Raw genomic sequence first — 72,089 nt, 5'->3', positions numbered from 1 at the left:
AAGTAGTGTGTTAAAAAGCTAGAAAAGAAAAGGGAACATTTTAAAAATAACGTAACATGACTGTCAATATACAGTATTTGTTTTGTGAGTGTTACTGAGTGTTGCTGTCATCAAGGATTTGATTATCATTATTTCTTTCAATCAGGTTCGTATTTGTAGGATGTGTTGTGTTCAAGTTACATTCCGTGTTTGTCAATCGTTGTAAAGATGACAGGTTTCATTCATCGATTCGTTTCTTACTGCATCAATAAACAGCTCGTCTTCTTCTTTATCTGAGACCTGACACACTGCATGCACGGGTTTTTACACTGTCTTCCTTTAGCGGGACATTGACTTTTTCCACGTGTGCTTTGTTTCCGCAGTAGCTGGATTTATGAATATGCTTGTAAGTATCAGGCGCTTCATATTTTTGCTGCCTTTTCAATTGTGTAATTCGGTTTTTGTTCAGCGCTCTTTGGAACTGTTGTTTTATCTGTGCACTGCGTCAGTTCACGTGAGCCACTCGGTGTACATGCATCGAAGGTTCCCAGCTGTGCTGGTGCCATCTCGTGCTATGTCCATAGCTGTATTTAATGATACCTTAGTCCTGGCACTTAAAACTTTCTCTCGCAGTTTCGCTGAGTTTGTGTCAAACACCACCCTGACCATCTCATCTTCCTCTCCATAAGCACAGTCCTTCACCCGTGAATATTTACCCGTGGCAGTTTGCTATTGGATTGCCGCTGACGGACGACCTTATATGGGCAGGCACTAAATTACAAACGCCAGCGCAGCCTGTCTATGAACTTAATTTAAAGTGTAGGTTTACATCGTGCTTTGTTTCAGTAGCAGAACTCATGAATATGGTTGTATATGTCACTCGCTCGCTTCTTATTGTTTCGCTGCCTTCTCAATTATATAATGCATGTTTTCTTCAGCGCTTTTTTGAGGTCTTCCTGGTTTTCTATGTACTGCGTGATTACGTGGGAGGCGTGATGATGTCACACAAAACTCCGCCCCCACGGCGTTGAAGCTCATCTCCATTACAGTAAATGGAGAAAAACTGCTTCCAGTTATGACCATTACGCGTAGAATTTCGATATAAAACCTGCCCAACTTTTGTAAGGAAGCTGTAAGGAATGAACCTGCCAAATTTCAGCCTTCCACCCACACGGGAAGTTGGAGAATTAGTGATGAGTGAGTCAGTGAGTGAGTCAGTGAGTGAGTGAGTGAGTGAGTGAGTGAGTGAGGGCTTTGCCTTTTATTAGTATAGATATATATATACAGTGGGTACGGAAAGTATTCAGACCCCCTTCAATTTTTCACTCTTTGTTATATTGCAGCCATTTACTAAAATCATTTAAATTAATTTTTTCCCTCATTAATGTACACACAGCACCCCATATTGACAGACAAAAAAAAAGATTTTTTGAAATTGTTGCAGATTTATTAAAAAAAACCCTGAAATATCACATGGTCCTAAGTATTCAGACCCTTTGCTCAGTATTTAGTAGAAGCACCCTTTTGAGCTAATACAGCTATGAGTCATCTTGGGAAATATGCAACAAGTTTTTCACACCTGGATTTGGGGATTCTCTGTCATTCCTCCTTGCAGATACTCTCCAGTTCTGTCAGGTTGAATGGTAAACGTTGGTGGACAGCCATTTTTAGGTCTCTCCAGAGATGCTCAATTGGGTTTAAGTCAGGGCTCTGGCTGGGCCATTCAAGAACAGTCACAAAGTTGTTGTGGAGCCACTCCTTCGTTGTTTTAGCTGTCTCCACACACTGAGGAGAGGCAAGGCAGCCCGCATGGAGTTTGCTAAAAGACACCTGAAGGACTCTGAGATGGTGAGAAATAAGATTCTCTGATCTGATAAGACCAAGATTGAACTTTTGGCCTTAATTCTAAGCGGTATGTGTGGAGACAACCAGGCACTGCTCATCACTTGTCCAATACAGTCCCCACAGTGAAGCATGGCAGTGGCAGCATCATGCTGTGGGGGTGTTTTTCAGCTGCAGGGACAGGATGACTGGTTGCAATCGAGGGAAAGATGAATGCGGCCAAGTACAGGGATATCCTGGACAAAAACCTTCTCCAGAGTGCTAAGGACCTCAGACTGGGCTGAAGGTTTACCTTCCAACAAGACAATGACCCTAAGCACACAGCTAAAATTACGAAGGAGTGGCTTCACAACAACTCTCTGACTGTTCTTGAATGGCCCAGCCAGAGCCCTGACTTAAACCCAATTGAGCATCTCTGGAGAGACCTAAAAATGGCTGTCCACCAACGTTTACCATCCAACCTGACAGAACTGGAGAGGATCTGCAAGGAGGAATGGCAGAGGATCCCCAAATTCAGGTGTGAAAAACTTGTTGCATCTTTTCCAAGAAGACTCATGGCTGTATTAGCTCAAAAGGGTGCTTCTACTAAATACTGAGCAAAGGGTCTGAATACTTAGGACCATGTGATATTTCAGTTTTTCTTTTAATAAATCTGCAACAATTTCAAAAACTCTTTTTTGTCTGTCAATATGGGGTGCTGTGTGTACATTAATGAGGAAAAAAATTAATTTAAATGATTTTAGCAAATGGCTGCAATATAATAAAGAGTGAAAAATTGAAGGGGGTCTGAATACTTTCTGTACCCACTGTATATATATACACTAGCAAAATACCCGCGCTTTGCAGCGGAGAAGTAGTGTGTTAAAGAAGTTATGAAAAAGAAAAGGAAACATTTTAAAAATAACTTAACATGATTGTCAATGTAATAGTTTTGTCACTTGTGAAGGACAGCCGGGTCCCATGCCCGGTAGGGACGCCTCTGCTGCTTATGTTCCGGGGGAGCCGCCATGGGAAGTCCAATACCTCCCCCGGGACGCTTGGTGGCAGCCTCCCTGGCCGTCGGTGACTCCCCAACCACCCGCAGGGCTCCATGGGAGATGGAGTCCTCCACAGCTTGGTTGGGGCCCGGCGTGGCCGCTAGGGGGAGCTGCCTGCTTCCCACAGCCCGGCTGGACGAGCTTTCAGCCCCACCCGGAGGTGCAATCGGGACCAGGTGGTTAATCACCTGGAATGCTTCCGGGTGGGCTATAAAGGCCCAGCCACCACCACGCGGCGAGCCAGAGTTGGGAGGAAGAAGGAGACGAAGCTTGCCTGGGAGGAGTGGTGGAGAATTGTGAGTTTGTGCTTTGGGACTGTGTTTGGGACTGTGTTGGGCCTGTGGGACACGGGAAGGCGTGTGCCACGGCTGAAGAAAATAAAACCTGTGTGTTTTGTACACGTTGCCTCTGCGTGGTCTGTGCCGGGTCGGGCGCTATATAGCGCCTTTCACATCTGGCGTAGTCGGCAGGATTCCGGGCCGTCCATTTGGACCGGGACCTGCATAAAAATTGTGTGTAACGGCCCGGCACAACACCTGGGGGCACGTGTAGCTCAGCGCAGGAGCGCACACCGCACCGCAGTGCCGAGCGCGCCCGAGACAGAGAGCGTGCTCTATTGTGAGTACAGCGCTGAGAGCGGCCTTTGGACTGCAGCAGGGCACGCTCCCGGCGAGAGCGCGCCACCGAGGCTGAAGAGCGAGGCACGCGCCTGCGCGACTTGCCCGGCGGACACAGCGCAGCACAGCGCTGAGAGAACGCGCCGCAGCTGCAAGCAAGCCAGCCAGCGCAGCACAGCACAGCGCAACTGAGGCCGCCAAAGATCTCCTACAGGCACCGCGCCATGGGGAAAAAGAAAGCCGGGCGGACACAGAAGCCAGACGCCGGCATGCCAGCCCGCTCCACGGGTCACAACCGGAGGTAGGTGACGGGCTCAAGAGGGAAGGGCCACGGGAAGGGTTTTCCGCGTTTGCGTCAGCCTACCTCCTGGACCCGAGGGACGAACCACCTGTTGGTGGGCAGATGGCCTCTGTTCGTGGCGTGACGGCGCAGAGAGCGACGGGGAGAGCGAGGCTGGGCTGTGTCTTCCCGCCGGGCGGCCAGTCACCGGAGGAGGAGAACCCGGAGGAGTTTCCCGATGTGGTGACTCAGCTAGAGGAGCAGGAGCTCCTCTCCGAAACAGGTAAAGGGGGGGGTGGAGTGTGTCAGCCGCCAGCCGAGGACAGGTCGCAGGCGGGGGTGACGGACCTTCCCCCGGAGCCTCTCGGACTCCCAAACGGACCTGCGGAGGGTCCGCAGGGTCTTGTTGGCTCGGTCGGTGGGAGGAAACAAGGGGACTTCAAGTCCAGCGCCGACGAACGCATTAACTTTTCTTGGGCTGTAGAGGAGTTGAAACATGTTCTCCTTCCTCTGCAGTCCTTAGTTAAGGTTTTTCAGGTCCTGCAGGAGACGAAGGAGGACTTGGACTGGAAGATCGGCGCCCCGATGGCGGCCGTTGTTAAATGGCTGGAGAGACGGGGGGCGTCAGCCTCCTGCCTGCAGGACACAGCGGTTCAGGTAGGTGAAGCCTGGGCCGTAGAGGAAAGGGGGCGGAGCGCAACGGCTGCGGATATGATCAGTGCTGCTTGCCAGGTCGCCCCGCCCACTACACAAGACGCCGTGTGGACCGATACTGTGGCAGAGGAACATGTGGAGAGGCAGCTGGTGGATGTCGGCTGCCAAACAACCCCGTCCCCTCTGCCTGCACCGGTCTCGCGGTCGTCTAAAGGGGTGCAGGCGGCACAGGGTCTCCCTTCTTCCCATAAGGGGACCCAGACCGTCAGTGCACCCCAGAGGAAGAGGAGGACCCGGACAAAGAGGTCGGGACTCCTGACAAGGTGCAGCGTAAGCCCGTTAGGTGTGGCACTGCAGGAGGGCTACGCTGCGGAGGGGCGAACACGTCACCAGCCCTCCCCGGAGTGGGCGAGGGGGCAGGAGTTTCCTGCCTGCTTCCGTTCCCGCAAGGGTCGAGCTGGAGGGGGGGTTGTGCTTTTCTTGTGGTCACGCTGGTCATGTCTGGAGGGTTTGTCCAAGGAGGACGTCCGAGTGGCAGGGACGTCGGGGCAGCACCCCCAGACCTGTTCATTATGTTTTTACAGGGCACAGCCGTGGAGCCAAGGATGCCGACTCCCTGTCCTGGAGAGGACCGGCCCTCGCGGGGCAGGCCGATGATCCCCACAAGCCTCATCTGAGGGAGGGGAACTGTGAAGGACAGCCGGGTCCCATGCCCGGTAGGGACGCCTCTGCTGCTTATGTTCCGGGGGAGCCGCCATGGGAAGTCCAATACCTCCCGGGACGCTTGGTGGCAGCCTCCCTGGCCGTCGGTGACTCCCCAACCACCCGCAGGGCTCCATGGGAGATGGAGTCCTCCACAGCTTGGTTGGGGCCCGGCATGGCCGCTAGGGGGAGCTGCCTGCTTCCCACAGCCCGGCTGGACGAGCTTTCAGCCCCACCCGGAGGTGCAATCGGGACCAGGTGGTTAATCACCTGGAATGCTTCCGGTGGGCTATAAAAGGGCCCAGCCACCACCACTCGGCGAGCCAGAGTTGGGAGGAAGAAGGAGACGAAGCTTGCCTGGGAGGAGTGGTGGAGAATTGTGAGTTTGTGCTTTGGGACTGTGTTTGGGACTGTGTTGGGCCTGTGGGACACGGGGAAGGCGTGTGCCCACGGCTGAAGAAAATAAAACCTGTGTGTTGTTGTACACGTTGCCTCTGCGTGGTCTGTGCCGGGTCGGGCGCTATATAGCGCCTTTCACACACTGTTATGAGTGTTGCTGTCATCAAGGATTTGATTATCATTATTTCTTTCAATCAGGTTCGTATTTGTAGGATGTGTTGTGTTTAAGTTACATTCTGTGTTTGTCAACCGTGGTAAAGATAACAGGTTTCATCCATCGAAGTGTTCACTACCCAAATCGGTACTCGTGAATCTAAGATGTTTAACAGGCATTCTAGGTATTAAGTTGTGGATTTGCCTGCAAATATTTAGCGGTAGCGTGTCTATGAACTTAATTTAACCTTTCCCAGTCCTGCAAAGTCAGTTCACGTGAGCCACTCGGAGTATATGCATCAAAACTTCTCAGCTGTGCTTGTGCTATCTCGTTCGATCTTGCGATGTCCACGGCTTTATTTAATGTTAGCTCAGACCTGGCACTTAAAAGTTGTATCTCCCGAATATCGTATTCGTCTTAGGCATGACAAACGCCGCCGGCAGCGTGTCTATGAACCTAATTTAAAGTTAAGCTTTACACCCTGCTTTCCTATTCGTTTGCATAAGCACAGTCCTTCACCAGCAATTTAAACTCCGTTACAGCAATTTTAACTCTGTTACAAAGTGATCAAAAGTCTCGTTTACACCCTGCATCTTCTCATTAAACTTGTATCTCGTGAATATCGTATTCGTCGTGGGCATGACAAACGCCAGCGGCAGCCTGTCTATGAACTTAATTTAAACTTTAGGTTTACACCGTGCTTTGTTTCCAAAGTAGCTGTACTCATGAATATGCTTGTATGCGTCGCTCGCTTCATATTCTTTTACTGCCTTCTCAATTGTGTAATGTAAAGAGATTGTGTAATTGTGCTTTCCTATTGATACGTGTACAAAGGCTTGTTCAGCGTCAGAAGGTATCCGCAGTAGCTGCACTTATGAATATGATAAGCACAGTCCTTCACCCGAAAATATGTAGCAGCAGCATGTCTTCCTCACCATCACATCTTCGTTTGCATAAGCACAGTCCTTCACCTACGAATATTTACCTTATATGGGCAAGCACTCAATTACGTGGGAGGCGTGATGATGCGGGATGCAACTCCGCCTCACATGGCGACCGAGCAGCAGGCTCTATGGCCATATATATGGACGAAAGTAGGCTCCATTTATTATCGTTACGCGTAGAATTTCGAAATGAAACCTCCCTAACTTTGTATGTAAGCTGTAAGGAATGAGCCTGCCAAATTTCAGCCTTCGACCTAAACGGGAAGTTGGAGAATTAGTGATGAGCCAGTCAGTGAGTGAGTGAGTGACGCAGTCTGTCAGGACTTTGCCTTTTATTAATATAGATATATCTACCTATTACAGTATATATATATATATATATATATATATATATATATATATATATATACAGTACAGGCTAAAGTTTTGGACACACTTCCTCATTCAATGTGTTTTCTTTATTTTCATGACCACTTACATTGGTAGATTCTCACTGAAGGCATCAAAACTATGAATGAACACATGTGGAGTTATGTACTTAACAAAAAGGTGAAATAACTGAAAACATGTTTTATATTCTAGTTTCTTCAAAATAGCCACCCTTTGCTCTGATTACTGCTTTGCACACTCTTGGCATTCGCTCGATGAGCTTCAACAGATAGTCACCTGAAATGGTTTTCACTTCACAGGTGTGCCATATCAGGGTTATTTAGTGGAATTTCTTGCTTTATCAATGGGGCTGGGACCAGCAGTTGTGTTGTGCAGAAGTCAGATTAGTTGGACGATTGTTTATTTTTCAACAGGACAATGACCCCAAACACACCTCCAGGCTGTGTAAGGGCTATTTGACCAAGAAGGAGAGTGATGGAGTGCTGTAAATGGTCATGAAAATAAAGAAAACACATTGAATGAGGAGGTGTGTCCAAACTTTTGGCCTGCACTGTATATATATATATATATATATATATATATATATATATATATATATATACACAGTGGAACTTCGAGATACGAGTTTAATTCGTTCCAGCACTGAGCTTGCATAGCGAATTTCTCGTATCTAGAACAAACTTCCCCATTGAAAATAATGGAAATCCAGTTAATCCGTTCCGCACCCCCAAAAATATCAACATAAAAATCAATTTTCCTAACAAATAACACTGATAAATCTATACTAATAAAAGGCAAAGCCCTCACTCACTCACTCACTCACTCACTCACTGACTCACTCATCACTAATTCTCCAACTTCCCGTGTGGGTGGAAGGCTGAAATTTGGCAGGTTGATTCCTTACAGCTTCCTTACAAAAGTTGGGCAGGTTTTATATCGAAATTCTACGCGTAATGGTCATAACTGGAAGCAGTTTTCTCCATTTACTGTAATGGAGATGAGCTTCAACGCCGTGGGGAGTTTCGTGTGACATCATCACGCCTCCCACGTAATCACGCAGTACATAGAAAACCAGGAAGACCTCAAAAAAGCGCTCAAGAAAACATGCATTATATAATTGAGAAGGCAGCGAAACAATAAGAAGCGAGTTCTGCTACTTCGGAAACAAAGCACGATGTAAACCTACACTTTAAATTAAGTTCATAGACAGGCTGCCGCTGGCGTTTGTAATTTAGTGCCTGCCCATAGAAGGCCGTCCGTCAGCGGCAATCCAATAGCAAACTGCCACGGGTAAATATTCACGGGTGAAGGACTGTGCTTATGGAGAGGAAGATGAGATGGTCAGGGTGGTGTTTGACACAAACTCAGCGAAACTGCGAGAGAAAGTTTTAAGTGCCAGGACTAAGGTAACATTAAATAAAGCTATGGACATAGCACGAGATGGCACCAGCACAGCTGGGAACCTTCGATGCAAGTACACCGAGTGGCTCACGTGAACTGACGCAGTGCACAGATAAAAAGCAACAGTTCCAAAGAGCGCTGAACAAAAACCGAATTACACAGTTGAAAAGGCAGCAAAAATATGAAGCGCCTGATAAGCATATTCATAAATGCAGCTACTGTGGAAACAAAGCACACGGTGGAAAAGTCAATGTCCCGCTAAAGGAAGACAGTGTAAAAAACCCGTGCATGCAGTGTGTCAGGTCTCAGATAAAGAAGAAGACGAGCTGTTTATTGATGCAGTAAGAAACGAATCGATGAATGAAACCTGTCATCTTTACAACGATTGACAAACACGGAATGTAACTTGAACACAACACATCGTACAAATACGACCCTGATTGAAAGAAATAATGATAATCAAATCCTTGATGACAGCAACATTCAATAACACTCACAAAACAATTACTGTATATTGACAATCATGTTACGTTATTTTTAAAATGTTCCCTTTTCTTTTCATAACTTCTACTTCTCCACTGCGATACGCAGGTATATATTTAAATGTATATATATACCCCTATCTACAGTACATACTCAGATAGACAAGCCACATGCTGTGGCTCAATTGTAGAGTCTTCGCCTCTAATGCCGACATTCGAGGTTCGATTCCCGAGAGGGGATGCACTGAGTATGTACGCGCGCTACTGATTCATTTTACCTTCGATCTCCTTGGTTTGGGACGTATGAAAAAATATTCGGTTAACGCAGAATCATGTTACGTTATTTTTAAAATGTTTCCCTTTATTAGCACAAGCACAGCTGAGAAGCTTCGATGCATGTACTCCATAACGCGTTAAAAATAACGCATTTAATCACACTTTCAATTCCAAGCAAACGGGAACTTTTGTCAATGCATCATTTCCTGGTACATCCATTACACTGATGCACACATCACAGCTACAAAAATGTTAGAGTCGGAATAAAGCGCGTTCCTACGACTGATCATTTCGACTTCCCGAAGCCTTGATAAAAGCATGGTTTTGTGCACAATGAAAAGCAAGCAAAATTAGATGCATTACAGAAAGCAGACTTTGTGGCTCTTACTGGGGATCATTGGACTTCCGTGACCGTTAGTAATTCTAATTACATCTAATTACAAAATGTTCAATGATCACACTGTTTTAGCCTAATGTACAAAATAATTTTGGCTAAGGTTACTCAGAGTTTAAAGATTAAGTTGGTCAAATTACCTTTTATGTTTCTGACTTATTTTTTTAAGAAGAAAAACTGCACTTTATGTTGAAATTTTGGTTATTATTATTTAAAGACAATACTATTCTGAAAATCTACTTAAAGTACTTAAACTACCACTTTATTTTTAAGTCTGCCCAATTTTAACCAGGGATGATATTTTTGTTTCTGTTTTGAATTCAAATGCAGTTTAAAGGCTTTTTTTCAGAAATTAAAACAGCTTCAGTTTACAATATTCATGTACATGTCTATTATTTGATTCTGTCGCCCACTAAAACACTTTTAAATTAAAAAAAAACATTTGCGATTTGGGGCAAATTTACGTGCGATTACATACGATTAATCAAGATTAATTCTTACACAGCCTCTAATTAATTGGATTAATTTTTTAATCGAGTCCCACCTAATATATATATATATGTGGATATATATATGTAGATTTGTATATATAAATGTGTATATACAGTATATATGTAGATATGTATATGTGTATATACAGTATGTATATATACAGTATGTATATATATGTATGTGTGTATATGTATATATATATAACTGTGTATATATATGTGTATAGATGTATATATATATATATATATATATTTATATATATATGCCAGCAACACTCATGACAATGACAAAACAATTACATTGTCAATCATGTTACGTTATTATTAAAATGTTTCCTTTTCTTTTTACTTCTCCGCTGCCAATCGCAGGTATTTTGCTATCTATATATATCTATATCTATATATATATATATATATATATATACAGATATATACAGATATATATATATACAGATATCCATCCATCCATCCATTTTCTAACCCGCTGAATCCGAATAGGGTCACGGGGTCTGCTGGAGCCAATCCCAGCCAACACAGGGCACAAGGCAGGAAACAATCCTGGGCAGGGTGCCAACCCACCGCAGGACACACACAAACACACCCACACACCAGGGCCAATTTAGAATCGCCAATCCACCTAACCTGCATGTCTTTGGATTGTGGGAGGAAACCGAGCGCCGGAGGAAACCCACGCAGACACGGGAGAACATGCAAACTCCACGAGGGAGGACCGGGACCCGGTCTCCTAACTGCTTGAGGCAGCAGCGCCACCACTGCGCCACCGTGCCGCCCTATATACAGATATATATAAATATATATATACAGATATATACAGATATATATATATACAGATATATATAAATATATATATATACAGATATATATAAATAGATAGATATGACAACAACACTCAATATCAATGACAAAACAATTACATTAACAATCATCTTACATTATTTTTAAAATGTTTGCTTTTCATTTTCATAACTTCTTTAACACACTACTTCTCCGCTGCGAAGCGCGGGTATTTTGCTAGTAATATATACAAGTGGAACCTTGGTTTGCAAGTAACTTAGTTTACGAGTGTTTTGCAAGACAAGTTAAATTTTTTAATTCATTTTGACTTGATAAAACGAGCGATGTCTTGCAATTCAAGTAGTATGGATACACTTTGTCTGCTGAGCGTCATGTGAGCATAACTGAGCTGATGGTTCTTCTCTCTCGATGCATCTCTCTCTCCCTCTCTCTCTCTCTCTCTCCTTATCTCGCGCATGTGTCTCTCTCTCTCTCTCTCTCTAGGTTCCAGTTCCACTGTGTGTATATATACTGTATATATATATATATATATATATATATATATATATATATATATATATATACTAATAAAAGGCAAAGCCCTCACTGACACACTCACTCACTGACTGACTCACTGACTCATCACTAATTCTCCAACTTCCTGTGTAGGTAGAAGGCTGAAATTTCCTTACAGCTTACTTACAAAAGTTAAGCAGGTTTCATTTCGAAATTCTACACATAACGGTCATAACGGTCGATAATAGTCGACAACGTCCGCCATGTTGAACTTTCTTATTTATGGCCCCATCTTAATGAAATTTGGTAGGCGGCTTCCCTGCGCCACCCGAAACTGATGTACATATTTATTTCGATGGTATGACGCCACTGTCGGCCGCCATATTGAACTTTCCAACGTCACTAATTTTCCAACTTCCCATGTAGTTAGAAGGCTGACCCCATCTTCACGAAATTTGGTAGGTGGTTTCCCTGCGCTAACCAAAACCGATGTACGTACTTATTTTGGTGGTATGACGCCACTGTCGGCCGCCATATTGAACTTTCCAACGTCACTAATTCTCCAACTTCCCGTGTAGGTAGAAGACTGAAATTTGGTACTTATTTCGGTGGTATGATGCCACTGTCGGCCGCCATATTGAACTTTTCAACGGTCTTTGTTACTTATGGGCCCATCTTTAAGAAATTTGGTACGCGGGTTCCCAATATATACGTCCATAGCCTGCAGCTCGGTCACCGTGTGAGGCGCCGTTGGGTCCCCCATCCCCACGTTGTTGGCTGCCTGCTTATATAAGGCCGTCCTTCGCTCCAGTCTCTACATTCCCTTCCTTGCTACACCACGGGATTCACGTCTCCCTGCTGATAACTACAGCCTTTTAATTTAATCCACGGCTTCTCCGCTGTTTTATTGTTCATTTATTACGATTATAGTTATTGTGTAGGTATTTTAGACTTACATTACAATATTCAGGTACCCATTTCCTTTATCATTCCAACTGTAACCGCATTAACATGTCTATCAAGGTGATCACCATCGATCAAAGAACTGTCACTTACCGAGGGGTTTCCATGCCCGGAGAAGGCACCTGCCTTTTCCATTCTCTTTGTTTTATATTACACGGCCGTATCAGGCTCACTCTTGATATCCAGAGGAAAATTTTGTCTTATGTATTGAATGAATGGGACAGGTTCAAGGTGTGGACTGATGATGGTACAGGAGATAATTATACTACACAGGAGCACTATAAGAGTGAAATGCTTAAGCCCTTTACCTATGGATCTGCATGTGAGTTGATGGCTGCCGCTGAATTGTTCGGTTGTCACTTTCAAGTGTACCGAAATGGCCAAATATTTTACACCTTTCGACAACCGCCAATGCCTCTTAAACATCTTAGATTCACAGGTAACGATTTCAGTAGTAGACACTTTGATGTTTATGAATGTTTAAACTCTCAAAAGCTGGATGTGAAGTTATCGATGAAACCGGTTGTATACTTACAACGCTTGACAGATGCCGAATGTCTCTTCAACAAATACTGTCATAATTGAAACAAACGATTATGACAGCAGTAATCCAAGCTGTGAGATTTGAAACAAGATTACTGTTCACATGGCCAACTGTACGTTGCATGCTCAAGAGTAAGCTCAGCGCACAGCTTGGTCAAATTATAACCGGAGGGCCGAACTCACAATGTGGTATACAAGGAGATTCATAACAAATAATTATTGGTATATTTTCCTCCCTCAGTTTAAAAAGGTTTCATTTTCTTCTTAATAAAAATTTTAAGGCAGTACTTCGCCGCGGGTATTTTGCTAGTGTATATACTGTGTGTATATATATATATATATATATATATATATATATATATATATATAAGTGCATCCGGAAAGTATTCACAGCGCATCCCTTTTTCCAAAATGGATTAAATCCATTTTTTTTCTTTTGACTACGTGAAAAGTTTACTTGAGGTTTTTGCAAATTTATTAAAAATAAAAAAACCTGAGAAATCACATGTACATAAGTATTCACAGCCTTTGCTCAATACTTTGTCAATGCACCTTTGGCAGCAATTAAAGCCTCAAGTCTTTTTGAATATGATGCCACAAGCTTGGCACACCTATCCTTGGCCAGTTTCACCCATTCCTCTTTGCAGCACCTCTCAAGCCCCATCAGGTTGGATGGGAAGCGTTGGTGCACAGCCATTTTAAGATCTCACCAGAGATGTTCAATCGGATTCAAGTCTGGGCTCTGGCTGGGCCACTCAAGGACATTCACAGAGTTGTCCTGAAGCCGCACTCCAGGCGGGCTGCCATGTACCTTTTACTAAGAAGTGGCTTCTGTCTGGCCACTCTACCATACAGGCCTGATTGGTGGATTGCTGCAGAGAAGGTTGTCCTTCTGGAAGGTTCTCCTCTATCTCTCTATCCTCTGAAGCTCTGACAGAGTGACCATTGGGTTCTTGGTCACCTCCCTGACTAAGGCCCTTCTCCCCCGATCGCTCAGTTTAAATGGCCGGCCAGCTATAGGAAGAGTCCTGGTGGTTTCGAACTTCTTCCACATACGGATGATGGAGGCCACTGTGCTCATTGGGACCTTCAAAGCAGCATCATTTTTTCTGTAACCTTCCTCAGATTTGTGCCTTGAGACAATCCTGTCTCGGAGGTCTACAGACAATTCCTTTGACTTCATGCTTGGTTTGTGCACTGACAACTGTGGGGCCTTATATAGACAGGTGTGTGCCTTTCCAAATCATGTCCAATCAACTGAATTTACCACAGGTGGACTCCAATTAAGCTGCAGAAATATCTCAAGGATGATCAGGGGAAACAGGATGCACCTGAGCTCAATTTGGAGCTTCATGGCAAAGGCTGTGAATACTTATGTACATGTGCTTTCTCAGTTTTTTTATTTTTAATAAATTTGCAAAAACCTCAAGTAAACTTTTTTCACGTTGTCATTATGGGGTGTTGTGTGTAGACATCTGAGGAAAAAAATTAATTTAATCCATTTTGGAATAAGGCTGTAACATAACAAAATGTGGAACAAGTGATGCGTTGTGAATACTTTCTGAATGCACTGTACTCTGTATACAGTTGTGCTTGAACGTTTGTGAACCCTTTAGAATCTTCTATATTTATGCATAAATATGACCTAAAACATCATCAGATTTTCACTCAAGTCCTAAAAGTAGATAAAGAGAAACCAGTTAAACAAATGAGACAAAAATATTATACTTGGTCATTTATTTATTGAGGAAAATGATCGAATATTACATATTTGTGAGCGGCAAAAGTATGTGAACCTCTAGGATTAGCAGTTAGTCTGAAGGTGAAATTAGAGTCAGGTGTTTTCAATCAATGGTATGACAATCAGGTGTGAGTGGGCACCCTGTGTTATTTAAAGAACAGGGATCTATCAAAGTTTGCTCTTCACAACACGTTTGTGGAAGTGTATCATGCCATGAACAAAGGAGATTTCTGAGGACTTCAGAAAAAGAGTTGTTGATGCTCATCAGGCTAGAAAAGGTTACAAAACCATCTCTAAAGAGTTTGGACTCCACCAATCCACAGTCAGATAGATTGTGTACAAATGGAAGAAATTCAAGACCATTGTTACCCTCCCCAGGAGTGGTCGACCAACAAAGATCACTCTAAGAACAAGGCGTGTAATAGTCGGCGAGGTCACAAAAGACCCCAGGATAACTTTTGAGCAACTGAAGGCCTCTCTCATATTGGCTAATGTTCATGTTCATGAGTCCACCATCAGGAGAACACTGAGCAACAATGGTGTGCATGGCAGGGTTGCAAGGAGAAAGCCACTGCTCTCCAAAAAAAACATTGCTGCTCATCTGCAGTTTGCTAAAGATCACGTGGACAAACCAGAAGGCTATTGGAAGAATGTTTTGTGAACGGATGAGACCAAAATAGAACTTTTTGGTTTAAATGAAAAAGTGATCTGTATGTAGAAAGGAATATTTCTGCATTCCAGCATAAGAACCTTATCCAATCTGTGAAACATGGTGGTGGTAGCATCATGGTTTGGGTCTGTTTTGCTGCATCTGGGACAGGACGGCTTGCCTTCATTGATGGAACAATGAATTCTGAATTATATCAGAGAATTCTAAAGGAAAATGGCAGGACATCTGTCCATGAACTGAATCTCAAGAGAAGGAGAGTCATGCAGCAAGACAACGACCCTAAGCACACAAGTCATTTTACCAAAGAATGGTTAAAGAAGAATAAAGTTAATGTTTTGGAATGGCCAAGTCAAAGTCGTGGCCTTAATACAATTGAAAATTTGTGGAAGGACCTGAAGCGAGCAGTTAATGTGAGGAAACCCACCAACATCCCAGAGTTGAAGCTGTTCTGTACGGAGGAATGGGCTAAAATTCCTCCAAGCCGGTGTGAAGGAATGATCAAAAATTACTGGAAACGTTTAGTTGCAGTTATTGCTGCAATGGGGAGGGGTGGGGTTGGCGGGGTTGACACACCAGATAAGGAAAGCAAAGGTTCACATACCGTTGTACGTAATATCTGATCTTTTTCCTTAATAAATAAATGACCAAGTATAATATTTTTGTCTCATTTGTTTAACTGGTTTCTCTTTATCTACTTTTAGGACTTGAGTGAAAATCTGATGATGTTTTAGGTCATATTTATGCAGAAACATAGAAAATTCTAAAGGGTTCACAAACTTTCAAGCAGAACTGTAATATGCAGTGAAATGCTTAGTTGCTTATTTCCTATGACTGTACCTTGAGATGAATATAAACAGACAATACATTAATTTACAATTTCAAAAATCAAAAAATCAAACAGAATTATAAATGTATAACTACTGAAAAGATTACTTAAATAACTTAATGTGAGAGAATTAACAACAGAGCATCATGTATTTCTAGACATTTTCTTTATTTAACATATAGATTAACTGTGAGAAAAAGCTCCTAGGAATCTATGTTGTTATAATTTTTATAGGATTTTAACAATGTTTGCCCAGTTACTCACTTTAGCTATATAGCCAAAAAAAAGAGTTCTGGAGGTTCCAAACTTCCGCTTCACAACTACCAAGATGCTCTGGGGAATACTAAGCTTTAAAGTTAGTTTTATACCCTTTCTTATAATTTTATTGTGCAGGTCTACAGGGAATGTCTTGGCTTTTGTCCTGCCATGTAGTGTGAATTGTGGGACCTTACATAGAAAAGTGTTTGCCTTTCAGTTGTCCAATCAGTTCAGGATACCTCAAGTGGACTCCAGTCAAGTTCTAAACACATCAAGGATAACTGAGTCAAACAGGAATGCCACGGCAAAAGGTCTGAATACTTATATAAATAAGCTATTTCAGCTTTTTATTTTAATATACAGTATTTGCAAACCTTTCAGAAATCATTTTTTCCATTTTGTTATTAGGGGATCCGGAGTATAGATTGATGGGCAAAAATGTCAAATTTATCCCTTTCCAATTAAATTTAAAACACAAAGGCATTTTCTGTAATTTAATAAAAATTAGTGTAACAAAGTAAAAAATAATAATAAAAGGAATGCAACATCCTCATCCCTTAAGTGTGGAGAAAAGGCCTACACTGGCAGTATTGGGTGCAAGGCAGAAAATGGCCATGAGTAGGGTTCCAACCCTTCTTTGGAATATAATGACAACTTGAACCTTTTTCTGCTAAACTATAGGGTAACCCAAGTCAAACAACAGGTGTACCCATGTTATCCAGGAGACACCTTGTAAAATTATTTTGATGCAAGATGAATACTTTCCATGATACAACCGATTTTGTGAGGGGATTCAAATTTTTCATCAATTTCACAAGACCATATCTCAAGAGCTAAACCACCTTGTAGGATCAAATTTTGCATACTGGTACCTTTATAGGTATAGTACATAACAAAAACAAAATGTTTGGTCCAGATGACATCACTTGGTAATAGCAACAGACCAGCAATATTTGGAAAAAATATTTTTTGCACTTTTGGCTTTGCCATGTTTACACTTTCAGAAAACATACTTCTAACCTATGCAGCCTGTTGAAAATTTTTCCATGTCTGGATACCAACACAGGACTTTTCAAAAGGTTATAAAACAAACAAGAAACTGCATCAGGGTTTGACCAGCAAACCTCTCAAATATGAAAAAATAATTTGGGGTCTAATTTTCAGACCTGCTTAATCCACTTAAGGGAATGGCCAGACATTTTTTTTTTAATTATTTTTCCTGTATCCTACATGATCCCTTCTTTCTCAAAAATCAAGTCTTACTTTTCTTATGTAAACCTTTTGTTTTTATTTTCCACTCTAAAATGGGTTAAATTCACCATTTCACAGTAATGATAATCATCAAATTCTTCATAACTAAATTGGGTACAGGATTAATGGAAAAAAACAAATCACCAAAGGCACATTAAGTTCAACACATGAACAACAGCTGCTTAAACTATCATTAAATAGAACACTAGTTATAATGAAATGTTAACATCTTGGTATTGAAGCCGCAGGAATGTGATCCATTTCATTTCTGTTTCAATCAAAGTACAGAGTGCAGACCATCTTTGTCTTTGACATTAAGGTGCTACTGCCTCCTACTGACCATTGTAAGTGCACTAAGCAGTGTAATGACACACTGTAATGGCACCTAACACATACTGGCTTAGGTGGCCAATGGAAAGACTGTGCAGGATAGTTTGGATGCATGAAACATATCAGGATGCCTTTCACTCATCACGAATCACACCAATCCAACAATTTCATCATACGTGCACTGAAAATAGCCTCCAATAGGACACTGGTCTAATGTGAGGGAAGCATCTGATCTATCGCCAGTGTAATCACAAAAGGGGAAGGATCACAACAGCTACTGCTCCAGTGGTGAATACTCAGACAGCCACCTGATTCTGAGTTTGCCATCTTCTGTGGGGATGTAACAGTGGTACTCTTGAGTACTAGGCACTCTTTTGGCCATGGACAATCACATTAAAGAGGACACTGTCCTTTGATACGAAAAAAGTGTAACATTTTTGATAACTTACCGATTGAAAACTCAATGATTATCATTATTGACACATGGTGCATTCAGCCTTTGTTGAGGATAGAAAATAAAAATGAAAGATTTGTATAACAAAAGTAAGGTTTGTGTTTTGAGAAAGTAGAGACAATGTAGAATAAATTAAAAATATTTCAAAAATTATCTGCACATTCCCAAATGTCATTAGGGCGCTTTAAAAATGAAATCCAAAATGACTTTTCAGATTTGAGAGGTCTGCTGATCAAATCCTGGTACAGTTACTTTTCTGTTATTGCTATTTCAGAAAGCCTATGTAGTTATCTGAATAAGGAAAATAAAATAAAGTCTGTTTTGGTTATAAATGTGTGTTTCTGAGGCCTACACATACTGTAGCTAAGCCAAAAACTCAAAATTGTGGTCAATTTCGAGGGGCTGCTTTGACCATGCAGGGTCATCGGGACCAACTTTTTTAATTTTGTCACATATTATACCAATTAATATACCAGCATGCAAAGTCTGAGTCTGCACAGTGGTTTAGTTCTTAAGCTATGGACTTGTGAAATATGATGAAAAAATGAGGCCGGATAACTGGCTGTATCTTAGAAAGTATTGATCTTACATCAAAAAATTTTTACAGGGTGTTACCTAACTAACATGGGTACAACCTGGTAATTTGTCTGGACTTTTTTGAGTCTGAAGTGTGTAGGCTATTGGTTGTTTTGACATGGAATGACCCTATATGATGTATAGATATAGGATATAATTATGCTGTAGTATTCAGGGAAACTTGCTTAAATCATACTTAATTAAACTGGATGAGGGAGTTTGAGTGTGCACAAGTATGTCCTTTGATGGACTGCTTTATACTCCATGGTGCCAAATTTGACTGGTTCATTTGGTATAAACACAGGCACACAAAAATTACAGATTTTTTTTAAAAAAGAAAAAAATTAAAATGGTCATTATACTTTAGTGCAATACAGAATTTAATTTAGTATACACACATAAAAATAAAAATACACATTATGTATTTGTACCAAAATGTTTATACATTTTAATGGTCAAGAACTCATGCAAGGGTTTATCCCAAGACAAAAAACAAATATAAATTCTTAATTTTATTTAAACATTTTATTACAATATATAATAATACTGGGTATGTGTGCCATACAATATATTGTATCAAGTGTTCAGACTGTTCACTGTTAGTGTCCATACACAGTTGCTATCTCCAAATAAGTGATCTGCAAATGCTCATCAAGGTGTCTTCTGGCACTGTTGCACAAAGTTTTTCCTTAGAATGTCCTTAACCCTGTAAATGTTGCATGTTTAACATCATATAACATACAAGAAGTTACACAGGTAAATGCATTATTATTTTTAATATTATTTTTACAAAACAAACTTTTGGTAATTGTAACTGCACTAAACATAGTGTTTAAACCAACAATTTAAAAGATTATACAATAGAAAAAATTAAGATAAAAATCAGTAACTAAAATGTAACATTATGTTACAGAATCTGATTGCTCAACTAAAATTCATCCTCGTGTTTTCTTCAAAACAGCCTAAACAGAAAAGGAGAAGAAAAATCATGAGATATTACTGAATAAATTTTAAAAAGACCATTGCTACATCTTTGATATAAACCAGGAGTTGTCATCTTCACTCCTGAAGGGCCGCAGGTTTTTTCCCTGCCCAATTTGTTTATTAGAAGCTAAAGTTTCCTAAAGCAGTTATCACTCACTCGCTTCATTTATGTTAACTTTCTTAAGATTCCCAACAATTCTTTATATAGTTTAGTCTTAATCAGCTACATTGGATTTAATTGATCCTGGTTTTCTTAACCATCTGCCAATTAACAATGAGTTGCAAATGAGAAAGGAGCCAGCGTTCACATAGTGTATAACAGTCCCAACTCATACCTGTGTGTGCTCACCATGAAATTTCAGATTTAATAAAATATTTAGAAAGAAATTTATGAGAAAAAGAATGGAGAGTTAATAATCTACTCCAGTCCACAAATCATCTGAATATGCTCAGAAAGGAAAAGCCTAAAATATAACAATGACCTAATGTGAAAGAATGACAAAACCAAACAAACGACAAAATTAGATGGTAAATTCTGTCTTCAACAAGGATCAGTTTCTAATTAAGCCAATAGACCAAAACAAGCATCTGTAGTCTTCTAGGTATAAAGTTGGGAACTCCTGACATAAAACATTAAGTCTACTACCCATGATATCCTTAAGATTTAGGTGTTAAATACTGGATATTAAAAAAAAGCAACTCATACTTATTTAACACCTCCTTGTACATAGTTTTTATTCTTAGACCAGGTTAGTGATTTTTTATTTGAATCTTCCCTGAAGAAGGGGACTGAGTTGCCTTGAAAGCTTGCACATTGTAATCTTTTTAGTTAGCCAATAAAAGGTGTCATTTTGCTTGAGTTCTCACTTTGAATCAGTTGTGAGTTATGTAACTTTGATGGCCGATTTTAACATTTGGAATGAGGTTTAACAAAACCTTACTAGGAGCATTTTTCTATCCCGAGTTGGGTGGTGTTTTTTCAAACTGTACTACTGTATATCCAAAATATTACCATATTATCCTAATTTATATCATAAATATTGCACATTGTGTTGACATTAAAAATGTAATTATGGCTCTTAAAGGAACTAGTTCTGATTACTTGATTTCGGTTTGGTAAAAGACTACTTTTTTTTTTGGAAAACACACTTGGATCATCTCAAAGCAAAATAAAAAAAAGGAAATCACCATGGATTAAATATACACTACTGTAATTAGGAAAAACAAAACTAAAATGCAGATGGAAAACAATACCAGTCTGAATGGAATGAAAGTATTACCAAACAGTTAGATATACATGTTCCAATTACTATCTCAAATTAATAAATTACGATATTAACAAACTTTGTTTTAATTAAATAATTTGATAAATATAAAATCACACAATTTGCTTTATGTTAGTAGCAAAGAGTTTACAAAGTTCTTTAATAATAAGCAACTTAACATAAATTTGCAAACCAACTGGCTGAACTCGAATGCGACTTAAATCAGAAGTCAGGCGTTGCATTTACTACCATTTGTCTATTAAACTTTGGCAGGCAGTGCAGAGTAGTGGTTAAGACTTTGGACTGCATACCCCAAGGTTGTGGGTTCAAATCATACTTCTGACACTGAGACCATGATCAAGTCACTATACCTGCCTGTGCTTCAAAAGGAAGCACAAAAAAAGAAAAGTAACCAATTGTATCTAAAATGTTTTAAGTTAGCATGGATAAAGGTGCCAGACTAAGTAAACGTGGACATATTTTTACCACATTTGTTTAAAATCTACTTTGCACTAGTTGCACATAAATCAATTTATAAGTGAAACTGTTTCGGAGTAAAATAGTGATAATATTTTAATTTACTCTGACCAAACAAACTGATACTATAATAGACAACATTTCAAACACAAATATTTTACTGAATTAAACGGGAGAAATGATCTATGCCATTGTTAAATGCAAAGGTGAAATACACTAAACTACTGCTACCAAAAAAAAAACAAAACAAAACAATATCTGGATATAAAACATGCACTGTTGTCACAACAATCAACAGTACAGCACATAGTCTAAAGTCACTGTAGCCATAAATTTGTAAACATCAGATTTCCTACTGAGAGAAAGAAACAGTGCCACACAGTCTTTTTATAACAATGAGAAATAATTGTGCAAGGCTGTCCTTTACCTACGAAATACGTTTTAATGTTTTTTTAATCATGAGAAAAAGGTAAAATATAAATAATCAATCAATCAATCATTACAGCAGGATGTTGTATTCTCTGTTCTTCGCAAAAATGTAGACAGACTTTTTAGCATCTTTTACCATAATAACCAACTACAGTGGAACCTCGGTTCACGACCAAAAAGTTCGCCAAACTTTTGCCTCAGTTCACAACCACACACTCGGTATACGTACAAGCCAGTTTCCCTAAGAAATTATTGAAAAGTTTGAGCGTGGCGTTCGTGTTACTGATCTTGCCGCCGAGTACAAGAAGTCAAAATCTACGATTTCGACTATTCTAAAGCAGAAAGAATCTACTGTATTAAAGCAGCTGATATTGCAAAAGCAGTTACAGCGTTAACCAGGCAGAGGCTTCAAGTGCTGGAAGAGGTGGAAAAACTGTTTAGCAGTTTACTCATTTACCAATTTGAGAACCCTCGTGCTTTCAAGCAGCACAATGTAAACAAAGCCAGACTGCCAGTAATGTGGAGGGCAAACACGAAGGGTTGGGTCACGGGGCTTTGTTTTTGGAATGGCTGCATGAGGCTTTCCCTCCCACCAGCTAAACAGCTAAAAACAACAGAAACCCAAGAAATCACAAGAGAGAAAACACCTGAAGGAAAACATCCCTCCATTGTGGAGCCAGACTCTCCCTCAAAACTGTAACCTCCTCTCCACCCAGTTCCTCCTCCTGCCAGAACTCGACTCATGCAAGGTTAGTTTTCTTGGTGGTTTTTGTATTACGGATTTTTCAAAAGTTAATTTTTCAGTTCGTAGCGTGAACTGTTGCAATGTTACTTGTCTCTTTTTTCAAACATTTGCTTTTTTCCCTGTGCTTAAAACTCATTAAAGTGTTTACAGATGGAGTTGTTCATAGCGTGATTAGTTGCAATGTTACTTTTCTCTTTTTTCAAATGTTCCTTTTTTCTGCTGTGCTTAAAACTCATTTTAAAAAAAGTGTTTACAGCGATCGGGCTGTAAGGCTAAAATAGCGTGATCTTGTTACTTTTTTGGTTGGTTTTTAAATAAATTTCGGATTTGTTCTAATGTTCCTTTTTTCCGCTGTGCTTAACACTCATTTTAAAAAAAGTGTTTACAGCGATCGAGCTGTAAGGCTAAAATAGCGTGATCTTGTTACTTTTTTGGTTGCTTGTGGATGGTTTTTAAAGTTTGGATTTGTTAAAATATACCCCTCTGTTCAGAGTGAGAGAGAGAGTGAGAGAGCGAGCGAGCGGGGTTGCTGACGTTTGGGGCTGGCGGGGGTGTGTATTTGTGTGTGTGTGTGTGTGCTACAGAGAGAAAAAGCGAGCGTGTGCTGCTGACGGGTGTGTGTGTGTGTGTGTGCTACATAGAAAGAGAGAGCGCCAGCGCATGCCGCTGACGAAGGGGGGGGGGTGGGGGAGGGGAACTGACAGTAGGGGGGTAGTGTGCTACAGAGAGAGAGAGCGCAAAGCGAGCCTGCTCGTGTAGCTGAGCAGAGAGCCTGGGTGTTTTGTGTCAGTGTTATTCAATGTTTTTACATTAGTTTACTATTACACTGTGCATTCTATGGTGTAATTAACTATATTTGTGCTTAATCTTTACATATATTTACATACAGTTTGTACGGTCTGGAACGGATTAATTGCATTTACATACAATCTTATGGGGGAAATTGCTTTGGTTCACGACCAACTCAGTTTACGACCAGAGTTTTGGAACGAATTATGGTTGTGAATCGAGGTTCCACAGTATAAGGGTATGATACAAAGTTACTTTCAATAGATCAAGACAAAATACTTAAATTAAAGATACCCACATACTGTACATATTTCTAGTTAATCTAAAATAGTGATTTTGTAAATACATAGTCTGGTAAGTTTGCCAATCAAGATGTGATTGCTAATGAAAAAACATTCAACCATCAATCCATTACAAAATACATTTTTATCAGTGAGAATATTTTTGACTGCTCACAATACTATAATTTACATGCAATTACCATCCTTGGTGTTACCATTCACAGTGTAATTGTCTCATTTTCTTGTAGCCATTTAGGAGCTGCACAGCCAAATGATGACAAATATTCTGGTAAAAACAAAAACAACCTCTCCCTAAAACACAAACACTATGAAAGAGCACTTCTAAAAACTTCAGGCAATAATTTTTTGGACTTAAAAACTGCATTGCCAAGTCAGCAAAACAAATGCTGGGAAGCAGCATAGTTTATTCTGACAATTTTATAGTTTTGACTTAAGTGTTAGGATGACATTATAGCAGTTTTCAGTATGAAAAATGGCACTTTCTGCTATTGGAATAGACATACAGGGTGGTCCAGATCTAATTATGCAATTATGAAAAGGCGGACACATCGCGTCCGCTGTTCGACTGACAACCGTCTCCCCGCCATTTTGGAATGCAGGGCAGGTGATGCCATCTATCAGCAACAAAAATATTTTTTGTTAATTCTCTATATAATAAACTTAAGTTATAGCGTAATTAAAATTGCATAATTAGAACTGGACCACCCTATAGTATATTCTTCACAAACACTTTAAAAAGAGCACTTGATTCTTGCTAAATCAGTGATTGCCTTTTACCCCTCAAACTGCAAAAGGTGGCAATATTATTATTTTGTTTTTTTAGTGTGTGTGTGTGGTGGAGTGGTGGCTCTGAGGCTATGGATCTGCACTGGCAATCGGAAGGTTGCCGGTTCAAATACCGTAAATGCCAAAGAGGGACTCTGCTCTGTTCGGACCTTGAACAAGGCCCTTAACCTGCAATTGCTGAGCACTATGAGTAGTAAGAAAAGCGCTATATAAATGCAAAGAATTATTATTATTATTATTGTTATTAATTTATGCTGTACATTACATGGCCAGAGATCTGCACTTATAGATATACCAAAAAGTGGACTGAAGATAGACTGACATACAATTTTATGACTCTTGTCTTAAGACAAAATGTTGCTATGGTTCTGTTCTTTAATGTAACAAGGGTTAAGCTGTATGCCTGTTTTAATAAACTTTACAACTACAGTAATCCCTCACTATATCGCGCTTTGACTTTCGCGGCTTGACTCTATCGCGGATTTTATATGTAAGCATATCTAAATATATAACGCAGATTTTCGCTGCTTGCGGGTTCTGGACAATGGGTCTTTTTACTTCCTGTACATGCTTCCTCAGTTGGTTTGCCCAGTTGATTTCATACAAGGGACGCTATTGGCGGATGGCTGAGAACCTAACCAATCAGAGCACGCAGTTAAGTTCCTGTATGCTGAATGGCTCAGCGACAACAACAACAACATTTATTTATATAGCACATTTTCATACAATAAAATGTAGCTCAAAGTGCTTTACAAAATGAAGAATACAAAAATAAAAGTCACAGTTATAAAATAAGTCAACATTAATTAACATAGAATAAGTAAGGTCCGATGGCCAGGGTGGACATAAAAAAAAAATTCCAGACGGCTGGAGAAAAAAAATAAAATCTGCAGGGATTTCACACCATGAGATCGCCCAGTCCCCTATGGGCAAAACGGCGACAGGGCGCCAAATTCGATTCCGCGGCATTAACCAGGAAGTCTCGTCTCGCTCATTCAGCATCAACGTGTTTCGCTGTGTAAAGAGTTAACTTTTGTGTTTATTTTTGTGCATAGTCAAGCCCTTCATTATGGCTCCAAAATGGTCTGCTCCTGCTACTGCTTCAGGGGCCGTGCCCAAGTGCCAATGGAAGATGTTAACAATTGTCGAAAAGGTAAAAGCTTTGGATATGCTGAAGGAAGGGAAAAGCTACACCGCTGTAGGACGCAATTACGGCATCAATGAGGCTATGATTCTTTGTATTTAAAAAGTAGGAAATGAATATAAGATCTACGGCCGCAGTGTCCTTTTAACCAGGGTGCAAAATGAGCTGTAAGTGGATGTAATATGGCAGTAGTCTGGATGGAATCGGCTTTAGGGGTTTGGATTGAAGACTGCCGGAAGAAGAACAACGGCGGTGCTACACAGTCGCCTGAAGAGGCTCCTTTAGAAGAGCTGTAACGCTCTCCTTTGTTGTGCAGTAAAACTAAACTCATCGTTATCGGACAAGTCATCGTGTCATTGTTGGTGAGTAACCATAATTAATTTTCTACTTACAGTACTTCAGTAGTGTCACTGTACACACATTTACTGTATACAATTTTTCTTGCATTGTACGTATTTATTGTTGGTGGCCTGTGTATCGTAATGGCTGTAACATATGTGATATCGGAGACACTCGATATCTTTAAAATAATATTTAGGTTTTACTGTATATAAACACTGTGTTTACATACATAATTTCATTTAATCTTACCTAATATCTAAGAGAATGCAAAGGGTTTATGCTGTATAACTGTGCGGGGAATATTTATAAACAGTGTGGGAGAGTTTATAAGGGCTTAAAATATCTAAAAATAACCATACAAACATATGGTTTCTACTTCGCGGATTTTGACCTATCGCGGAGGGTTCTGGAACGCAATCCCCACGATCGAGGAGGGATTACTGTATAGTAGTACATCATGCTCTAATAACAATTTTCATTTTAATGACCCTTGTAAATAATTCACAATGTTACATAAAGTGTTTTAGTAGGACTAATCAATTTTGTTTCTTTGGAGGGTAAATTGTTAAAAAAAATTAGCTACAGTTTACAGCCAGAAGTTACTGTTTACAAGTTCTGTTTTAATGCTTTTTTCGACATCTGCCTAGGAGAAAAAACATTTTTTTTTTTTTTATTTACCATTACCTGTCAGTATTTAAATAACTGACTGTAGCACACAAGCAATGTGAACAATGCATACATGAGTAAATGATAACTACTACTACTTAATTACTTTTCAATAACCCAAAACCTAGAAAAGTCAGACTGTAAAAAGAAGTAAATGATCAATCCAGCTTTATAGAGTTTTGCTACAATTTTAACTGGAAAAAAAAGTACTAAAGTTGTAATACTACTTGTTTAAGACAATTAATCAGCAGTGGTTTAATGGCGTTCATTGGTAGAGACAAAAAAGTTCATTGCCATTTTGTGCAAAATCATATTTAGAATATTTAGCATGTTCTGAAATACATTTAGCATATAGCAGATTATAACATGGTTGAAGTGTCAGTACATGAAAGTCACTATATAGGCTAATAATGTTAAGGGCAGTGCTTAAAACCAATGATTTCACTATACACTGTACAAGAAAAACTTTCAAAAACTAGCAGATTATGTAGATAATGCAAAAACAATCAATACATGAAAATTCTTTCCTTTATCGTTCTCTCTTTCACAAGTATATGCAGACTGCAGTTAAAATTACATTTACAAACACAGTCCACTTGCTTTACATGTTGAAATCTTATTCTTATCTTACTTTCATCTCAAATAAAAATGCTATTTTACCTTAACGACTTCAAGACAATGATTTTCTCGAATGGTTGCACTTCTTTTTTCAAATGCTTTAGCTCTCGACTCTTCTGCTAATCGTTTTGTGAAAAGTAAATAGTTTAACAGAAGCTAGAAAACAAAGAAAACAGTAGGTGAAATATACATTTTATGATTGATTACTTTGTAGAGACAATTATAATTATAGTATGTGATTAGCAACGTGCACAAAATATCTATTTGTTAAAAAGTGGTTCATCAGAAATTAGTATTTGAATATCTAAAATTAGGGATATCACAAGAACAAATATTTCAATAGTAAGTTGATGCCAAAGTTCCAAAAACATAACGGTGCCAGCCTTTTTATTGTATTGGCAGTACCAAATGAGAATCAGTACTGTACTGTATTTTGGATTACTATACATGTTATGCTTTACTACTGGTCAAAAGTTTCAGAACATCTCAGTCTTTTTAAGTTTTTATGTAAATGGGTGCAGTTTAGTACCTTAATGTTTCATGAAATCAAGGCACAGAACAAATAAATAATGGTAAAAAAATAAGTCAAGAAATAATTAAGTGGACAAAATTTTATTCAAAGTTTCTGATTTAAAAGTAGCCACCTTTTTCTGATACAACAGTCAAACTGTGGTAACCCTTTTGATTCAGAATGCCAATTACAGCAAGTCACCAACTCAGATGAACTGAAGATTTCAAATTTAGATTCATCAATCCATAAGACTTCCTTCCATTCTGCAGAAGTCCACAGCTGATACTTCAAAGCCCTATTTTGTCCTTTAAAGCATGACTTTCTTACTGCCACTTGCCCTGTCAAACCTGCAGAAATTTGCTTTTTTCAACCACTGTTAAGCTGTGCTTGAAGCTGTTGTGCTGTGAGGTGCCTATCAAGCAAGCTGGTGACCCCCAGAAAGTTGTCTTCGGATTGGGTTGTGACTTTGGGTCTGCCAGATCTCTTCCTATCAGTATCTTCCAGTTTCAAATCGCATTTGGACTATGTAATATATATATATATATATATATATATATTTTTTCAATTTCTCTAAATGAAAGGCCTACACCTCTAAGTGTAATAATGCTCCATCTCATTTCATTTGTTGTTTTCTTGCCATTGTCCCTGGAATTTACAACTTTCTACAGTGTAACATTGTCCAAGTAGTACTTGAATTGCAAGGTGCAACTTGTGCTAAATGCAGGGGATCCATGTTAAGATCTTCTTAAAATTATTTTTTTGTTCAATTAAGCATTATCAGTTATGACCCCAGACATTTTTTCCATGTCCAATTGCCATTCATCCTGAATAACCTCCTCTAAGACTTCTCTTAACCTTTCTCCTGTGTAATCAGAGTTAAGCCAGACACACCAGCCTTGCATGCTCCAGGTTCGTTAATAAACTGGTTACTGTCATGTATGTTAAGGCAGACCTGCTGGTCCACAGATCAGTTGTGGTTGAAAAGTAAGGCTTCTGTGCAAGACTATAGTATCTATCTATCTATCTATTACTTTACTTTCAAATTTCTCATAAAGTACAGGGATTTCAGTGTATATAAAATAATTTCTTGAAGGAAGACAACATCTGTTATTTAGTTGTTGCAAAAGCTGCTGAAATTCAGGTTTTTCAACAGTATATGCAGGTAATTTATCCCTTCATATGTATTGTGCAACTACCCTGTTTAATCTCTTGGCCTCTGGTGATTTCTTGTCATAAGCTTTATGTTGTGCAAATACAACTGGCAGTATAGGCCAATAGTGATTGTGAAGAATTTTTCTCCTCTTCTTTCTGATAATAGGACAAACCATTTAGTTAGTTGTGTTACTGTATATTTGCAAAATGTTTATTTGAAGAAAATTAATGTTACTTATATCTTAAAAACAATTGTATGTCGTCAGTCAAAACAAAGTATATTAAATAACATATAACAACTGTAATCATTTAAAACCATTAAGTAAAGAAAACTCTTAAAATTAGACATTATAAATTATATTATTTTGTTTAAAACACAATGCTAATTTTTACTCATCTGCTTATAATGTAGAAACGAACAGAGTACATATTCATCACTTTTAAATGCTTTTTATATATTGTGTGAAAACCGAAAGATTTCTAACAATTGCTTGACTCTAAACACGAACAGAACTGAACAGAAACAGCAGATAAAAATAATTGCAGATTGCTGTTTTAATCTGGTAAATGCTTAATCTAAAAAAATGTACATCACATCTTTACTTCAAACACAACAGGCAAATACATATACAGTATTTCTTTAATTAAAAATATAACAGCTACCTCTTGAAACCCTCTATACTATAATGCATGCCAGTTCTTTAAATGTATGGCTAAATGATAGCAGTTACCCCCCACCCCCCTGTTCAATATAGTGCTACTAGCAGAATACCCGCGCTTGGCAGCGGAGAAGTAGTGTGTTAAAGAAGGAAAGAGAAAGAAAAGGAAACATTTTGAAAATAACGTAACATGATTGTCAATGTAATTGTTTTGTCACTGTTATGAGTGTCACTGTGATATATATATATATATATATATATATATATATATATATATATATATATATAGCAAAATACCCGATTCGCATGTGATGTCATGTGTTAAAGAAGTTATGAAAAAGGAAACATTTTAAAAATAATGTAACATGATTGTCAAAGTAATTGTGTTGTGTATTTGGTGGCAGCGTCACAAAGTTTTTTCGTCTAGCTGCATCAGAAAATGTACTGACGACGCCTGACACGCCTCCTTTTACTGTTTTCTCACAGCTTGGATTGCTGCTGTCATATACACACACACACACACACACACACACACACACACACATATATACATATATATATATATATATATATATATATATATATATATATACACACATACATATCTTCATATCTACATATACATACATATATACATATATATATATACATATATATATATACATATATACATACATATATATATATATACATACATATATATATATATATATACATACATATATACATATATATATATATATATATATATATATATATAAATACCTATCTACATCATATATACACACACATACATACACACACACAAATTATATATATGTGTGTATGTATGTATGTATGTATATGTGTGTGTGTGTGTGTGTGTATATATATATATATACTTGTGTGTATGTTTGTATGTGTCTATATGTGTGTGTATAGCTTTGGTCACTGAGTGCAAGGGAAAAATAATAAAATATAGTCTATAAGTTATTAAACAGTAAAACATTAACGCGTTTTAAGAAGTACAGGTACATTGAGCCCTACTGGAGTGGTTTGGGTAAACTACATTTTAAAGACTGTGTAACACAACAGGTAAGTAACTAACAGCAGCTAAAATATATATGGATCATCTCTCTGTAGTAGATCCCTTTTGAAAGCTACACGACGGCTGTGGTATAGAAATTACATTTTCTATGTGAACGTTCAAATTTGTGCCTCTGGTAATGTGCCTTACCGGCATTTAAAGAAAATTAGTTTTGTGTCCTCTGCACTGTTGAGAGAGAAAGGCTTTGGTTTGGGATAAAAGGTGTAAAGAAAGGAAAGTTGCCTTTTTCTTTTATATAGTATAGAGAGATGAATCGCCTTAATATTATTTTTCCGTGGTGTAGAAAAGGGGTCCCGTGTTTGCACTTGTCTGGGCTATAGCGCAGGGGGAGGATGAAAAAAATTAAAAGTGCTCACTTTGACTTAAGGCAGAAGCGCAGTCAGCGTCTCAAAGGCGGCACAGCTATGCTATGCGCTGGCTGCTCGACTTTTGCTGGGCAGGAGACCACAGTTTTTGCAGACACGTTCATGATATCAAAAGTCTCAGCGCTCTTTGGAGGTCATTCATATATTATATATATAGCGAAATCCCGCCCGCAGCGAGAAGTAGTGTGTTAAAGAAGTAATGAAAAGAAAAGGAAACATTTTAATAATAGCGTAACATGATTGACATTGTCATGAGTGTTGCTGTCATATATATGCCTGCCTAAAGAAGTCTCTTACTTTATTTACCGTTCATTTAATCATGGCTATTGGCGGAAAAATTATAAAATGGAAGGAGGATGGCTTTACCAAAACAATTATTGATGGCGAATCGATTATTCATAAAGCTTGAATTGGTGATGTTTTTCTGTGTTAACCTCATATTTTTCAGACTTCTTCTCAAACTAAGGTGGTGCGAGGGTAAAATGAATCGGGATCGCTGATCAATGTAATCCGTGTACCAGGAAATCATGCATTGACAAAAGCTCCCCTTTGCTTTAATGCAAAGTGTGATTAAATGCATTATTTTTTAACGCGTTATGGAGCACATGCATGAAGCTTCTCAGCTGTGCTTGTGCTAAGAAAAGGAAAGATTTTAAAAATAACGTAACACGATTATCAATGTGACCTTTTGTAAGTAGTGCCTGGAGGATTCAGTGTGGAGAAACTCGAGAGATAGCGTGTGGATTAACTTGTGGATTTTTCTGTGAGTATTTGGTGGCAGTCTGACTAAGTTGCTTCGAAAGAAGGCATTAGCCGCGGAGCTCAGCTCAGACCGAAATTAGATGAATGGGAGGGAGATGATGGCGTGACTCCCCACCGCCTTAACTGTCAATCCCCACAAACACAGTCTCGGAATTTGCATAAGCACACCCTTCACCTACAATTTTAACTTAGTTACAAAGTGATCAAAACTCGTTTATATCCTCGTCCTCTCATTAAACTTGTATCCCGCATTACCTGTGGGCATGTGAAAGCCAGCGTAGCCTGTCTATGAACTTAATTTAAAGTTTAGGTTTACACCTTTCTTTCTTTCCGAGGCAGCAACACTCATGAATATGGTAGTATATGTCACTCGCTCGCTTCTTATTGTTTTTCGCTGCCTTCTCAATTATATAATGCATGTTTTCTTAAGCGCTTTTGGAGGTCTTCCTGATTTTCTACGCACTGCGTTGACAATCAGTTCACGTGATTACGTGGGCGGCGTGATGATGTCACACGAAACTCCGCCCCCATGTCATTCCAGCTCAACTCCATTACAGTTAATGGAGAAAAATACCTTCCAGTTATGACCATTAGGCGTAGAATTTCAAAATGAAACCTGCCCAATTTTTGTAAGTAAGCTGTAAGGAATGAGCCTGCCAAATTTCAGCCTTCTACCTACACGGGAAGTTGGAGAATTAGTGATAAGTCAGTGAGTGAGTGAGTGAGTCAGTGAATGAGTGAGTGAGGGCTTTGCCTTTTATTAGTATAGATAGTATATCTTGCATAAAAGTTTTGAATGTATCCTTGGGTTTCCCCATCTTCATTTGGCACAAAGCCACAGTATTTCCAGATGCCGCTACAGCTGCACTTTTTGTCAATTAAATGTGATGGAGAAAGCTCTGACACTACTGAGGTAGCCATTTTCATAACAACATGTGTAACACTCAAATGATGCAAAGGACATAATGTCAGAGCGCACTGGAAGTGGAGTATATAAAATCGATACCATGGAACATTAGTATTTAACCGTTTTATACATGATGGAATCTATACCAGATACTTTTGAAGTACTTGACAACACTAGGGCGTATCACATCCAAGTGAAATAAAATTAGTCAACACATAGAGACCAATCATTTAAGAAATAGCTGTTAGTTTCCTCATTCAGAACAGAACACAGAAGTCTGCAACTTAAACAAAATCATGGATATATTTAAGATTTGCTAAAGTATTTGATTAACCTTCGCATAAGGCTATACAAATATAACATTATCAAACTTACTTTAAGTCAGAGTCACAGGGGGCTGTAGCTAAGGTTGCAAGGTAGAAAAAGCCTTGGACAGAGCACTGGTTCACTGCAGGGCCCATTGATGAACACAGCCCCCCACCCAAACACACACAGGGTCAAGCTGAAATCACCAAAACCCTGGATTATAGCCCAATCAGACATTTAAGAATGTGCAGACTCCACACAGAAAGGTGGAGGATTAGAATCTGGAATGCTGGATCCTCGAGGAAGCGGCAGAACAAATACAAATATAAATTTTAAACTCATACTGAACAAAATTACAATACAATATCGAAAATAATTACAAGAAAATCAAAATAAAAAAGTATGAGACACATATGAAGAGAAGCTTTAAAGTATACCTGACAAATTGTAACTGCAATTAATAGAACAATGAAATAAATATTATATCAGCTAATATAACATTATGCAAGTGTTTGTCATGGGGTATGTCATTTTTACAGATCACAGTGGCTGATCTCATCATTGTGCCATGTCAAGCTATATGACTGAAAATTGCAGCCCAGTTCACATTTACAATGTGTGCTGATATTCCATTGCATTCTGTTGCGTCCCTTGTTCTGACAGTCAATAGCGTGCTCCCTGATGGAGCCAGCAATGTATGAAGGGTTAACAGCTGCAGCAAAATTATTGTAAATGAAGCCTACAACAGAAAATCACTGAAAAGTCATATGATGTGGCACTGAATTTAGAAAACAGAAAAAAACACAATGCAGCTAATAACTGATTGTATTAGAATTGGAACAGTGCAGCTTGAGACAGAAATCATCCATTTTTTTTTGATCTTAAGCACAGTGGGCATTAACTTAAAAAATTGATGTTTTGCTGATTTGATGACAGAAAACATGAAAACCTCCTAAATGCTCAGTCATCTAGCATATGGATTTCACGGTTTATATGTTTAAGAGTGAGAAGCACTGTGGGAAGATCCTGAGTTTCAGTTTCTTGGCAAAGATGAATAATCCAATTTATTGTTAAACTCATTTAGGCAAATAGTTTACATTTTATTTTGGATTTAGAATGTGGAAGCAACTTTTATCAATGATGGCATGTGCATTTCAATTTTAAAAAGCCTGCTGGTTTAAAATAGCCGGTCATCCTTCATGTCTGTGAAACAACTCTGAAAAATTGCTCTTTTTCTCCAATTCAGGCTGTTGGGAGCCAGAATATCCAATGTATATTGTATTTTTATATTGTATAATGTATGAATTTATGTACTGTACTTTACTACTAATGACACACAAAAAAAACATGCCTGCAAGCTCACCAGAAGCCACTAAGTTTTATTTTCATCTGCTGGATGCCTGTGAAGGTCTTGTGCGTACCCATAAAATCTTTTTTAAGCATTCATAATGAAAGGCTGAAGAAGGTTCACTAATGTAGCAAGCCAAAAGCTGATATCTGTGCATTAGTTTACCTTGATACTATATAAAGTTTCTCAGTATTACTTTAAAAGCAGCATAGTCAAGAGTTTTAGGAATAGGTGGACTAGCACAAATGCTAAAAAGTAAAATTTATTTAAAAGCAATTTTGCAATTTGTGGGACATTCACATTACACCATATATCATGCTTTAAACATGAATCACCACTGTATTTTAATATGCAAAAGCTTTATATATTGTGTTTTCTGAATTGTAATTATCACAAGGTTAACTCTATTTTAGTACTAATATCAGCAGACATTAAATTCCCAAATCCAAACCCAGTGATTTGCAGTTAAATAAGAAAAAACCCACCTCCTCAATTCACTGAAGGAATGGTGTCGGACTTTGCATATGGTATAATATGACCAAAAAAAAAATAATTTCCAAGCAAAGTTTTTTTTAAAACAACCGGTATAATAGTTTCTTATTGGTCATGACCCAAAATGTGTTGGGGGTTGCTACCTATGGGTCTTGCATGGTTTGCAAAGTTGTTTTTTTTTTTTTTAAATAACTGTCATTACTAAACTCTAAAAAACAATGCCAGTGATTCTTCAAGTGACAACTGACAATCAGTGGCAATTCTACCAAGGGGAACCACCCCTACTACAATGAGCAGTGACAATTCTTGAAGGGGGGCCAACACCAAGGTCCCTTTTTTTTGTTCCAAGAGGGACAACAGCTCCCAAAAAAAAAAATTATTTCAAAGACACCCACTGATGTTCATCTTTCTAAGCAAAAATGCTTAATGCATAAGACTACATGATACAATTTACAAAGAAACCGAACTGTACAGTCTATATTTTATATTGTTACTCTGTTACCTTATCCAGTTATGTATCTTGCTAGTGTTTGTGAGAGAAGGCAATTTTAAAAAATGCACGTGCGAGATTATACTTTGGAAAATTTTACAGATAAATGCTTCTTTCCTACTGTGCCTCTTGTCATTTTCAGAGCAATACTGCAATAGTTATAAATTGTTCATTGTTGCTAAACTGTTGTGAACTTTCTAGTCTTGTTTTGCTTAGACAGCAATTCAGAACTGCACATACACATGAAACAAACTTATGACAAGAAATTTTATTGTCATTGTAGTGATCAATTTAGTAATAACCAACTACAGTTGTTTCTGTTGTGATTTTTGCCCATTGCAAACACAAGAATTCAATTAACAAACCAAGTTAGTACTTTAATTTGTAGGAAGACCAAAAGAATCAAGTATAGTAGCAACACAGTGGTAACTAAGCCACATCCTTGTAAAATAATAGCACTAAATTAGAGCAAATGGTGCAATGCTTTGATGAGCTTCTCTATAATACTATGCTTTACTGACTATTTTCTGAAAATATAAAGGAAGAGCTTGAGGTGGGCTCAAATTATGTGAAACAAAGTTAGACTAACCATAAAATCTTAAACATTTGCTTGTAAAAGTTTGAGGTCACTTCCAGCTTTTATGTCAAACAGATAATTAGATACTTGGCAATTGGTCAACGAACCTGACTGAGAACAAAGGAAAAAATCATTACATCTGATTTTCTTTTAATGTTAGAAATGCTCACATTGAGTTAAATCACAAAATAAGTTTTCTCAAACAACAAATTTAATATTAACTTAAATTACTAAAAGGTCCTGAAGAGAAAGTAAAAAAATATATACTACTTATAAATTGTTCTGAATAGATTTATAAATAGATGTTATTGTACAAAAATGTCAAAGTTCAAACTTACTCTTAATTTACACAAAAATCCACAGTTTAGTTATTTTTATTCCATAGCCCGGTCAAAAGCGACTTTACAATTTAGTAAGATTTAAAAATTTGGATTGCTACTAAGGAAAATGGTGGTGAGACAGTGATTTAAAACCACAACTGCTAATGAAAATATTAAATTACAAAGTGGACAGAAATTTAAAGAATTAAATCATTCTTAGATAATTAAAAAAAAAAAAAAACGCTACCAAACCCAAGGGGTAAAAAAAAAAATCAATGATCTTAAAACATAAACTACAGCAAAATATTTTAAAACACTATAGACGTGGTCACTGATAAAATAAAGTAATGCATAGTGCATTGTATAATACATCTTAAGGCAGCTGTTCTATTTCTTCCAGAATTCTTCAGTTAGGATGGCTGGTTTAACGGAAATTCAAAATATTCTGAACATTCCCCAGATTAAGTCTAGGACATTAGATGGCTGTCTCATGACTTTGCAGTACAGTCACTACGACAGTGTATGATGAGTGATCTCCTTGGAGGGCCCAGATCCTGGGGACTTTTGATTATGTTAAAGCTGCAGACAACTGGGCCTCTAGGAAGAAAAGAAGAATAAATATTTAACTGAAGACACCTTCTGCATATGCAATATTTTTTTTAATTTTTCTTCATTAGGTTTCCCATACATTTATTCATTGTTTTCACTTTTCAACGACAATACTTGTGCCTCTTGGTTTATGTCATAACAATTATTATTTAAAATTTTTGTTAGGATTGCAGGATCCTGAATTGGATACTTCTTAAATGTAATAAAAATATTCTGGCACAAGTGTCAAACCTTAAAAACTCCTAACTACAGGGTCACGGGGGGTCTGCTGGAGCCAATCCCAGCCAACACAGGGCACAAGGCAGGAAACAAGCCCCAGGCAGGGCGCAAGCCTATCGCAGGCATTGGAAAATAAATAATAATAATTAACTAATAAAAATACTGCACAATTAATTTTCCCCACCACCAAATTTCCCCATTCCACCCCACCCGGCAGGAAAAAATTTCTGGGGAGAACACTGTAAATGCACATACACACTATTGAGTAAAACAACAGTAAAACAACAACATTTATTTATATAGCACATTTTCATACAAATAATGTAGCTCAAAATAATTAGAGCTCAAATAATGTAGCTTTAAAATTGTGCAGCAAACCTTTAAAGCAAACAACACAAGCAATAGTGTTAGCTATAAAGCAACTAGTACAGTGAGAGAAAGAATGCCAAAAGTTAATTGTATCCTATTGCCAATTACCATGATACAAAGTAATAACTAACCCATACTTTGTAATAGAATTAGAAGAGGAATAAAAGTGAGAGAGCTAAGAGGAGAGAGCAAGGTAAACTGTTCCAACTATTGCTTCAATACCAGTTACTAGTAATATGAATCATAATTACAAGCAGCATTATGACAATAAAAAAAAATCAAATACACAAAGAACTATTTTTAGAAGATTAAATACAAATAAATAATGTATAGAGGATATTCCACAAAGTAGCAATGACTGCAGGAAGGGAACAAATCACAACTAAGTCAGAGGATGTACTGTGCTATATGCAAAGAGCATCCAGAAATCCCATATAAAAGCAGTCCTTTGATTTATTAAGCAAAATCAATTTTAGGACTGAAAAGGCGCGAAAACACAACATTGGACTGTTTACTGTACTAATATGCATGCAATATCTACCAAATTCTGATGCATTGCAGAGTCATTTTATGACGTGTAACATTTGTACACAAAAATTTACACTGATGTAGCAGGTAAATCTTTTCAACAGACAGGGCTTGCTACCATTTAGAAAAATTACCTAAAATATTCAACGGCTTCTTAATCACATATGATGAACTGAATGTTCCAACAAATTTTCAAGTGTTCAGGTTTAACAAAACTGACTTTAAACCTTTGGACATCAGAGGGCTATGCCCCATTACAAAGAGATTTGCCTTATGCAATCTCAGAACAGGCATAACCGGAATCTTATTTAAAGAAAAAAAAATAAGATGCTCACCATTAACTAATATGTGCACTGGGCTCCTAACAGGTATACTGGATTTCGTGAAAATGCTCCCTACTCTTAGCCCATAAATTGCAGACTGTGAACATACTTTTTCAGACCTAAATCTCATCTTAAATAACACAAAAACCCTCTTAATGGTCCCATTTGGCAAATTTTAATTTGGCTGTATGCACTTGCTGTGGTCAACTAAAAGTATATGACACTATAAAGGACATATTGCACCACAGAAAAACACTGAAACTCAAACTGATGAGGTTTTTGACAAATAAACTAATTGCTGGGGTTTAAATACATCTGAAAACAAAAATGAATGCAGTATTTCAATTTATTTTTAATAAATATTTTTTGTGCACATTGTAAAAAAGACCATAAATCAGCATGACATAATCCTTTAAAATTCACTAAATGACTAAAAATCGCTAAAATATTCTCTTCCAAGGTGCCAATTGTGTTTATATTGCGATTAGAAGAGTGCTACAGAATTGAAAGAATAAAAAGCAAGACACATATGGATACATATATCAGGACATGTGTTATCAAGTAAAGAACATTAAAGAAAAAAACTTAATGCTATAACCTTTTTGCGTCTTATTACTTGTGTTGTGTTGTATCATTGATATTGGTCTATCAGATCATTTTCTTCTACTTTTTAATATAGAAATAATGATAAAAAACACTCATGAGAAGCATATTGTTAAAAAACGCTTCTTTGATTCGGCAGCAGCTTTAAAACTTACAAACATTTTAAGCAATCAGTCCGTTTATAGTGCCAGCTATAATAGCGAGGATAATGTAAATAGTAAGGTGGAAAGATTTAATTCTAAAGTGAGAGCTGCTGTTGACATAGTTGCACCTGAAAAGACAATGAAAAAATCTTCTAGCATTGGTATACCATGGAAGACCCAAAGAGTGTCTGATTTAAAGAGAACATGCCGTAGAGCTGAGCGTCAATGGAGGAAGACTAAACTTACTATCCACCACGAAATATTAAAAGTCAAAATAACAGAATACAATCACACTGTCCGTCTTGAGAGGCGCTGCTATTTCTCCAAGATTATAAATAGCAATGCTAGTAATCCTAGAGTCTTATTTTCAACAATTGATCGCCTACTAAACCCAGGTAGCTCAAAGGAATGCCTCCTAAGTGCTTCCAGTGAAACCTGTGAGGCTGTCGCTGTATTTTTCAATCAAAAAATTAATGATATTAGAAATAACATAGTATATCTCCCCAACACTAAGGATCCCCCTAAACCCCAACATCCTGTTATAAACAAATTAAACTCTTTCACTAGGATAGATTTACCTGATTGACCCGATACCAACAAGGGTTTTCAAAGAAGTATCAGGCGTGCTAATTGATAATGTTCTGGACATAGTAAATTCGTCACTAGATACTGGGGTCTTCCCAGACTGTCTTAAGACTGCTGTAGTTAAACCCCTACTTAAGAAACATAATCTTGACCCCTCGGCTCTTGAAAATTTTAGACCCATCTCTAACCTGCCCTTCTTAAGTAAAGTTCTAGAGAAGGCAGTCATTATGCAGTTAAATGACCACCTAAATAAACATGCTATTCTTGATAAATTTCAGTCAGGTTTTAGAACAAATCACAGCACAGAAACTGCACTCGTTAAAGTAGTAAATGACTTGCGGGTAAATGCAGACAGAGGCCATTTATCTGTTCTCATCCTCTTAGATCTGAGTGCTGCATTTGACACCATTGATCACAACATTCTTAGAAATCGCCTTAGTCAATGGGTGGGCCTCTCTGGCAGTGTCTTAAATTGGTTTGAATCCTACCTGACAGGGAGAAAATATTTTGTTAGTTGTGGGAATTACAACTCAAGACACATGATATCCAATATGGTGTTCCACAAGGCTCTATCCTGGGTCCGCTGTTATTCTCAATCTACATGCTTCCGTTAGGTCAGATTATCTCAGGGCACAACGTGAGCTACCACAGCTATGCTGATGACACACAGCTGTACTTATCAATAGCACCTGATGACCCTGATTCTATTGATTCACTAACACAATGTCTGACTAGTATCTCAGAATGGATGAATAGTAATTTTCTCAAGTTAAATAAAGAGAAAACTGAAATTTTAGTGATCAGCAATAATGGATACAATGAGGCTATTAGAAATAAACTGGATACATTAGGATTAAAAGTCAAGACGGAGGTAAAAAGCTTAGGGGTGATTGTTGACTGTAATCTGAATTTTAAATCACATATTAATCAGATCATTAGGACAGCATTTTTTCACTTAAGAAACATAAGTAAAGTTAGACCTCTTATATCACTGAAAGATGCTGAGAAATTAGTTCACGCGTTTGTTTTCAGTCGACTAGATTACTGTAATGCACTCCTCTCTGGACTACCCAAAAAAGATATAAATCGTTTGCAACTAGTGCAGAATGCAGCTGCTAGAATCCTAACTAGGAAAAGAAAATCAGAACACATCACACCAGTCTTAGCGTCACTACACTGGTTACCTGTGTCATTCAGAATTGACTTTAAAATTCTGCTTATGGTTTATAAAGCCTTAAATAATCTCGCCCCATCTTATATATCGGAATGTCTGACACCTTATATTCCAAATCGTAACCTCAGATCCTCAAATGAGTGTCTCCTTAGAATTCCAAGAACAAAACTTAAAAGAAGTGGTGAGGCGGCCTTCTGCTGTTATGCACCTAAAATCTGGAATAGCCTGCCAATAGGAATTCGCCAGGCTGATACAGTAGAGCACTTTAAAACACTGCTGAAAACACATTACTTTAACATGGCCTTTTTATAACTTCATTTTAATCGTAATTTAACTTAATCCTGATACTCTGTATGTTCAATTCATCATAACAACTATTCATGGTGGCTCTAAAATCGGTACTGACCCCTACTCTCTTTTCTGTTTCTTTTTCCGTTTCTTTGTGGTGGTGGCCTGCCACCTCCACCTACTCAAAGCTTCATGATGCTCCAACAATGATGGACGGATTAAAAGGAAGAAGTCTACGTGACCATCATCATCATCAAGCCCTTCCGTGAGAACCCTAAATCCAAAGAGGACTGTTTCATTTATGTTAGGTAGAATGCCCAGAGGGGACTGGGCGGTATCATGGTCTGGAATCCCTACAGATTTTATTTTTCTCCAGCCGTCTGGAGTTTTTGTTTTTCTGTCCCCTGGCCATTGAACCTTACTCTTATTCGATGTTAATGTTGATTTATTTTGTTTTATAATTATGTCTTTCATTTTTCTATTCTTTAATATGTAAAGCACTTTGAGCTACTGTTTGTATGAAAATGTGCTATATAAATAAATGTTGTTGTTGTTGTTGTAATGTGTTTAAATATATTCAGTTTATTCTTTCACAAAATATTAATGATGATGCTGATATATGTATATTCCATTGTCTTCAAAAATCCAAACAGCAGCACAAATTCAGTTTTGCTAATTTATTTTTAGCAGCCCTACTAAATGCATGACTCTGTGAGACTGCACTACAGCTTATTTTTAGGGATACTTCAATAATGTTCTTTTAAGGTCCATACAGATCACAGAGGTCATGTTACTAGAAATGGCCAATTCAGATTTGTTTCTGCATAACCAGTAATACAGAAGCCTTGTGTTCTCTTTTAAAGCGGTATTTTTATAATTACCGTAGATCCCGTTATATAAGCCGAGAATTTCGTCCTAGATTTTTGGCTTGGAGTTTGGGGGTCGGTTTATACAAGCAGTATTGTTTCAGATTCAAGATTTCCAGCGCTAATGCGGTTTTGCCGATGAATACGGAAGTAAATATTGACGAAACCACAGAGCCATCTTTCAGATGAAGAAGTAACTTTGCATGCCGGTACTTTAAATTAAATAAAGAATTTATTCAAAAAAGTGTTTTAGTTGTTGATTTTATTAATAAAATTTATAATAAATTATTGGGAAGTTTAAAATGAAATTTTTTGTTTTGATTTACGATCAACATCTTGCGTTACGAAACGGATGCGGTCACGTGTATCCGCTTGCGATTGTAAACAAACAACCGAGAGTGTTAGTAGCATCAGTCGGAGCCCATGTGTTTGTGGATGTAATTTCCGTCATTGCAGTGATTTACCTATATATATAATTCATTAAGACCATGCAAGCAAGACACGTAATTGCTAAGGAAGGAAGAGAAGGTAAAAGAAAGCGATCGCTATCGAAACGAAGATGGACATTGTGTGGAAATATCTCCTCCCTTCCTGCAGCCCAAAGATGTCAAATTAAATGGTGAGTACAGTATGAAATTGTTTCTAGAATAGAATGCCTTTTATTGTCACTATATGCATGTACAATGAGATTAAAAGCAGCTCCTTCAGTACAGAAAAAAGTTCTGTATAGGGCTTGTATGGTTGTTTTTCAGCTTTAGCATAATGCCGGATCTGCGGCCCCGCTTCTGCTTTCTTTCCCTCCTCCGTCTGTGTCGTCTCCTAGACCCGACAACAATCCACAGAGAGCCCGCTGGTCTCGCTGTGTTGTCTGGGATGTGTGCGTGTGATGAAAAACACTCGAAACAGATGTCTGGCTCTGGACACCGATGTCTATAAGGTTCTGAATGGTGTAGCGGATGTTCGCCGAACCAATCGTGCACAAACAAGGACAAAAAAAAGTAAAAAAACAACAACAAAGTGCACTAAGAAGGAGAGCCCTGAGCCGCTGCGACCATGCGTGCCGCCATGCTCCTAGCTTAATCGAAGTAGGCTAGGCACTTTTTATAAGTTTTTGGTTAGTACATTAGAAAAATTATTGATGTTTTGGTAAATTATGCACATTATATTATATATCAAAAATGCCGGCAGTCTCAAATTCTCGCCGATAAACATTATAAAGAAACACTTTTAAGGAAATTTAGAAAATTTTGCTTGGAGAAGGGGGTCGGCTTAAATACCGGTCATCGGCAAATACATGTAATTTAGTAGGTAGAGAAGGGGTTCGGCTAATATACCGGGTCGGCCTGTATTCCGGGATCTACGGTAACCTCCTTAGCGTTACATGTTTTTTCTTGAAAAAAACATGTATAAAGTGCTGCATTTTTTGGCTTGAAAATTCCATATTTATTAAATCTCATCTTTCTACTATAAAAATGTGCAAAACATTAAAGTGCAGAAAGTATACTAATGAAACAAATAATTAATAATAATGCTAATACCGTATATACTATCAAAATGTGTCGTTTGTGTGGTATATCTTGAAGCACGGTGAAATATACAATCCAATGTCACAGTCGGGACAAGAGTAGCATGATTAGTTGCGGATTTTCTTTCCAAACTGATCAGCTTTTGAACAGCACACTAAACATGTGCGTTTGACACAAGCGTAACTTTCAGATTCAGCAGAATCATTTTTCATTTAAATGTTTGTTTCAATTTCACTGCCTGAAGAAAGATTTACCTAGTCATCACTACTTGTATCACTGTCAAGAGCTTGCAACACCTGAGGGTAGGAGAAGACATGTCTGCACCACTGCCTGGATAACTTACGCAAGACGTGCCTATATCATCTCAGAGCAGCGCTTATGGGTAGTTCAAGCTTGAACAATGTAGCTCTTTTCCTTAGTCTAGTTAAAGTGAAGGTCAAATGACCATGGATACTACAGAATTGACCAATTTGAACAACACCCCGTAGTGAGATTTCTTTGGGCAGCAGGAGATAACCCTACTGAAATTCAGATCTCTTTTTTGCATGTTCTGCCATTAATCTCCATGCACAGAACAATTTCTAAGACTCCCTTATTCAGATTATTATTACACTTTCTTAAATGTAAATAAAGGCCAATTTTTCTGCATTTACTCTCTCTTAAAGTCTGCCCTCTTTTCTTACTCCCTACAGGAAGGTCAAATGCAAAATTAAAAAAACAAGTCTTCAAATACCTTAATAATTTGTATAAAGGAGCAGTAAAACTAAATTACCATAAAGCTTAGAAAAGCATATTCTGAAAAAAAAAAAAAAAAAAAAAACGTTTCAGCTAATTTACACATCTCTATACATTTTGTGAAAATTGTTCAATCACGATCATCAGCCAAATGATCAGAGCATCGCTATTCATCTCTAATTAAATATATGATATGCAATGCTTGTTGAGACCTATCCTGAAAGACTTAAGCTTTAATTGCTACCAAAGGGGCTTACACAAAGGACTCTTCTTAATTTTGGGTCTGAATTAGAGATAAACGATTAATCGATTTCAAATCGAAATCACGATTTGAAACAATTGCAAGGCTGCAATTTAGTATATACGTTATGCAAAGTGTCTAATAAATAGGGCTGTCAGATGGAATGGTGTTATTCGAATTTAATTAAAATTTATTTATAACTTGTCTTATTCAAAGGCAAAGGCTAACATTCGATTGTAAAAGAACGGTTATTCTATTTTACCAACATTAATTTTAGTATTGTGTTACTCCAGACGTACTATGCAAAGCTGTGTGTACTTTGCAGATCTGTTTTTGTACTTCAGTTCCATGATTGGCCTTTTCGTAATTTTGAATGGTTAGCTTGTTTTCTTTATTAGTAAAACTTGCAGCTAGATCCTCTTTTTTCCCCTTCTGTCCTACTGCTGTTCTCTTTGATTAACAAATCGCACCCGTCACTGTAGATGAACCTCAGGGTACCATGCCTGTCCAATCAGACTGCTTCGGCCATTCATTAATAATTTTTTAATGGGGAAAAGTCATCAATGTGGACCATTTTTACAAAGCACAGCGCATCAATCAGAAAAAATTACATTATACATAATGCAAAACTCTGAACACTGCCCCCACACCTTATTTACATGACTATCTACCTGATATTTTACCAGAAGATCTTATTAGCAACAGAATTCAGCTATTAAACAGTATGAGTGAAAGCGCCGAACAGAGTTGGACAGAATATCTATCATGTGCTAAGTTTGATCACCATAGATGACTTGGGCATGGACAATCCTAACCAAGTTGTACTGAGGGAGCTCCATACAGGGTAAGTTTTTACCCTGATCTCTTTCTGGGCTTGACTGCATGTGGAATGTGTTGCACAGCCTGATGTGCGCTCTTCTGCTCCTGAAAGTGGTGCCGACCTCTCATTACAAATCAAATCATCTCTTTAAACTAAAACTTGATTGATTAGTGCATCAGTATCTCTGCTGTTCATCAATTTTGAAATCAGTGCTTTAGTGCAATAGGATTCACTATATTTAAAACCACTGATGTGAACGTATCATTTTGTATCTAAATACACTATAGGGGGTGGCACGGTGGTGCAGTGGGTAGCGCTGCCGCCTCGCAGTTAGGAGACCCAGGTTTGCTTCCTGGGTCCTTCCTGCGTGGAGTTTGCATGTTCTCCCTGTGTCTGCGTGGGTTTCCTCCGGGTGCTCCGGTTTCCTCCCACAGTCCAAAGACATGCAGGTTACGTGAACTGGCAATTCTAAATTGTCCCTAGTGTGTGCTTGGTGTGTGGGTGCACCCTGCAGTGGACTGGCGCCCTGCTCAAGGTTTGTTTCCAGCCTTGCGCCCTGTGTTGGCTGGGATTGGCTCCGGAAGACCCCCCATGAACCTGTGATTGGGATGTAGCGGGTTGGATGATGGATGGATGGATACACTATAGGAGAAAACTGTACAGATTGAATGACCCTGACTAGATGCCATGATGATCGCGCATTTCTGAGAGCGTCAAAAGATGCTTAATCACTTTTTTGCTGAATGCTGTGATATTAAATGTACCCTGACTAGGCAGATCCAAAATAATAAAACAAGTTCACTTCCAATCTGCCTGCTGTTTTCCTTCCTTCACTATTGCATTCTTACTGACTGGCTATTATTTGTCTTGATCCTTGTCAGGACAGGGTGCCATAAAAGCAGCAACAAAAAGGAGCCTAAATCCTAAAATGGGCACATGTACTGGGTTGAGGGAAAAGATTGTGCTTTCACATAAAAAGGCTGCTGCTTCTTTCGGCTGCTCCCATTAGGGGTTGCCACAGCGGATCATCTTCTTTAATATCTTTCTGTCCACTGCATCTTGTTCTGTTACGCCCATCACCTGCATGTCCTCTCTCACCACATCCATAAACCTTCACTTAGGCCTTCCTCTTTTCCTCTTCCCTGGCAGCTCTATCCTTAGCATCCTTCTCCCAATATACCCAGCATCTCTCCTCTGCAAATGTCCAAACCAATGCAATCTCACCTCTCCGACTTTTGTCACCAGGGAGGCGTCCAGGAGGCATTATAATCAGATGCCTGAGCCACCTCATCTGACTCCTCTCAATGCAGAGGAGCAGTGGCTCTACACTGATTCCCTCCCGGATGACTGAGCTTCTCATCCTATCTTTAAGGGAAAGCCCAGACACCCTGCGGAGGAAACTCATTTCAGCCACTTGTATTTGCGATCTTGTTCTTTCGGTCACTACCCATAGTTCATGACCATAGGTGAGGGTAGGAACATAGATCGATTGGTAAATTGAGAGCTTTGCCTTACGGCTCAGCTCCTTTTTCACCATGACAGACCAATGCAGACCCTGCATCACTGTGGACGCCACACCGATCCGCCTGTCGATCTCACGCTCCATTCTTCCCTCATTCATGAACAAGACCCGAGATACTTGAACTCCTCCATTTGAGGCAGGATCTCACTCCCAACCCTGAGAGGGCACTCCACCCTTTTCCGGCTGAGGACCATGGCCTCTTATTTGGAGGTGCTTATTCCCATCCCAGCTGCTTCACATTCAGCTGTGAACCGATTCAGAGAGAGTTGAAGATCACGGCCTGATGAAGCAAACAGGACAACATCTCCTGCAAAAAGCAGTGACCCAAACCTGAGTCAACCAAACCGGACCCCCTCAACACCCTGGCTGCGCCTAGAAATTCTGTCCATAAAAGTTATGAACAGAATCAATGACAAAGGGCAGCCCTGGTGGAGTCCAACTCTCACTGGAAACGGGTTTGACTTACTGCCGGCAATGCGGACCAAGCTCTGACACCGGTTGTACAGGGACCGAAGAGTGGTATATATTAAAACACAAAACATGATGATGAAGGCCCCATACTGTTGCACACCATAAGATGTGTTTGCAAGAAGAATGGGACAAAATTACACCAGAAAGGTAGAAAAATGTTTGTCTTCAGTATATAAACAAGCATTATGAGAAGGTAAGGCAATGTTACACAGTAGTAAATTATTTACTGTCCAAACTTTTTTAGAATATGTTGCAAATATCAAAATCATAATATATCCTTGAAAAACAAAACATGAATTAGTTATTTTATTGTTTTCATGACAAAAATAATTTACTATCATTACCTAATCAATGTGTTCTGTTTTTATTAGATTCACCATACCATCCCAACTTTTTCAAGTTGGGGTGATATATGTGCAGTTTGTTGAATTTTCTCAAGCAGCAGGCTTTTTGCCTTTACTCTTTGATGAGACTGATTATCATGTTTTTTTTCAACAGAAAGGCATTTATCCAGTTCATTAAATAAAATAAAAAAAAAAAAAACAACAACTTTCTGGCTGCATTTAAAAGGAACTAAATATGCTCTTTTGTTGACATGCCAATTATCTGATACAGTACATTGTGTTTTCATGATAAAGTACATTGTTTTATAGCTCATTGGTTGTGCAATATTAAAATGAAATATTAATTATTTCACATATCTAGGTATTGTAGCTGTGTTTGGAGTTATCTTGCCAGTTAGTTTTGTTATTTTCGTATTCAGCTCAACTCGTTCACTTAATAGAAACGAGTTTCAAATAATCAAATTATGATGTTGTATTTAAGCTATATAATTTAAGACCAAGTTCATTTATCACATTATCAATATGCTTATAGAATGATGTCATATGGCATCTAAATATTGTTCTTTTTGGTGACTGTGTTTTCACAGTTCACAATTGCACCTTAAAAGTGTCCAACAATTGATTAACAAGAAATTAAACACTTGGAGGCTAAAAGGAAGCAATGGTGTGATGTTCTAGCTCATTGCGTAATAATAATTCACTCTCTAGCAAAGCAGGACTTTGATTTAAGGGGGTCCACAGGCACTGCACACCAGCCAAACAATAGCACCCTTTTCTTTAAAAAAAAAAAAAAAAAAAAAAAAAAAGAAGTTGAACTTCTTTCCAAATTTAACCCTGTTATGAAACAGTATTTAGAACACATTGAGGGGGTCACCAGAACTCACACAAGCTACTTTGGCAAAACAATTCAAAATGAGCTCATTAATTCCATAGGTGAGAAGGTAACTGAGTATATACATAGCAACATCAAGCTGTCCAAATATATCTCAATTATTTTGGATAGCACACCTGAAGTTAGTTATAAGGAGAAAGCACTGATTAAAAGAATTGTCACACTGGAGGTCTATCCCTGAAGTACTATGATTCTTTCCAGCAATAGAGACAACAGGAGAAATTTTGTCTTCTCTTGCCATGGATAGACTAGAGGAAGTAAATATTCATTTTGATGATTGCAAAAGGCAATCATATGATAAATGTGCCAAAATGAACAACAAGGATAAAGGTGTGCAGGCCAGACTGCTGCAAAAAAGCCCAGAGCTATCTTTGTGCCATGTGCTATGCACATCCTAAATTTAGTGGTAGCAGATGCAGCCAGAAGCTCAAGAGATGCCATTGACTTCTTTGGGCATCTGTAAAAGCCTTACAGCTTCTTTTCAGATGCATCTCACAAATGGATTATCTTGATGAAATATGTAAACATCACAATACATGTTTGCATTGTGCTAGTCAAGGCACAGAACAAACCCCCCCCCCGATTTGGGAAGTACCAACCTGGCCTGAAGTTATAATGGAGGGAAGAAGATAGAATGCTCGACAAGCTAAACTGTATGTGGGTTTGGGGGGGGTTTGGGAGGTTTTAATTTCTTGCCATATCGCCTAGCAGTTACCATATAACTATCACTTTAACAGCTAATAGGTAGAGTAATAGATACTTTATTTGTCCCCAAGGGGAAATTAAAATTTTACAGATTCTCCAAAAATAAAATAAAACAAAAATGATAAAACCAAACAGTTCCCCACAACCACACATGAAAACATTTGGTTTAGATTAAAGACAGCTGCAACAGTCAATACAGGCTTGTAGGTGGAAGCAACATGAAGTCAGAACTGCTCCAATTGTGCCATAGGCTTATAATTAAAGGCATTAATATTTGGATAAAGCAGTGTCCACCAAAGGAACAGGCCTAATAGGCCTGGACTCCTCCTTTGAAATCACCAGCATTAAGAATGATTCATCAAGATGATGTTGGTACAGAGTGAATCATTTCTGTTGCCGAGTCAGACAGGATGATGTAACTTACATTCCTGGGCAATGCCATGGACAAATTCAGAGTGCAATTCAATGCCCCGCTCCTTGAGCTGTCACCTTATCGTGGTGGAGGGGTTTGCATGTCCCAATGATCCTAGGAGCTATGTTGTCCGGGCCTTTATGCCCCTGGTAGGGCCACCCAAGGCAAACTGGTCCTAGGTGAGGGATGAGACACAGAACGGTTCAACAAACCTCCAATGAAGAATAAAACTTGGACGTTTTCCCTTGCCCGACGCTGGTCACGGGCCCCCTCTGGAGCCAGGCCTGGGGGTGGGGCTCGATGGCAAGCTCCTGGTGGCCGGGCCTGCACCCATGGGGCTCGACCGGGCACAGCCCAAAGAGGTAACGTGGGTCCTCCTTCCCATGGGCTCACCACCTATGGGAGGGGCCAAGGAGGTTGGGTGCAGTGTGAGTTGGGTGGTGGCGGAGGCGGGGACCTTGGCGGTCTGATCCTCGGCTACAGAAACTGGCTCTTGGGACGTGGAATGTCACCTCTCTGAAGGGAAGGAGCCTGAGCTAGTGCGCGAGTCGAGAGGTTCCGCTAGATATAGTCGGACTCACCTCGACGCACAGCTTGGACTCTGGAACCAATCTCCTTGAGAGGGGCTGGACTCTCTACCACTCTGGAGTTGTCCCCGCTGAGGCGCCGAGCAGGTGTGGGCATACTTATTGCCCCCGACTTGGAGCCTCTGCATTGGGGTTTACCCCGGTGGACGAGAGGGTGGCCTCCCTCCGCCGGGTGGGGAAGGGTCCTGACTGTTGTTTGTGCATGCCGAACAGCAGTTTGGAGTATCCACCCTTTTGGAGTCTCTGAGGGGTGCTAGAGGGCATACCTTCTGGGATTCCCTCGCTTTGCTGGGAGACTTCAATGCTCACGTGGGCAATGACAGTGAGACCTGGAAGGGCGTGATTGGGAGGAATGGCCCCGATCTGAACCCAGCGGTGTTTTGTTATTGGACTTCTGTGCTCGCCACGGATTGTCCATAACGAACACCATGTTCAAGCATAAGGGTGTTCATATGTGCACTTGGCACCAGGACACCCTAGGCCTCAGGTCGATGATCGACTTTGTGGTGTGTCGCCGGACTTGCGCCATATGTCTTGGACACTCGGGTGAAGAGAGGGGCGGAGCTGTCAACTGATCACCACCTGGTGGTGAGTTGGCTTCGATGGTGGGGGAAGATGCCGGTCAGACCTGGTAGGCCCAAACGTGTTGTGAGGGTCTGCTGGGAACGGCTGGCAGAGTCCCCTGTCAGAAGTAGCTTCAACTCCCACCTCCGCAGAACTTCAACCACGCCCCGAGGGAGGTGGGGACATTGAGTCGAATGGGCCATGTTCCGTGCCTCTATTGTTGAGGCGGCTGACGGAGCTGTGGCCGCAAGGTGGTCGGTGCCTGTGCGGCGGCAATCCCCAACCCGCTGGTGGACACCGGCGTGAGGGATGCCGTCAAGCTGAAGAAGGAGTCCTATAGGACTTTTTGTCCTGTGGGTCTCTGGAGGCAGCTGATAGGTACCGCAGGCCAAGCGGAACGCGGCCGGTTGTTGCTGAGGCAAAACTCGGGCATGGGAGGAGTTTGGAGAGGCCATGGAGAACGACTTTGGACGGCTTCGAGGAGATTCTGGTCCACCGTCCGCGCCTCAGGAGGGGAAGCAGTGCAGTGTCAACACCGTATATGGTGGGGATGGTGCGCTGCTGACCTCAATTCGGGACGTTGTGGGTCGGTGGGGGGAGTACTTCAAAGACCTCCTCAATCCCACTAACATGCCTTCCACGAGGAAGCAGAGCCTGGGGACTCTGAGGTGGGCTCTCCCATCTCTGGGACTGAAGTCACCGAGGTGGTCAAAAACTCCTTGGTGGCAGGGCCCGGGGTGGATGAGATACCGGAGTTCCTTAAGGCTCTGGATGTTGTAGGACTGTCTTGGTTGACACGCCTCTGCAACATCGCATGGACATCGGGACAGTGCCTCTGGATTGGCAGACCGGGGTGGTGGTCCCCTCTTTAAAAGGGGACCGGAGGGTGTGTTCCAACTATAGAGGGATCACACTCCTCAGCCTCCCTGGAAAAGTCTATTCGGGGTTCTGGAGAGGAGGGTCCGTCGGATAGTGAACCTCGGATTCAGGAGGAACAGTGTGGTTTTAGCCCTGGTCGCGGAACAGTGGACCAGCTCTTCACCCTTAGCAGAGTCCTGGAGGGTGCATGGGAGTTTGCCCACCGGTCTACATGTGTTTTGTGGACTTGGAAAAGGCATTCGACCGTGTCCCTCGGGAATCCTGTGGGGGTGCTCGGGAGTATGGGGTACGGACCCCTGATAAGAGCTGTTCGGTCCCTGTACAACCGGTGTCAGAGCTTGGTCCGCATTGCCGGCAGTAAGTCGAGCCCGCTTCCAGTGAGAGTTGGACTCCGCCAGGGCTGCCCTTTGTCACCGATTCTGTTCATAACTTTTATGGACAGAATTTCTAGGCGCAGCCAGGGTGTTGAAGGGGTCCGGTTTGGTGGACTCAGGATTGGGTCACTGCTTTTTGCAGATGATGTTGTCCTGTTTGCTTCATCAGGCCATGATCTTCAGCTCTCTCTGGAGCGGTTCGCAACTGAGTGTGAAGCGGCTGGGATGAGAATCAGCACCTCCAAATCCGAGACCATGGTCCTCAGCCGGAAAAGGGTGGAGTGCCCTCTCAGGGTTGGGGGCGAGATCCTGCCCCAAGTGGAGGAGTTTAACACTAGAATTACCAGAGCCTACGAAAAAACTCGTAATTCCGTCCCACCTTAAACTGCTTCTTAAATCCCTTCACACCTCTCCGCCAGCGTCCTTTGTTCTCTAAATGTGCTGATAAAGAGAAGCTCGGAGCAGCCGGCTATTCCATCCCCCCACCAATTTAGAACGTACACGAACTTCTCTCAGCTCATGCCTTGATTGAGTATCTGGGAGTGAAGTGGAGTTTTAGAGTGAAATAATAGATCGTTGTTTGCACACACGCATTTCATGTCTGTTCCGTTTCTACAGTAATCTGTGTCAACACATTGTTAAAACAGAAACTTTTTTTATATTCTAGTAGTAGATGACAAAATGTAGGCATAAACTATATAATGTATGAAGCCTGAAGTCCAAATAGCAAAGAAACATTTTCACAAGAATAACACAATTGCACTTTTATTCAAACATATAACTGCAGAAAGAAAAAGCCGCCTTAACATGCGACATTGACACCAGTTTACTATAACTGACTCCGTGGTTCAATAGATACAGCCCCCGCTTGGGAATCAAGGGGTCACGGTTTCGATCCTGCGCCCCTCCCTTTTGAGAAGTAAACTGTTCTTAGTCTTACTGTTTTAGAATAAAAACATACATTTGATTTCAGTCTGTAACAGCCGTGCAATTTATGATCTTTGTAAAGGTTAGCTTTTTTTTTTTTATTCACTTTTCACTCTCTCAGTCGCGTTCAGAATCAATCCATACAACCCCATCTGACACGGCTGTTTTCACTAAAGACGCCGCTATAGCTCTGCAGTGTACCACGATGCATACTAACGCCAGGTTCTGACACACAAACGCTGGCGAAGCTGCCTTCTTCGTATCTCACCGTCACTTGCTTTTTCTTTTATTCAGTTTTATTGAGTGTTCCTGCCAGTCCCGCATGTTGCTGTATGCTTTTTCTTTTGTACCCCAGGACATGCAGAAGAAAGAATGGTAAAGACCAACCGGGCGCTATATGCAATCATCAGACACTCCCCATCTGCCCGTGTCGTTCAAACACAGGAACATATATTGGTGTAAAAGTATAACAAAAGTGCACTTTTATTCAAGTGCACTTTTTCCATCGCCTTTTCCTGTAAGAAGCAGTGTACACACTTCTCTCTATGCTGTGGTTTCTATTACACACCTGAAAGAAAGAGACAATACATATGAACATATCCAGCATACAGCAACATGCGGGACTGGCAGGAACACTCAATAAAACTGAATAAAAAGAAAAGCAAGTGACGGTGAGATACTGAAGAAGGCAGCTTCGCCAGCGTTTGTGTGTCAGAACCGGGGCGTTAGTATGCATCGTGGTACACTGCAGAGCTATAGCGCCTTTAGTGAAAACAGCCGTGTCAGATGGGGTTGTATGGATTGATTCTGAACGCCACTGAGAGAGTGAAAAGTGAATAAAAAAAAAAAAGCTAACCTTTACAAAGATCATAAATTGCACCGCTGTTACAGACTGAAATCAAATGTATGTTTTTATTCTAAAACAGTAAGACTAAGAACAGTTTACTTCTCAAAAGGGAGGGGCGCAGGATCGAACCTGCGGACCCCTTTGATCCCCAAGCGGGACTGTATCTATTGAACCACGGAGTCAGTTATAGTAAACTGTGTCAATGTCGCATGTTAAGGGCTTTTTCTTTTCTGCAGTTATATGTTTGAATAAAAGTGCAATTGTGTTATTCTTGTGAAAATGTTTCTTTGCTATTTGGACTTCAGGCTTCATACATTATATAGTTTATGCCTACATTTTGTCATCTACTACTAGAATATAAAAAAAGTTTCTGTTTTAACAATGTGTTGACACAGATTACTGTAGAAACGGAACAGACATGAAATGCGTGTGTTCCAAACAACGATCTATTATTTCACTCTAAATCTCCACTTCACTCCCAGATACTCAATCAAGGCATGAGCTGAGAGAAGTTCGTGCACGTTCTAAATTGGTGGGGATGGAATAGCCGGCTTCTCTTTATCAGCACATTTAGAAGACAAAGGGCGCATGAGAGGTGTGAAGGGATTTAAGAAGCAGTTTAAGGTGGGACGGAATTACGAGTTTTTTCGTAGGCTCTGGTAATTCTAGTGTTAAGTATCTCGGGGTCTTGTTCACGAGTGAGGGAAGAATGGATCGCGAGATTGACAGGCGGATCGGTGTGGCGTCCGCAGTGATGCGGGCTCTGCATCGGTCTGTCGTGGTGAAAAAAGAGCTGAGCCGTAAGGCAAAGCTCTCAGTTTACCAGTCGATCTACGTTCCTATCCTCACCTATGGTCATGAGCTATGGGTAGTGACCGAAAGAACGAGATCGCGAATACAAGCGGCTGAAATGAGTTTCCTCCGCAGGGTGTCTGGGCTTTCCCTTAAAGATAGGGTGAGGAGCTCAGTCATTTGGGGGGGGCTCAGAGTAGAGCCGCTGCTCCTCCGCATCGAGAGGAGTCAGATGAGGTAGCTCGGGCATCTGATCAGGATGCCTCCTGGACGCCTCCCTGGTGAGGTGTTCCAGGCACGTCCAACCGGGAGGAGGCCCCGGGGAAGACCCAGGACACGCTGGAGGGACTGTCTCCCGACTGGCCTGGAAGAAGTGGCCGGGGAGAGGGAAGTCTGGGCTTCTCTGCTTAAGCTGCTACCCCCGCGACCCGACCTCGGAAAAGTGGAAGAGGATGGATGGATGGATGGATGAATTCAATGCCTGGATCACACATTTAGTATACTGTGTTCCCTTTTTCATCACTGCATATTCATAAAAATCTCTAGTCTTCCTTTTTTTCCCCACTCAGTCTGATGAAACCCCATCCTGCAATTTTCTTTTAGATAGATAGATAGAAAATACTTTATTTGTCCCCAAGGGGCAATTCAAATTTTACATAAGCTCCAAAAAATAAATGATAAAACAAATACCCACCCCCACAAACACATATAAAAACTTCTGGCTTGAATAACAAATGTCAATGACAGGCTTGGAGGTGGCAGTAAGCTGATGTCTGATCTGCTCAGATTGTGCCACAGGTTTATATTTAAAAGCATTAATATTTGGATAGAGCAGTGTCCATAAATGGAAAAGGCCAGTAACGCACTTGATTTCTTGTCTGAAGTCACCAACATTAAGAATGATTCATCAAAAAGACATGGAACAGAGTGAATCAAGTCTGTTGCTGAGTCAGACAGGATGATGTAACTTACTTTCTTGGACAGTGACATGGATGAATTAAGTCCACAATTCAATGCCTGGATAACACATTTAGTTTTAATTGTGCTGTGCTCTCTTTTTCATCACTGCATATTCACAAAAATCTCCAGTCCCCCTCTTGCTTTTTCCACTCGGTCTGATTAACATAATAATCATTAAATAATAAACATTTAATAATAAACTTTTTCCATCCATCAAGAGGATCCATCCTCTTCCACTTATCCGAGATCGGGTCACAGGGGCAGCAGCTTGATCAGAGATACCCAGACTTCCCTCTCCCCGGCCACTTCTTCTAGCTGTTCCGGGGGAATCCCAAGGTGTTCCCAGGCCAGCCGAGAGACATAGTCCCTTCAGCGTGTCCTGGGTCTTCCCCGGGGCCTCCTAACGGTTAGACGTTCCCTGAAAACCTCACTAGGGAGGCGTCCATGAGGCATCCTGATCAGATGCCCGAGCCACCTCATCGGACTCCTGTTGATGCAGAGGATAAGCGGCTCTACTCTGAGTCCCTCCCAGATGACTGAGCTTCTCATCCTATCTTTAAGAGAAAGCCCAGACACCCTGCCAAGGAAACTCATTTCAGCCGCTTGTGTTTGCGATCTCGTTCTTTCGGTCACTACCTATGGCTCATGACCGTAGGCGAGGATAGGAACGTAGATTGACTGGTAAATTGAGAGCTTTGTCTTATGGCTCAGCTCCTTTTTCACCACGACAGACCGATGCAGAGCCCGCATCACTGCGGACGCAGCAACGATCCGCCTGTCAATTTCAAGCTCCATTCTTCCCTCACTCGTGAACAAGACCCCAAGATACTTGAACTCCTCCACTTGGGGCAGGATCTCGCTCCCAAGCCTGAGAGAGCACTCCACCCTTTTCCGGCTGAGGACCATATTTTTGAATTTGGAGGTGCTGATTCCCATCCCAGCTGCTTCACACTCAGCTGCGAACCAATCCAGAGAGAGCTCAAGATCACAGCCTGATGAAGCAAACAGGACAACATCATCTGCAAAAAGCAGTGAACCAATCCTTAGTCCACCAAACCAGACCCCCTCAATGCCGTGGCTGCGCCTAGAAATTCTGTCCATAAAAGTTATGAGCAGAATCGGTGACAAAGGGCAGCCCTGGGAGTCCAACTCTCACTGGAAATGGGTTTGACTGCCGGCAATGCGGACCAAGCTCTGACACTGATCATACAGGGACCGAACAGCCCTTATCATGGGGTCAGGTACCCCGTACTCTCGGAGTACCCCAACAGGATTCCCCAAGGGACACGGTTGAACGGCTTTTCCAAGTCCACAAAACACATGTAAATTGGTTGGGCAAACTCCCATGCACCCTCCGGAACCCTGCTAAGGGTGTAGAGCTGGTCCACTTTTCCGCGACCAGGACAAAAACCACACTGCTCCTCTGGAATTGGAGGTTCGAATATCTGATGGACCCTCCTCTCCAGAACCCCCGAATAGACTTTTCCAGGTAGGCTGAGTAGTGTGAGCCCTCTGTAGGTGGAACACACCCTCTGGTCCCCCTTCTTAAAGCGGGGGACTACCACCCCGGTCTGCCATTCCAGAGGCACTCTCCCTGATGTTCATGCGATGTTGCAGAGGCGTATCAACCAAGACAGTCCTACAACATCCAGAGCCTTGAGGAACTCGAGGCGTATCTAATACACCCCTGGGGACCTGCCACCGAGGAGTTTTTTTTTACTATCACGGTGGCCTCAGTCCCAGAGATGGGGGAGCCCACCTCCGAGTTCCCAGGCTCTGCTTCCTCATTGGAAGGCATGTTAGTGGGATTGAGGAGGTCTTCAAAATACTCCCCCCACTGACCCCAAAACGTCCCGAGTCGAGGTCAGCAGCGCACCATCCCCACCATATACAGTGTTGACACTGCACTGCTTCCCCCTCCCGAGAGGCCGGATGGTGGACGAGAATCTCCTCAAAGCCGTACAAAAGTCATTCCCTATGGCCTCCCCAAACTCCTCCCATGCCCGAGTTTTTGCCTCGGCAACCACCAAAACCGCATTCCACTTGGCCTGCCGGTACCTATCAGCTGCCTCCAGAGTCCCACAGGACAAAAGGGTCCTGTAATACTCCTTCTTCAGCTTGACGGCATCCCTCACCGTCGGTGTCCACCAAAGGGTTTGGGGATTGCCACCACGACAGGTACCGACCACCTTACGGCCACAGCTCCAGTCAGCCTCCTCAACAATAGAGGCACGGAACATGGCCCATTCAGACTCAATGTCCCCCACCTCCCTCGAGATGTGATCGAAGTTCTGCCGGAGGTGGGAGTTGAAGCTACTTCTGACAGGTGACTCTGCCAGACGTTCCCAGAAGACCCTCACAACACGTTTGGGCCTACCAGGCCTGACCGGCATCCTCCCCTCATCATCGAAGCCTACTCACCACCAGGTGGTGATCAGTTGACAGCTCCGCCCCTCTCTTCACCCAAGTGTGCAAGACATGTGGCCGCAGGTCCGACGACACGACCACAAAGTCGAGGCCTAGGGTGTCCTGGTGCCAAGTGCACATATGAACACCCCTATGCTTGAACATGATGTTCGTTATGGACAATCCAATTAATTAATATAAAACCAAGACTCTGGATATCTCCAGATATTATGAAGCATTTGGCAATCAACTTCCATAAGGCCTTTGTACACTGTCTCTATGTTATTCCCCTCTTTAGAAAAGATAAAGAAACAATAGGTGAAATAAAACTCATGAGGAGTGCCCTGATCGACCGGAAAGGTAGTGCAGGTAGATCGCGTTGCATTCAAAAAAAATTTTTTTAGATGTTAGTCTATCATATCCTCTCTATGGCATTTGCCACTTGATTGACATACAGCCATTCTGAGATCCCTTTTCTTCTAACACACGGGTCATGCCGCACGCACAATCAAATGCACGAGTTACTGCAAAACTTCAGCTATGTAAGTGATCTAGTCAGCCTTCCAATTTATATCGACTAAAGAAGAGTATGAAAAAAAAATTGGGGGGGTTGGACATTTGGAATTGGAAGAGGAGTTTTTTTCTCACAATGTCACAATTGAAATGCATTTGTCTGATCTGTCAATCTATCATTGCTATTCCAAAGAAGGAAAATGTGGAAAGGCACTTTCAAACTGTTCATAAAAACTACGAAACTGACTTCCTTCTGAAAAGCAATCTGAGAAAGAAAAAGGAGAGGGAACTAAAATCGCAGTTAATCGGACAGCCGTCGTTTTTCATTTGGCTGAATTCAGAAGCAAAGGCAGACACTGAAGCATCGTTCCAGGTGAGTCACTCGATCGTTAAGCATAAGAAGTCCTTCCAAGATGGAGAGATGATATAAGAGGCCTTCGTTGAGGCAGATGGCTAGGGGAAAATTTCTGCAGAGATTCTGAGACGCCTGGCCAGAGATACAGGAGTTTCTCCTTGTCATTAAACATGCAGAATACAAGCAACTTAATGACGATCAATGCCTGCTAGACTTGCCATTTTTTACCGATCTGAGCAACATGTTAAACAAGCTTAATTTATAGCTGCAAGGAAAAGACAAAACAATAGTCAATATGATTAGCTCAGTTAATGCTTTTAAACGAAAAATGCAATGGCCGTCCTCAAAGCTACAGCGCCATGATTTGGGGAATATCCAAAACCTTGCGTCAGAGCTGGACACGCAATGGAAGGCATGTGCACAACTTGACTGCATACGCTACAAAGCAGATTGAAAATTGTGTGTCAGACTTTGACAGTCGGTTTCAAGACTCAGCTTTACTTGAGCCAATTGATACATTTATGTGCTATCCATTTAGGGAAGAGAAATTGCAACACTGTTTCACCTAAAACTCCTCTACAGTGGAGGATGAGATTTTGACACTACAGGATGACATTCAGCTGAAGAATGGGGCTCATGGACAGTTTTGGAACTTACTAACAGAGGAAAAGTACCCAAACATAAAGGAAATGTGCTACCTCCTTGACTACATTATTCAGCTGTATTTATTTATGCCTTTTCCCACTTGATTATTAAGTCCAAATACCGTAGTGACCATAAATGTATTGAATTGTTATTGTGCCATAAGGGTTATTCAGTTATGCAAGGTACACCAACATATATTTTATATATAAAGTGAGTGTGTGTGTATATATATATATATATAACATTTTTAATGTAGGTAGATCATTTTGACCTGGTCATTTTTAAAGTAGCTTGCAAGCCGAAAAAGTGTGGGCACCCCTGTTCTAACTCTAACAGAGATCTTAATTCTAGATGTTTGTTTCCCCCAACCCATAAATTCAGTCTTGGAACAGGCTGCTGTCGCTTGTTATTAGGATTATGGAATTCTTTCCCAGAACAGCTAAGAGAGTTTCGTACTTTCAGTAGTTTTGAACTTCAATGAACATTTCTGTTTATTGTATGGCGTTTACTTGATTTTAATTTACATTAATTTTGCACACCAGTTTAAAATTTTACATACTTATTTTTGCTCAATACTTTTTAAAATAACATTGGTTGTACTACTGTTTTCATTATTTATAAAACATCTTATGATGCAATTATACACAATAGGCATTGTACAAACAAAAGCATCTTTATAATTAATAAACCATTACTGAAATTAATTTTTAAACATTGATTCTCATTTCCTCTTGGTTAACGTCAATATATTTAAAGGCTGAAATGCCAACAGCTAAAAACAAACATGTAATAATGTTATGACTGCAAACAAATAATTAGGCTTTTCATCTAATAATTTTGCACTAAGATTGATAAATACTTGTATGAAATCATAAACATAATAACACCAACACCGGCTTATGGAAAAACACTCATTACATATTTGTTTCAAATCCAAAAGAATATTTTAGTTTTAAGTTGTCCATGTCATAATGGAACAAAACAATACCCCAGGATTGTTCACTTCTTTAACTTAAAGTCTTAATCTAGCCTTGTTTAAGAATAATATTGGTTAAACAATGTGTTGCACATTTTGTGTCTAGGCGGTGATCGATATACGCAAAACGAGAACTTATTCATTCCGCGACGAGTACAAAACTGCATTGTATAAAGACTTATAAACTGGAAATAAATTAACGCGGTTACTGGTTTAATTTTCAAATGTTTTAGCACATAAAAATGATGCAACAGATCTCGATCCTGTAAAACGTTTGCCAATGAAGATAAATTAAAAACAAACCATATATTAAACCCCGGCTTCTAGTTACGCCGCATCTACGTTAAACTAACCTGCTTTAAAAACGAACAGCAGATTAAGCACATATCGTAACCCGTTAAATCAACGTCAGGGTCTGGGGATCGTAACCTATGAAGGCACAATCGACAAGGTAGAAACGCTAGTCCATCACAGGGCCTAATAATGTACGCATTCACACCCACACTAGACCAGTTCAGAATTGGACTTAACTTTACATGCACGTCTCCGGAGAACCCAGTACTAATTCCACACAGACATGGGAAAAACGCCTTATTAATTCAATTGGAAAAGTTTCTTATAACGTAATATCTGGTTATCACAATAAAATGAAAAGTAGGACCGTTGCTTTTTTGGAAAATAAACACTTACCAGTGCGTCAACATTTTTCCCAATTACAAGATTTGGTTTCCTCTTCTTTAAAACGGCTTTCAAGCTTGCTCCTGATGGTTTCTTCATTTTACAGAGTTTCTTAATTAAATATGCCTGCCAATACTTGGGAATAGAATTCAAACATAAAGTGAAAGGCACTGCAAACAAACTGAAACTGCCGCCTCTCTCTGACAACACGTTTACGTCACTCTCCAGAGCAAAGTCTTTCTTACCGTAAAGAAGATTCCGGAAACGGAAGCCACAGAGCCGAGAGCATTTTGGGAATTTGAGTTGCTTCATTACCATGAAAAATAAGCAGGCAGTATATAAACTATACAGTGATTGTAAACGTGTCCATGGTATACGTTTAATCCAGTAGATAGAACGAGTTTCCCCAGCATGAGTATATATATATTTATATAGGCATGTCTTTGGATTTAATTATTTATGTATAATAATAAATTAATGATATTATATAGTTGTGTGAGAGTGAATTCATAAAATATGTTTAAACTATATACGTTTTATACTTAATTTGAAGAGTTATAGAATTTAAATGGTTAGTTACAACTAGCCTAAGGTGGAAATATGTTTTCTCTAACTTTTAAATGAAAGGTTAACACAAATATTAAGTACTAGTGCTTCCTGGAGCCATTAATGTACATTTTGGATAGTCTACATTTTTTATTGTTATATGCATTTGACCACAGCTAGTATTTGAACTAAAAAAGTAAGTCATGGGAAGCTGTACACACAACTCCGTGCACCCATCTGATTAACCCCCACCCATATATGTAATATTGAATTCTTCAGGTTTCCATATTCTCAAAATTTCACCAATCTGTATTGTCATGATTAATGGTTAATTTATTTTATGTACCCTCCATGGATCTGGCATCAAGAAAAAAAGGAGCTGCTAATCTTAATACTGCAAGGTGCATGACCAGCTCTCAGCATTTTTATGGCACAAATTAACTTAAGTAACTAAAAGAAATTCTTTAGTCAGCAATGACTGTAATAAACCCCTTGGGTAAGAGATGGAGAAACATGGTTACTGCTACTCTGATCTTCCAATGCTCCTTCCAATTGGCTCAGTTTGTTGTGAGTTGGAGCCCCAAACATAGCTAAATAGGTAGATACCTTCAAAATACATTCACAAAACAGGCTAGCAAGTGGCCCACCCAGTCCAGCTTTATTAGACCTACTTCTTGCTGACTTCTGGCCAAACATTTTGAACTTGTCCAAATAATTAGAAAAGTCCCAAAATATATGAAAATTTCGAAACTGTGACTGTAAATCCTCAGCTTGTACAAAGAGGGTTAAACAAAGTATCTTCATTTATAAAGAGTTTATTACAAAACAAACAAGGCAAAATTGCCATAATCTAAAACCAAAATCCAATGACAGAAGCAAATTAAGTCCAGAAAACCATAAAAATCAACAAAAATCGAAATATAAGAATCATCCACCAGTGCAATGATCTCCTGCTCCCGAGCCTTCTCTGCTCTGGCTATTTAAGCCAGAAAAAAAGCAAGCTCAGGAGTGGTGTATTACATCTGTGAAGAAGATCTTTGGAAGTATTGTTTTATTTGTGTCTTTTCTGGATTTTTGTTTAATTCTGGTCTGGTTTCTGGATTTTGTTTACAAATTGGGACTTGTTTGCTCCGGTGGACTGGCACCTTGTCCGGGGTTTGTTTCCTGCTTTGTGCCCTGTATTGGCTGGGATTGGCTCCAGCAGACCCCTGTGACCCTGTAGTTAGGACATAACGGGTTGGATAATGGATGGATGGATGGACTTGTTTGCTGTGCCTTTGCCTTTTTAGGCTACTCCTATTTTCTCATTTTTAAGTATTTCTTGTTACTTTTCACTTTCTGAAATAAATCCTCATTTATAAAGATTTCTTGGTTCATTGTGTCTCCTCAACCCAAAGTGATTTTTTTTGTGATTTCGTTTTTCATGGGGTGTTTATAGATCTGTAAAAGGCATTTTGAACTTTAAAGTCATTTCCCATTTTCTGACACTGGGTAGGCCACAGCACCAGACAGTATTGTAGATTGGAGAGAGGTTAGTTTGGGCAGTCCAGTGGAGATCCTGGTCTGCTCTGGTGCTTATTTGAAGGCCTCACATTATTTTTGCTATGGTCCTGATTCCAGTTCATAACAACAGTGTTCTCTCTAATTCTACTATGTTCAGTGCCTGCACAATGATGCTGTTAGCTCTAACCCTGCTGCTTACTTCAAGTCAGAGGCAAAACCATCTGCATTCATTTCCTCAACTCTGTGAGCTGATCCATACCAGGACCTTCCCAAGACTCTCTGACAGTCAGCCACAAACCGAAGCCAGTGGATTTAAACATGCTGTTTTTTAAGTGCTTGATACCCTTTCAATGTCAAAGTTCTGCACATATTCCCTTTACATGTTCCTTCTCAAGATGCCAACTGAAGACAAATGCATTTGCTGCTTACCACTACTGCAGCTGGAAGATGTAGACATGTCTAAGGATTAACACGGTTTGTCAAGGAGAAATGTATTTTGGAGGAAGTGACTGAAGCAGGATGTATGAAATGGGCACAATTTGTAAATTTGTTTATTGATCTTTTTAACTGCTGTGGCACATTGCTTAGTGCTGGTGCCTCAAAGTTTCAACTGGCTACATGAAGCTTATATGTTCTCCATTGATTTATTGTGAGCATTACCCTAGGCCCTTGAGATTGCCTTACGGTCTTTAAAGATATGCATACAAATTACATCTAATGTACAGACTATAAGCAATAGCTTCAAGAATCAGGATAAGGACAGTCCATTATTTTATTTTATTTTATTTTCACACCCTGTGTATTTGCTTTTCAAGACATTTTTTAGGTAAAAAGCAATGTCATGCTAAACAGTTAGAGACACATTTTTTACTTTGTGATATTCTACTCCATCACATCTGATTTGCATAATAGATTTCTTCCTTCAGGAAAGAGGCCCAAGAATCTGTGATGAAAATGAATTACAGTACTTCCAATTTCATTTCAATATCATAAACATGCTTCAGAAACATAGAAGACATGATTTGACACAGGACGCTTTTCTGCTTTAATGTTAATTTGGGCTTTTTTTTCACATATCCTCTGGAACTCCATAGATCACCATGTAAGCTTCTTTTAGAGATATATTAATTTTCATCTCCCACAAATTTGCCTATGCCTGCTTGCAGTTCATGTCCCTCTGTAATGATTAAACAGACTTCAGATTATCTGCCAAACCTCCTAGTTTAGTATCCTCTGCAAATGTAACCCGCTAGTTACTTATATTCCTACCCAAATCATTTATATATACATGTATCAATAATAGCAGCAGTCCATGTATGCGGAATTCAAACTATAGAAAATGCAATTTAGATGCATACAGTAAAGCAACACAATAGGTGCAATGGAAAGCCACTCCTAAATGTCTGCTAGGTTTAAATATAGTTTTCTGCCATGAAGTGCGATACCAATCAGGGAATGCCACGATGCAACAAGCAGAATCCAATTTTAGGGAAGGGCTGCATAATTAGTATCAACAAATCAGAGCTCGTTTAGAATCTGCTTCTGTGAAAAGAAAGTTCACACCACAACAATGAGTTTATGGTATTAGAATGTTTTTTTAAGAATATTTCCATTGGTTGAACACACTGGTATGGTCCAGACAAAAGTCGAAAATGGAGACTAATGTCTGCGCTTCTAAACAAAAACATAGTAGTGTTGACAGGGCCAAGATGTTTGTAAAACACTGGTATGAATACACTGAAAAGAATGGAGACTACATTGATAAATAATGATTTTCAAAGTTTCCAAAATAAATAATATATAAAGCATATAAAAAAGTACAGAAATAAATTATAGAAACCTTCTAAAGCACCCTCATATATCTACTTTTTCCAGCAAACACACTATCATAAGAGGTCTTTCACTACTCTGCATTTAACTAAATTTTAAAGAGAACATTACAGACTATCACAGAATACTAATGAAAAATAAAATAAAAAAATAAAAGCCCTCAGAAAATGATCTTATTAAATATTAAAACTTTTCATGATGGCTGTACAAATAAGAGGGGGCATGATGGAGAGACAAAAGTGAGAAAAAATGAGTCCAACAACAAACACTTACATAGATACTGTTGGTAATTAATAAAAAGATCATGCAAGATGCAAGAATCACAATTGCATATTTTTGCACCCTTTCAGTCAGAGCATGTGCATTTGCAGTTCTAGAAGGGGACATTGCTCATTGTCTATATCTATATTTATATATAAATGTACTGTATGAAATACTAGCTGTGTAAGCTCGTGCTGTAAAAAGCCTGGGCTCCTAGAAACTATTGAAATTTTCAGAAAAAAAATTGAAATGCAGAGTCTGCGGTTTTGTTTTGCAGACGTGCTGGCCCCCTTGCCTATCAGCGGTTAAGTGAGTTTCTCTCTCCTTGGAGATTTCATTTTGCCGATGTGCTGACCTCGCTTTTGTATTAGCAGCTAAGCGAGTTTGTCTTTCATCTGCAGTTCCACTTTGGCGACGGAGTTGCTTTCTTTCAGCTTTATGCTGTAGCCTTGTACTTCTTTCTTCTTCTGACTCGTTAATTTGGGACCAACTTGCCGGCTCTTTGATCTTCATGCTGTAGCTTTGCACTTCTAGGCCACCTCACATTTCCGTGCCAGACAAACAGACACACACACTTCCACACATAGATGTTTATATATAAGAGAATATCTTATACTACTTAAAGGGTTTAGATCGAGATTTTCTGCTATCATTTGCATTTTGGTTGATTTTGCGACTTCTCTCATCTTCTATCATAGTTCGCTTGTTGTACTGATTTATTTGTGCGAATCTGAGAGAGAGGCTGCGGGCCAAGGGGAGAGGGGTGGGGCCCTCCTCACTCACACGCCAGCCTCTGTTCGAGTCGGTCTACCTCTCGCCACGTGTTGGAGTATACCTTGCCTCTACTTAGCTAGCGATACCTGTTTGTTCAACAGACATTATCATCTACAGATAGTTAAGGAGTAACTTTTGACGTTTTTGAGAGAGAGATCAGAGCTACGTGTTTTTTATAGGGTAGCTGCTGATTGCAAGAGATATCACGGCCCTGTCTTTTTCTCCCCACATATGGGACGCTCTCCTGTCAGAGCTGAACATGATCAAATACAGTGCCAACGTTTTACATTGGAGCATACATACCTTCCGCTTGGCCAGGATTATATTTTTTTAATTCTTCTATTGATTTTTAAAGTTTGTCCTGTTTCACTACTACATGGGAGGAGCCATGGTGGACAGCTAGTATAAGATAAAATTACACTAAGAATAATATTTGTCATGATTTATTTGTTATGGGTTCTGAAATGTGCCACATTTTTTTTCTTTTTCAAATTGTACTGCAATGCTTTTGTATATAATATTGGATTTTTTGCAAGTGCTACATTTAAACTGTATAATTCAGAAATAAGCACTGACAAGGAGTATATAGTAAACCAATAAGTAAGAACATTTCTGGAGGATTCTAAATGACTGTGGAACGTCTACAGTATATAAACATGTGTGCATAATTTCATACACCAGCTAGTCAATAATGGACTGAACATTAGGATTTGGCTATGCATTTCAAAATATGATACAAACAGACTGGGAAAACAAAGTAGTAAACTTCACAATGTACTAAATATTATATACTAGCAAAATCCCCGTGCTTCGCAGCGGAGAAGTAGTGTGTTAAAGAAGTTATGAAAAAGAAAAGGAAACATTTTAAAAATAACGTAACATGATTGTCAATCTAATTGTTTTGTCACTGTTATGAGTGTTACTGTCATATATACTCAGCAAAAAAAGAAACGTCCTCTGACTTTCAACTGTTTTTACTTTCAGTAAACTTAATGTGTAAATATTTGTATGAACAGTAAAAGAGTCAACACCATAAGACATAAACTAAAAATGTTTCACAATGTGTCCCTGAATGAAGGGAGGCTCAAAATCAAAAGTACCAGTCAGTATCTGGTGTAGCCACCAGCTGCTTGAAGTACTGCAGTGCATCTCCTCCTCATGGACTGGACCAGATTTGTCAGTTCTTGCTGTGAGATGTTACCCCACTCTTCCACCAAGGCACCTGCAAGTTCCTGGACATTTCTGGGGGGAATGGCCCTAGCCCTCACCCTGCGATCCAACAGGTCCCAGACGTGCTCAATGGGATTGAGATCCGGGCTCTTCCACTGCGAGGATGATCAGCTGTCCTTCCTGTCTCCCCTGTAGCTGTCTTAGGCGTCTCACAGTGCAGACATGGCAATTTATTGCCCTAGCCACATCAGCAGTCCTCATGCCTCCCTGCAGCATGCCTAATGCACTTTCATGCAAATGAACAGGGACCCTGGGCATCTTTCTTTGGGTTTTTTTCACAGTCGGTAGACAAGTCTCTTTATGGCGCTTTTTCACTGCATAGTACGGCACGACACGGTTCAGTTCAGCTAACTTTTGGGGGGTTTTCCACTGGGAACAGTACCTGGTACCTGGTCCTTTTTTTAGTACCACCTCAGCCGAGGTTCCAAGCGCCGAACCGCTACCAAAACGTGACGTGTAAACTCTGCTGGTCACTGATTGGCCGGAGAAAATCGTCATTACTGCGTCACTGGCTATTCTTTTCTTTAAAGGTACACACACGCGGAAGTTTGTGTTCCGTCTCTCCATCGCTGGACACAGTTTGTTGCATAAGTGGATGAATGTTTCTTCAGACATTCGAAAGTTCTCCAGCCACTGAGTGTTTGTAAAACCGGGAACAATCACATCCCACCACTCTAAAGCACGGTTAAATGTCCAAACAGATGGTCTGTTGCGGCGACTTTTTTGCAAAATGTGGAAGATCTGTAATATACAGAATCAGCATTTTAATGTTACACTGGCAGTTAAGTTCATTTTATGCTTTGCAACAGTGATAAAAGTTAGCTAGTGATGTGCTTTTTTTAGATGCTTACCCTTGCGCGTCGTCGAGCTAAAGTGTTGTTGTTGTCTGCGTGTTGTTGTAAAAGTTCCACGGTGTCACGCAGTAGAGGCGGCGAACTATAACGACACGCGAATAATCCCGCCCACTCTAAAGTGGTACTAAACTGCAGTCGAAACGCAAACTGAGCTAAACTGAGCCGAACCAAGGTGAGCTGTACTGAACCGTGCTGTGCCGTACTATGCAGTGGAAAAGCGCCTATAGTGTCCTGCGTTTTTAGAACTGTGACCTTAAATGCCTACTTTCTGTAAGCTGTTAAGGTCCTAACGACCATTCCACAGGTGCATGTTAATTAATTGATTACGTTAATTGAACATGCATGGAAAACATTGTTTAAACCCTTTACAATGAAGATCTGTAAAGTTATTTGGATTTTTAAAACATTATTGTTGAAATACACAGTCCTGAAAAAGGGACGCTTTTTTGCTGAGTATATATATATATATATATATATATATATATATATATATATATATATATATATATATATATATATATATATATATATATATATATTGTCAGGGATGCCAGGGACCATGGCCCGGCCGGGACGCCAGGATGGACCGGAAGAGGGTCAGAGCCCTGCCTGGATCACGTGGGGTTTGCCTTCCGGTTGCTTTGGGGCCACGGGTCAAGGGCATGGAAGCCTTTCCCTGTAGGGGCCCGTGGTCACCGCCGGAGGCGCACCGATGTCTTGGAGACTTGTTGCCCCAGCACTTCCACCACACCAGGAAGTGCTGGGGGGAAGATTTATGACGGCGCCCGGAGAGCAGCCGGAGGACAGCGGCACTTCCGCCACGCTGGGGCGTGGCTAGAGGAGGAATGCCGGGAAAACCTGGGGCTCATCCGGGTCCTCTATAAAAGGGGCCGTCTCCATTCATTCAAGGCTAGAGTCGGGTGGGAAGGAGGACGAGACAAGAGGAGCTGTGGAGGCGGCCCAAAGACAAGGCATTGTGGCCAGGACTGTGATTGGTTTGGGGTTTGTGCACGTGACTAGGTCTGTGTGACCAATGGACTGGGGTCTTTGTGACCATATTATTGTATATATTGTGTTTAATAAACGTGTGGTGGTTTTAAGACAACATGTCCGCCTGTCTGTGTCCGGGCCAAGTTCACTATATATATATATATATATCTATACTAATAAAAGGCAAAGCCCTCACTCACTCACTGACTCACTCACTGACTCATCACTAATTCTCCAACTTCCCGTGTAGGTAGAAGGCTGAAATTTGGCAGGTTCATTCCTTACAGCTTCCTTACAAAAGTTGGGCAGGTTTTATATCGAAATTCTACGCGTAATGGTCATAACTGGAAGCAGTTTTCTCCATTTACTGTAATGGAGATGAGCTTCAACGCCGTGGGGGCGGAGTTTCGTGTGACATCATCACGCCTCCCACGTAATCATGCAGTACATAGAAAACCAGGAAGACCTCAAAAAAGCGCTCAAGAAAACATGCATTATATAATTGAGAAGGCAGCGAAACAATAAGAAGCGAGCGAGTGACATATACTACCATATATTCATGAGTGTTGCCAGCTCGGAAAGAAAGCACGGTGTAAACCTAAACTTTAAATTAAGTTCATAGACAGGCTACCGCTGGCGTTTCACATACACACAGGTAATGCGGGATACAAGTTTAATGAGAGGACGAGGATATAAACGAGTTTTGATCACTTTGTAACTAAGTTAAAATTGTAGGTGAAGGGGTGTGCTTATGCAAATTCCGAGACTGTGTTTGTGGGGATTGACAGTTAAGGCGGGTGGGGAGTCACGTCATCATCTCCCTCCCACCTCATTTTGCTCTGAGCGAACTCCGCGGCTAACGCTGTCTTCCGAAGCAAATTCCTCAGACTGCCACCAAATACTCACAGAAAAATCCACAAGTTAATACACAAGCTGTCTCTAGAGTTTCTACACACTGAATCCTCCAGGCACTACTTACAAAAGGTCACATTGACAATCGTGTTACGTTATTTTTAAAATCTTTCCTTTTCTTAGTACAAGCACAGCCGAGAAGCTTCGATGCATGTGCTCCATAACGCGTTAAAAAATAATGCATTTAATCACACTTTGCATTACAAGCAAAGGGAGCTTTTGTCAATGCATGATTTCCTGGTACACGGATTACATTGATCAGCATCCCGATTCATTTTACCCTCGCACCACCTTAGTTTGAGAAGAAGTATGAAAAATATGAGGTTAACACAGAAAAACAGATCACCAATTCAAGCTTTATGAATAATCGATTCGCCATCAATAATTGTTTTGGTAAAGCCATCCTCCTTCCATTTTATAATTTTTCCGCCACTAGCCGTGATTAAATGAACGGTAAATAAAGTAAGAGCAAAGCGAGGGTGACTTATTTAGGCAGGCATATATATGACAGCAACACTCATGACAATGTCAATCATGTTACGTTATTATTAAAATGTTTCCTTTTCTTTTCATTACTTCTTTAACACACTACTTCTCCGCTGCCAGGCGGGTATTTTGCTATATATATATATATATATGAATGACCTCCAAAGAGCTGAGACTTTTGATATCATGAACGTGTCTGCAAACTGGGGTCTCCTGCCCAGCAAAAGTCGAGCAGCCAGCGCAAGATGCATAGCTGTGCCGCCTTTGAGACGCTGACTGCGCTTCTGCCTTAAGTCAAAGTGAGCACTTTTAATTTTTTCATCCTCCCCCTGCGCTATAGCCCAGACAAGTGCAAACACGGACCCCTTTTCTACACCACGGCAAAATAATATTAAGGCGATTCACAATCGAGGCGAGGCGAGGCACAAATTTGGACATTCACATAGAAAATGTAATTTCAATGTACCTGTACTTCTTAAAACGTTAATGTTTTACTGTTTAATAACTTATAGACTATAATTTATTATTTTTCCCTTGCACTCAGTGACCAAACCTATACACACACATATAGACACATACAAACATACACACAAGTATATGTATGTGTATATATACACACACACACACACACACACACATACATACACACATATATATAATTTGTGTGTGTGTATGTATGTATGTGTGTGAATATATGATGTAGATAGATATGTATGTATATATATATATATGTGTATATGTAGATATGTATATAGATATGTAGATATGAAGATATGTATATATCTATATATATATATGTCTATATATATATGTATGTATGTATGTGTATATATATATGTGTGTGTGTGTGTGTATATATATGACAGCAGCAATCCAAGCTGTGAGAAAACAGTAAAAAGGAGGTGTGTCAGACGTCGTGGTACATTTTCTGATGGAGCTGCCGAAAACAACTTCGTGACGCTGCCGCCAAATACACAAAACAATTACTTTGACAATCATGTTACATTATTTTTAAAATGTTTCCTTTTCTTTTTCATAACCTCTTTAACACATGACATCGCTGTGAAGCGCGGGTATTTTGCTATATATATATATATATCACAGCGACACTCATAACAGTGACAAAACAATTACATTGACAATCATGTTACGTTATTTTCAAAATGTTTCCTTTTCTTTTTCATTACTTCTTTAACACACTACTTCTCCGCTGCGAAGCGCGGGTATTTTGCTAGTATATATATATATATATCAAAATACCCGCGCTTCAAAGTGGCAAAGTACTGCATTAAAATTTTTATTAAAAAGAAAATTAAACCTTTTTAAACTGAGGGAAA

General features: G+C 39.9%; 1 protein-coding gene across 1 annotated transcript; it reads right to left on the bottom strand.

Annotated features, from left to right (window-relative positions):
* Positions 1-19,464: 19,464 nt before the first annotated feature.
* Positions 19,465-61,634, bottom strand: cenpw (centromere protein W). Its single transcript, XM_039747818.1, has 3 exons — positions 61,379-61,634; positions 27,555-27,668; positions 19,465-19,927 (listed from the first exon to the last, which is right to left on the bottom strand). Exons 1-3 carry the CDS (start codon positions 61,463-61,465, stop codon positions 19,901-19,903), a joined length of 228 nt encoding a protein of 75 aa, XP_039603752.1. The 5' UTR covers positions 61,466-61,634; the 3' UTR covers positions 19,465-19,900.
* Between the last annotated feature and the right edge of the window lie 10,455 nt (positions 61,635-72,089).

Source organism: Polypterus senegalus, chromosome 3 (assembly GCF_016835505.1).
Source record: "Polypterus senegalus isolate Bchr_013 chromosome 3, ASM1683550v1, whole genome shotgun sequence".
NCBI classification, from domain to species: Eukaryota; Metazoa; Chordata; class Cladistia; order Polypteriformes; family Polypteridae; genus Polypterus; species Polypterus senegalus.
This window is presented reverse-complemented; position numbering and strand designations above follow the sequence as displayed.

Bases quoted from the DNA above. Each gene is read 5' to 3' on its own strand.
- cenpw (XM_039747818.1), bottom strand. From the start codon at position 61,465: ATGAAGAAACCATCAGGAGCAAGCTTGAAAGCCGTTTTAAAGAAGAGG. The intron at 27,669-61,378 runs GTAAGTGTTTAT...TTTGTTTTCTAG, and splicing joins GGAAAAATGTTGACGCACTG to CTTCTGTTAAACTATTTACT. The intron at 19,928-27,554 runs GTAAAATAGCAT...TTTTCTGTTTAG, and splicing joins ATTGTCTTGAAGTCGTTAAG to GCTGTTTTGAAGAAAACACG.